Consider the following 66,641-nt stretch of genomic DNA (forward strand, 5'->3'; position numbering starts at 1 on the left):
GTTCATGGGCCATGTTGATGCTGGCAGGGCTGCTTGCTTCTGAGGCTCTAAGAAAGAATCCATTTCCTTCCCTTTATTGCTTTGAGATGCTGCCAATGTTTCTTGGTTCACGACACCTTCCTCTCATCAGTCCCATCCTCTTGCTTATCTTCTCCTACTTACGTTAATCTTCCTGGCTCACTTTCCTAAGGACTGTGTGATTACAGATGGTAATTACATTTGGTAAATTACCTGGCTAATTTAGGGTAACATCCCCATTTTAAAATCCTGAAGAGGGGTGCCTAGGTGGCTCAGTCGATTAAGCATCTGCCTTCAACTCGAGCCATGACCCGGGGTCCTGGGATGGAGCCCCACATTGGACTCCCTGCTCAGTGGGGACTCAGCTTCTTCCTCTCCTTCTATCCCTCCCCCACTCTCCCACCCCCTCCATGCTCTCTCTCTGACATGCATGCTTTCAAATAAATAAATAAAATCCTGAACTTAATCATATTTGCACAGTTCCTCTGACCATTTAAGGTATATAATCAGTTAAGCATCTCCCCCCTGCTGTGCTCGATCTCTCTCTGTCAAATTAAGTCTTAAAACACAAGTGGGAGGTTGGGGTACCAGGTGGTGGGTATTATAGAGGGCATGGCTTGCATGGAGCACTGGGTGTGGTGAAAAAATAATGAATACTGTTTTTCTGAAAATAAATAAATTGGAAAAAAAAATAAAACAAAACAAAAAACACAAGAGCAATCCTTTTCTTTTGCTACTCTCCCCGCTCTTCTAAAAAGAAAAAAAACAAAAAACTTTCCATTTTGTTTATCTCTTGAGAGTCATCTATTTGCTAGAAGGGATGCTGCCTGATTCATAAATCATTTACTGAAGCCAATTGGATCTTCAAATTTATTCAGCTGAATTTTGTTTTTTAACAAGGATTATTAAACTGATCTTCTTTGAAGCCTTTCTTTAAAAAGAAACAGAAGCAAATCACACACAGACATCCCAGTAATTTTTTTTCCCTAGGATTATTAGATTTAGGATATCTATATCTTGTTTTTCTGTTATTTAAATGTAGTCACATTTGATGGTTGAGTTATAAGTCTAATCTCACAATAAATATGCAGACTTCTAAAGCTAGAAGGCTTTCTTCTATTGTTTATAAAGATAATTTTATTAAAGATAATTTAAAAGACCTCTCCTATGGTATTTGCAAAGAGCCAATTTCATTGTTCAAGAATGTCTAGTTCTTGGTGTTCTAAATGAGGTAAAACTAATTTAATGGTACTAGAAACCAGAGCAGTTGTTGCTTCCGAGGAGGGGGATTGCCATGAATAGATGTGAAGGAATTTTCCAGGGGTTTGAGATTGTTCTGTGCCTTGATAGGATGTGGTTATTCAGGTCTTGGTATTTGTCAAAACTAAGCTGTAAACTCAGCTCTTATCAGAAAGCCCCAGTGCTCCCCAGATAAGCAAGATGTTTAAGGCCATCTCAAAAAGGAAAGGTGTTTCAAGTCCCAAAAGTAAACCTTTTCTATTCTGATCTAGTATAGCCCTATGTTTATAGTTGACCCTAAACTATAAACTATGTAAACCCTATAAATATAGGGTTTAAGAACCCTTATTGGGCTCCCCGCTCAACAGGGAGCCTACTTCTCCCTCTCCTGCTCCCCCCTCTCCTGCTCCCCCTACCCCTGCTTGTGCTCACTTTGTCTGATATTCTCTCCCTCTTAAATAAATAAAATCTTTTTAAAAGAGGAAAGAAATTGCCTTGGAGCTATATAACTGGTCAACCCCTCTGTTTTGGCCTTCAGCTAAGTTGGCTGTCAGCACCCACTGTCCCTTCCCAGCACCATGACCTGTGTGATTACTGTGCCATCTCACTGGCCTGGGTTGAGTTTCAACCAGAGCCACTGAGTGGCTCCAGTGGTCACTGTGGCTTCTGAAGTGTCTCTTAGACCTTTCATTTTTCATTTGACAATGAAAGGAAACAATCTCTTAGTGACGTAAGTCTTTTTCTCCAAAGAATATAAAAATTATGCTCCAAGCTTAGAATTTATAATATTTCACTTGAGGAGGAACTTTATTTAGGAGTTAGTGACTTAAAAGATTTCCTATTATTGGTAGTAGTGGCTCAGTAAATGTATTTTATTGATGAGTTTTGACCACCTCCTTTCATAAATTTTTCTTTGGCTCAAGTAAGTGACATGAAATCAATGGGTACCCTCTCAACCTGCAAGCTGGAGGATAATCTCAGAAGATAGTACTGAAATTTATACTTAAAACAACTGTAGATGTCAGTCTACTAAAAGACCACAAAAGGTGGCATGATTTCTCCATTAAAACTGATCATTAGGGGACACCTGGCTGACTCACTGAGTAGGCATGTAACACTTGATATCAGGGTTGTGAGTTTAAGCCCCACATTGGGCACACTTAATTTTTTTTTTTTTTAATACAGCTGAGGGACGCTTGTATGGGTCAGTTGCTTAAGCGTCTGCCTTCAGCTCAAGTCATGATCTCAGGGTCCTGGGAACAAGTCCTGCATCAGGCTCCTTGCTCAGCAGAGAGCCTGCTTCTCCCTATCTCTCTGCCGTTCCCCCTGCTCATGTTCTGTCTCTTTCAGACAAATAAATAAATAAAATACTTATTTTTTAAATTAACATATAATTTATTTTTTTCAGGTGTATAAGTCTGTGATTCTTCAGTCTTATACAACTCAGAGAACTCACCATAGCACCACAGCATACCCTCCCCAGTGTCCATTACATCCCTCCCAGCCCCCTCCACTCCAGCAACCCTCAGTTTGTTTCCTGAGATTAAGGGTCTCTTATGGTTTGTCTCCCTCTCTTGTTTCATCTTGTTTCATTTTTCCCTGCCTTTCCCTATGATCCTCTGTCTTTTTTCTCAAATTCCTATATCAGTGAGAACATATGATAATTGTGTTTCTCTGATTGACTTATATCATTTAGCATAATACCCTCTAGTTCCATCCATGTTGTTGCAAATGACAAGATTTCATTTTTTTTAAGATTTTATTTATTTTGACAGACAGAAATCACAGGTAGGCAGAGAGGCAGAAAGAGAGGAAAGGAAGCAGGCTCCCTGCTGAGCAGAGAGCCCGATGTGGGGCTCGATCATCAGACCTTGGGACCATGACCTGAGCCGAAGGCAGAGGCTTTAACCCACTGAGCCACCCAGGTGCCCCAAGATTTCATTTTTCATTTTTCTAATACTCCACTGTGTATATATACTGCATCTTCGTTATCCATTTATGTGTTGATAGACATCTAGGCTCTTTCCATAGTTTAGTTGTTGTGGACGTAGCTGCTACAAACATTGGGAGCACATGCCCCTTCAGATCTTTAGGGTATCTTTGTATCTTTAGGGTAAATCGTAGCGTAGCTCTATTTTCAACTTTTTGAGGAACCTCCATACCGTTTTCCAGAATGGCTGCACCAGCTTGCATTCCCACCAACAGTGTAGGAGGGTTCCCCTTTTTCCACATCCTCAGCAGCACCTGTTGTTTTCTGACTTGTTAATTTTAGCCATTTTGACTGGTGTGAGGTGGTATCACATTGAGGTTTTGATTTGTATTTTCCTGGTGCTGAGTGATGTTGAGTACTTTCTCATGTGCCTATTGGCCATTTGGATGACTTCTTTGCAGAAATGTCTGTTCATGTCTTCTGCCCATTTCTTGATTGGATTATTCTTTGGGAGTTGAGTTTGGTAAGTTCTTTATAGATTTTGTATACTAGCCCTTTATCTGATATGTCATTTTCAAATTTCTCCCATTCTGTCAGTTGTCTTTCAGTTTTGTCAGTTTCCTTTGTGTGCAAAATCTTTTGATCTTGATGAGGTTCCAATAGTTCATTTTTGCCCTTGCTTCCCTTGCCTTTGGTGATATTTCTAGGAAGAATTTGCTGTAGCTGAGGTTGAAGAGATTGCTGCCTGTGTTCTCCTCAAGGCTTTTGATGGATTCCTGTCTCACACTGAGGTCCTTCATCCATTTTGAGTCTATTTTTGTGTATGGTATAAGGAAATGGTCCAGTTTCATGGTCCAGCATGTGGCTGTCCAATTTTCCCAACACCATTTGTTGAAGAGACTGTCTTTTTTCCATTGGACATTCTTTCCTGCTTTGTCGAAGATTCGTGGACCATAGTGTATAGGGTTTATTTCTGGGCTTCTAATCTATTCCATTGATCTATGTGCCTGTTTTTGTGTCAGTACCATACTGTCTTGATGATTACAGTTTTGTAAGTTTGGAATTGTGACACCACCAGCTTTGGTTTTCTTTTTCAACTTTCAACTTTCTTTTTCTTTCTCAACTTTCCTCTGGCTATTTGGGGTCTTTTCTTGTTCCACACAAATCTTAGTATTATTTGTTCCATTTCTTTGAAAAAAGTTGATGGCATTTTGATAGGGATTGCCTTAAATGTGTAGATTGCTCGAGGTAGCATAAACATTTTTGCAATATTTGTTCTTCTAATCTATAAGCATGGAACTTTTTTTTTTCATTTCTTTGTATCTTCCTCAATTTCTTTCATGAATAATCTTTACTTTTCTGAGTACAGATTCTTTGCCTCTTTGGTTAGATTTATTCTTAGGTATCTTATGGTTTTGGGTGCAATTGTAAATGGGATCAAATCCATAATTTCTCTTTCTTCTGTCTCGTTGTTTGTATATAGAAATGCAACTGATTTCTGTGCAGTGATTTTATATCCTGTCACCTTACTGAATTCCTGTATGAGTTCTATCAGTTTTGGGGAGGAGTCTTCTGTCTTCCAAATAAAGTACCATATCATCTGCAAAGAGTGAGAGTTTGACTTCTTCTTTGCCTATTTGCATGCCTTTTATTTCTTTTTGTTGTTTGATTGCTGAGGCTAGGACTTCTAGGGCTAATGTTGAACAACAGTGGTTATACTGGGCATCCCTGCCATGTTCCTCCCCTTAGGGGAAAAGCTCTCAGTTTTTCCCCCTTGAGAATGATATTCACTGTGGACTTTTTGCAGATGGCTTTTATGATACTGAGGTATATTCCCTCTATCCCTACACTGTGATGTTTTAAAGAAAAAAGGATGCTATACTTTGTTAAATGCATTTTCTGCATCTGCTGGAGGATCATATGGTTCTTGTCCTTTTTTTTAAATTAATGTAGTCTATCACATTGATTGATTTTCAGATGTTGAACCAACCTTGCAGTCCAGGATAAATCCCACTTGGTCATGGTGAATAGTCCTTTTAATGTATGGTTGAATCCAATTAGCTAGTAATTTGGTGAGAATTTTGGCATCTCTGTTCTTCAGGGATATTGGTCTATAAGTCTCCTCTTTGTCTGGTTCTGGGAACAAGGTTATGCTGGCCTCATCAAAAGAGTTTGGAAGTTTTCCTTCCATTTTGATTTTTTGAAACAGCTTCAGAAGAATAGGAATTAATTCTTTAAATATTTGGTAGATTGTTTGCTTTGGTAGTACGTATACTAAATGTTTGGTAGAATTCCTGTGGGAAGTGATCCAGCCTTGGGCTTTTGTGTTTTGGGGGATTGTTGATTACTGCTTCAATTTCCTTCTGGGTTATGGGTCTTTTCAGGTTTTCCATTTCTTCTGGTTCAGTTTTAGTAGTTTATATGTCTCTTTAAGAAATTTATATGCATCAATTTCTTCTAGATTGCATAATTTGTTGGCATATAGTTGTTTCACTCATGAATTTTAAAATTCTTCTTTAATTTCCTGGTTGACCCTTTCATTCTTTAGTGGGATGGTCTTTAGCCTCCATGAATGTGAGTTCTTTCCAACTTTCCACTTGTCATTGAGTTCCAATTTAAAAACATTGTAGTCTGAAAATATTCAAGGAATGATCCCAGTCTTTTGGTACTGGTTGAGACCTGATTAGTGACCCAGGATGTGATCTATTCTGGATAATGTTCCTTGTGCACTAGAGAAGAATGTGTATCCTGTTGCTTTGGGATGGATGGTTCTGAGTATATCTGTGAAGTCCGTCTAGTCCAGTGTGTCATCAAAGTCCTTATTTCCCTGACGGATCTTCTTTTAAAAAAATTATTTATTTATTTGATAGACAGAAATTACAAAAGGCAGAGAGTCAGGCAGAGAGAGGAGGAAGCAGGCTCCCCGCTAAGCAGAGAGCCCGATGCAGGGCCCTATCCCAGGACCCTGAGATCATGACCTGAGCTGAAGGCAGAGGCTTTAACCCACTGAGCGACCCAGGTGCCCCCCTGACAGATCTTCTGCTGAGATGATCTATCCATTGCAGTGAGGTGGATGTTAAAGTTCCCTACTATTATTGTATTGTTATCGATGTGTTTCTTTGAATTTATTATTAATTGGCTTTTATAATTGCTCCCATTTTAGGGGCATAAATATTACATACTTAAATTGCCCCTTTAAATATGATAGTGTTCTTCCTTGTCTCTTATTAGTCTTCAGTTTAAAATATAATTTTTCTGATATAAAGAGTGCCATTCCAGCTTTCTTTTGATGCCCATTAGCAAGATAAATGGTTTTCCACCCCCTCACTTTAAATCTGGATGTGTCTTTGGGTCTAAACTGAATCTCTTGCAGACAGCGTATTGATAGGTCTTACTTTTTTATCCAATCTGATACTCCATGTCTTTTGATTGGAGCATTTAGCCCATTTATATTCAGAGTGAGTATTGAAAGATAGGAATTTAGTGCCATCATATTGCCTGCAAAGTAACTGTTTCTGTATATTATGTCTGTTTCTTTCTGGTCTATGTTACTTTTGGGCTCTCTCATTGCTGAGAGGACCCCTTTTAATAATATTTGTAGGCTGGTTTGGTCATCTGGTAGGCTGGAAGCTTTTTATCACTCCTTCTATGTTAGATGACATCTTAGCTGCATAAAGTGGTTTTGGCTGTGTATTTTTCTAATTTAGTACCCTGAATAGATCATGCCAGTTCTCTCTGGCCTGCCAGGTTTCCTAGATATATCTGCTACCAGTGTAATGTTTCTACCATTGTAGGCTATAGACCTCTTGTCCCGAGCTGCTTTCAGGATTTTCTCTTTGTCTCTGACAAAATTTGCAATTTTCACTATTATATGTTGGGGTGTTGACCTATTTTTATTGATTTTGAGGGGAAGTCTCTGTGCCTCCTGAATTTTGATGCCTATTTCCTTCGTCTTGTTAGGGAAGATTTCCCCTATAACTTGTTCCAGTGTACCTTCTGCCCTCCTCTCTCTCCCCCTTTCCTGGGATCCCAATTATTCTCATTGGGATCCCAATTATACTAATATAGTTTTGCTTTATGGTGTCAGTTGTCTCTCAAATTCTTTCCTCGTGATCCAGTAGTTATTTATCTCTCTTTTTGTCAGCTCTTTTATTCTCCATCATTTGGTCTTCTATATCCCTAATTCTCTCTTCTGCCTCGTTTATCCTAATAGTTAGAACCTAGCAGTTAGAGCCACAATTTTTTTACTTCATCTCATTAATAGCTTTTTATTTTGACTTGGTTAGATTTTAGTTTTTATTTCTCCAGAAAGGGATTCGCTCTGAATCCTTTGCAGCTGATGGCACGGTTTCCTTCTGGCTCATATGCAGAGTCCTCTGATATGGCTCAGGTGTCCTTTTGGGTAGGGCATGGGAGCCAGGACTCTGGAGACAGAACCTGAAAAACCAACCTAGGGTTAGGGTTAGGGCCTAGGAGCATGGCAGGCCCAATCTACCAGTGCTGAGGTGAGCACCATGGGGGTCCGGGTGTTGAGTTGAGGGTGTGGGTCTGGCTGAGTGTCAGTCTCTGGGTTTGCGTCCAGGGGGCGCTGCCTCCAGTTGGGGGGGGGGGTGCTGGCCTCAGGTGGGCATGGCAGATGGTTTCCTTCTGGGTGGCAGGTGGAGTCCTCTGGAATTGCTCAGGTGTCCCCAGACCCTGGGGCTTTAGCACCAAGTCTCTGAGAACAGACTCCTCTAAGCCTAACCTAGGGTCAGGGTTGGGGTCAGGTTTAGGGTCAGGGTTTTAGGGTCACAGGTTAGGGTTAGGGTTTAGGGGTTTGCTAAGGTTAGTTTATTTGCCTTTTTTAAAAAAGATTTTATTTATTTATTTGAAAGAGATGACAAGAAGGCCAAGAGGTAGGCAGAGAGGGAGAAAGGGGGAAGCAGGCTCCCCCTGAGCAGAGAGCCCCATGCGGGGCTTGATCCCAGGACCCTGGGACCATGATCTGAGCTGAAGGCAGAGGCTTTAACCCACTGAGCCACCCAGGCACCTCAATTTACCTTTTAATACAAGATATCCATGCCTAAATAAGACATTTTCTTAAAGTATTTTATAATGAGTGAAGTTTAACATGTAACCCAAATAGTTTCAGAAAAGAACCAAATGTTCCAGTATTTCTTGATATTTATGTTTTATGGTCAAAATAATTAAAAATCAAGTTGCTCTATGACTATTCTCCCAGATGAAATCGCTGGCCCTGCCTTTCTGGTCTTGGCTAAAAGCATCTTCTCAGGGCGCCTGGGTGGCTCAGTGGGTTAAGCCGCTGCCTTCGGCTCGGGTCATGATCTCAGGGTCCTGGGATCGAGTCCCGCATCGGGCTATCTGCTCGGCAGGGAGCCTGCTTCCTCCTCTCTCTCTCTGCCTGCCTCTCTGCGTACTTGTGATCTCTCTCTGTCAAATAAATAAATAAATAATCTTTAAAAAAAAAAAAAAAAAAAGCATCTTCTCAGTAGGCTTCCTTAATGGGCCTCTTTGAATAGAATGACTCTCTTAGCCCTTAGCCTGCATCCCTTCCTATAGTTGATCTGCTGATTATATCCCTTGCTCTTTGCAAGCTCCCAGGTGGCACTAGAACTATACGTTTGCACTAAGTGGATACCCCATAAATATTTATTCATTGAACAAGTATGGGTTTTTGCAATAAAAAATGTCCAGGGGCACCTGGGTGGCTCAGTGGGTTAAAGCCTCTGCCTTTGGCTTGGGTCGTGATCCCGGCATCCTGAGATCGAGCCCCACTTCGGGCTCTCTGCTCAGCAGGGAGCCTGCTTCCTCCTCTCTCTCTGCCTGCTTCTCTGCCTACTTGTGATCTCTCTGTCAAATAAATAAATAAACTCTAAAATAAATAAATAAAATAAATAAATAAAGTCCATGTTTTATCAGTGAATTTTTTTTTACTATATCAGAATATATTTGGAGAAAGCTATTGCTCCATGAATATACCTCTGTCAAGGCTGTGGCTTTCTTTATGTCCTGTGTCATGCTTCCCTGAGCTAGCCGGAGCACTCCTGACCCATGTATGAAGCTCAGCTTCAAACCTGAGGGGTGAGTTCTTTGAAGGCACTGGGGGGCAATTGTGGGGTTTGCCCTGTTGGACACGACTGTGTCATCTGGGGCCAGGTGTGACGTGAGCACCCCCGCTTTCTCTAGCTTTTTCCATCTTCCTCTACCCTCTGTCCACATGCGGGTTTCCCACCAACCATATCTTTGCAGACAAACTGAGATGGCCTATGGCTCGGGACTCCACTGACATCACAGAGTCTCATTATAACCAGTGTCAGAGGTTTCTGTGGCACTGACATGACCTTTGTTCCCAGAATATGCCCCAGGAAGAGTCCCATGAGACTCTGGTAGTCCAGGAAAGATCAATGGGTGATTGCGGCTCTAGCTAAAACCACTCTGGGGGATCATCCTGGAGGCCACCTCCCATCTCAGTCTGGCTCTTTTGCTGATTTCCAATACGACCTAGGAGAGTCACTTCACTGGAGCGTCAGACTCATCATTTCCAAAGTGGGGACATATTTTTAGATTAATGGATTCATTCAAGACTATGGAATGAAATCCTAGGAAGCTCTGGGCAGTCTCCCAGATGGATTCTATCTCAGGAGTTCTGACTCCGTCCTCCCTGCTCCTATCGGTTCTCCCTTTGGGCACAATGGCTGTTCCATGGAAATTCCCCAGGGCAACACTGCACTAGCAAGTGTCTTCAGAGTGTGCCTCCATGCCATCTGATGTGGCTGAGGGGCCAAGAGCAATTCTGAACCTAAACCAAGGTTTTGGCTGTGCTGCTTTACTTGCACGAAAATAGCAGTGCCTGGATCAGGCCTTCACTGCAAAAGTTGAGACAGCTTAGTGAGGACCTTGCCTAGGACACTAGCCCCATGACACTGTGAGGGCACTTGGAGTCCACAGTTAAGTCATGCAAGGCAATAAGTGAATCTACATCAGGGTAGATGATGCAAGGTATAGTTTCACAGCAAACACGACAAAAAACATTAAATGTTAAATGTACTCTATACTGTGGCAGTAATGGGAAAAGTGAACGATAGGGCCAGAGAGGGGAATAGGAATTCCAAGAAGCAGTCTGAAGTCATCAGGGGTAGGGGGTGTCTCGTGGAGGAAGGGACCAGGAGGCTTGTCACAGATTACAACAGTGCAGCATCAGGGTGTGTGCTCTGCCTGACTCATGACCCCCAGGGGCATTTGGGGCATTCTAGCTACAGAGGATCTACAGGTCGCAAATTGGCCTGAGCAGAGCCTCAGGCATTGTACTTGGTATTCCTGGTACTTGGTATGTCTTCTTGGTTCCTGGGTGTGGCTCTTCCTCTGCTTCTGGAGCCTGTTGATTCTCTTGTTTTCCTCTGAGGGGCACTATTTTGTATGGATTCAGTACTGTTTGTTGACACAAATTCTTGCTGAAAAGAAGTGAAATAGAAGTCATCCTTGTTTTCCAAGTAGACCTGAGTAGATTCAATAGTAATAGCCTTTTCCCAGGCCCCTGGGCTTTCATCTGCTAGCCAACTCTGAGATTGTTGAAAGCATCTTCTGTTCTTAACAAGCTGAAAGAATTGGTTTGGTTTTTAAAAAATTCAACAAAGTCACACTTTCCATAATCTATACAATGATCTGTAAACATTGGATGAACAAGGTTTGACAGCATGAAGGAAGAATTGGCTTTGCAGTGGGGTGTGGGGCCGTGTTTACTCACTATTGCCCTCATGTGGCCACTCTCCAAATAGCACGTGGCCGAATATGTTCCAACTTTAACAGATTCAAGGGAGGATAAGACAGAAGACGGTTGGTCCCTGAATTCCTTAGCTCCTAAAAACTATCCTCTAATTGATGAGTGATATTCTAAATCGAGTATATCTTAACTAGATATTAGGGTTAGGATCAGGGTAAAGTTGCATACATTAATTATGGACAGCTTTTTGCATGTCAGTCTTACCTGCCTAAGGTGTTTTTAAGAAATAAAATGGGAGAGGATTTAGTCACCAAAGCACTGAGTACATAACCTGACCCGGGAAATTGGTAACTAAACATAATTATTGTTTCATCTTAGCTGAGGACCAGGAGCTGGTCCTACAGGTACCTGGCAGGTAGCATCTGTGGCCAGCTGGCCTTCTCCCCCCGACACCCACCCCCAGCTCAGCACATCCTCTGCTCTGCTCAAGGGCAGCAAACAGACGGTCCAGGTGCAGGTGTGATTCCCTGCTGTCAGGCATGGCTTGCTTCCGGCGGTAGAGAAGTGGGCCAGCTCACATGCATATGATGTATTCTTATGGTTCCTTGCTGTCTGCCTCTCCTTTCTGTCACCCTGGTCCTGAAACTTTAGCTCCTGGGAGAACTTGGGCTTGCAGATTTCCGTGGACATTTCGATGTGTAGATCTGTGTTGCCTTTGTTCCCTGTCCTTGGGTTGGAGATGAAGGCGTGAAAAGCCATCATACTCTGAAAGCAGCAAAAAGAAATAATCAAGTGTGCTTTGCCCCCCGCACCTCAGGCTTAAAAGCCATGGCCATCTACATACTTCATGTTCTACACAATCAGCTTTAGGGACTCACAGATGCATTTGAAATGAAATTGTACTGAAAGAAATCTCATTACTGAACTTTTGCCTTGCAGAAGACAGTTTAGGGACACTGCCCCTCGCCTGCTTTGTTGTTTTTGGTCTGGCCAATGCCTGGTCACACTGACACATGTAGGCACACAAGGGCACAACTGTGACATCCGCATGGAGCACTCCTGGTCCCCCCCGGGTCTGGCCAACCCTGCACACCCCCAGTCCTCCTGAGCATCCTCCTTAGTGACACATCCTCCTTAGTAACAGCCTCCTTAGTGACACATCCTCCTTAGTGACAATGCTCCTCAGTTTATATGTGGTGTAAGGTAAGGGTCCAGTTCCATTCCTCTGTACATGGATAGCTGATTGTCTAGCACCCTTTGTTGAAAAGACCATTTTGTCCCCCCAGTATAATGTTGTCCACCCTTGTCAAAATTCAGTGGACTGTGGATGAAGGGGTTTATTTCTGGGCTCTCAGATCCCACTGCTCTGTATGCATACGTTTTTTAAAAAATTTATTTTTTATTTATTTTCAGCATAACAGTATTCATTATTTTTGCACCACACCCAGTGCTCCATGCAATCCATGCCCTCTATAATACCCACCACCTGGTACCCCGACCTCCCACCCCCGCCCCTTCAAAACCCTCAGATTGTTTTTCAGAGTCCATAGTCTCTCATGGTTCATCTCCCCTTCCAATTTCCCCCAACTCCCTTCTCTTCTCCATCTCCCCATGTCCTCCATGCTATTTGTTATGCTCCACAAATAAGTGAAACCATATGATAATTGACTCTCTCTGCTTGACTTATTTCACTCAGCATAATCTCTTCCAGTCCCGTCCATGTTGCTACAAAAGTTGGGTATTCATATGCATGCTTTTTAAAAAATTGTTTTATTTATTTAAAATTTTTTTTTAAATTTGGGGCGCCTGGGTGCGTCAGTGGGTTAAGCCTCTACCTTTGGCTCAGGTCATGATCTTAGGTCCTGGGATAGAGCCCTGCATTGGGCTCTCTGCTCAGCAGTGAGCCTGCTTTCCCCTCTCTCTCTGCCTGCCTCTCTGCCTAGTTGTGATCTCTCTCTGTCAAATAAATAAATAAAATCTTTAAAAAAATTTTTTAACTTAAATTCAATTAATTAACCTATAATGTATTATTTGTTTCAGGGTGTGTGCATACCTATACTTCAGTAGCATAATGTTTTATTTACTGTTGCTTTGTATTAAGATATGAACTTTGGAAGTATGACCTTTCACCTTTGATTCTCTTTTTCAAGATGGTTTTGTCTATCTTGTGGTCCCTTAAAATTCCATATGACTGTTACGATTAGCTTGTGTATTTCTTCCCAAAGGCCTTTGTGAAATTTCTTGGGAACACATTGAATTTCCACATTGCTTTGTGTACTGTTGCCATCTTATCAGTGGTATGTTTTTTCATCACCATGGGTGTCCTCAGATTTACTTAGGTTTCCCTTACTTTCTTTCAGCAATGTTTTGTAATTTTTAGCGTACAAGATGTACACCTTAATTACATCTGTTCCTAAGTATTTTGTCAATGTTGATGTTCCCTAAAATGGAATTATTTTCTTTAATTCCTTTTTGGATGGTTCATTGCTAATGTATATAAATAAGAAAGATTTTTGTGTATTGATATTTTGTCCTGTAACTTTGTGGAATTAGGGAACTGGCTATAATCATTTTTTGTTGATTCTTGAGGAAGCTCTCTATATAAGATGGTACCATCTCTGGTCTCCAAATAGACCTCATTCTACTCTTTCCTTTCACTTGTGGATTCCTTATTTCTTGCCTTATTGTTCTGGGTTGAACTTTCAGTACAATACTGAGCGAGGAGTGAAAGCCAGCATGATGGACTTGATGAACTTGTTTATGATTTCAGAGTAGTCCTCAAAATAGTCCTGTCAGTCCTCAAAATTGAGCATGATGTTTGATTAGGTTTAGGGTGGGGTGAGGGTTAGGGCTTAGGGTTGGGGTCTCCCTGTTCTCCACTGCACAGAGCCCGTTTTTCTCTGGTAACCAGCAGAATGATCATTTCAGATAACTTTTTGAGCCTCTCTGTGATCAACTCCCCAGCTGCCTGTCCTCTCCAGCCTTACCTCTCCCACCATATCCCCCCACCCGTGGGCCTCCCAGGTGTGTCATTGTCCCACATATGCCTTGGGCCTGGCTCCAGGCCTTTACATTCTCTCTGCCCTCTGCCAGGAGCATTCTTCTCTCCCCCTGCTTCACGTCTGGCTTGTTCCCCTGTTGGCTGGACCTGGACTAGCTGCCCCCCCACACACCGGGTGACCTGACTCATTTTTGCCAGCTGTGTGTGGCCTTTCTCCTATGTAAATATGGTGCCCACTTTCTCTGTGTGAGCAATTTACTAAACTGCTGGGTATGGGGCAGGCACAGGGAAGTAGCCTTAGGGCCTGTGTGAAAAAATCGGTCTCAGGGTGCCTAGGTGTCTCAGTTGTTAAGCATCTGCCTTTGGCTCAGATAGTGATCCCAGGGTCCTGGGATTGAACCCTGCCATGTTGGGCTCCCTGCTCAGCTGGGAGCATGCTTCTCCCTCTCCCACTCCCCCTGCTTATATCTCTCTCTAGCTGTCTATCTCTCTGTCAAATAAATAAATAAAACCTTAAAAAAAAATCAGTCTCAGAGGGCTCACCACCCTTGCTGACAATGGTGGAACTGCTGTCCCCACAGGTACAGCGAGACAAAACTTCCAACTTCTTGGGGCTGGGGAGATGTAGACCTGGACCTGGAAGCTTCCACTCTTAGACTCATGGCTGGGACCTAAGCAAGCCCCTTCTTCTTCTAGCGGTCCTCTTTCCCCTTCTCTGCCCATGGGCTGGACCTGATCTGGGGGAGCTCGAGGGTGATCTCTTCTAGGAATAGCAGTGGTTGACTGATGGACCTTGTCAGCAAGAAGCCCAGTAGCCTTCAAGGAGAACCCTGTGGGGGGTGGAGACAGCTCTGTGGGGGCCAGCAATAGCCCCCTCAAAGCAAAGTGGGGCTTTGAGAGAAAGGAGGGCTGTGCCCAAAGGTGCACCACTCCTGGCAGGTGGGGACAGGACCTGCAGGGGGGCCGGCCAGGAGAGGGCATCTGCATGGTTTGCCTGGGAGCTCAGCATAGGTGGAATGTTCTTGGTTCCAGCATGCTGACTGTAGGGTTGGTTTCCTGCCTCTGAAGCTTCAGGGTCCCCTTTGTATAATGGGGTGCTGATGGCCCCCATCTCTGGGAGCAGAGGGTAGAGAGGCCCCATGGGCAGACTTGCTCAGGACAGGCTGGGAGAGTGGCTGTTGCTTAAACCAGCCCAAGGCCTGTCCCCTTGACGAAGGTGCACACGTCCATGGCCCCCAGCTCTGGGGTCCTGCTGCCAGCCTCTGACAGTGACCCTCCTCCTGTCTTGTCCCTTGTCCCTGTAGGTAGGTGGTCGGCCTAGAGCTGTTCCTGCAGAGGGCAGAGAAGCCCATCATGGTGGGACACAGGGTCACTTACTAGGTAATCACCAGCCAGCGGGCTGCCGGGCCCATGTGCCCCCCTGGGAGGGCTGGAGGGTGGTGGTCCTCAAGGTCCCTGGCGCCCTGCACTGGCAGGATGTGTCCATGCGGTGCATGGTGATGGTCAGCTGCTCTGTAAGCAATGCTTCCTCTGAGAGGTGGATGACCTGGTGTGTGCAGATGTGGACACGATGTTCTGTGACCATGTGGACATGGAGATCCTGTCCCCCCTCTTTGGCACCCTGCACCCCATTTTCTACCAGGTGTCCCATGAAGACTTCAGCTACTATTGCCAGCCACAATCCCAGGCCCATATCCCCAGGGACCAGGGTGATGTTTACTACATGGGGGCTTTTTTGGGGGAGTTGGTGGTGGACATTTACTGACTGACATTGGCCTGTCACCAGGTGTTGGGGATCGACCTGGCCAATGGGATCGAGATTGTGTGGTGTGTTGAGAACCACTTGAACAGGCATCTACTGGACCACAATGCCACCAAGGTGCTATCCCAGAGGACCTGTGGGACCTGCAGTGGCTGGGCTGTCCCCTGTTTTTTTTTTTTTTTTTTTTTTTTTTTTTTTTTTTTTAGTATATGTGCTGCCGAAGCAAGCACTGGGCTGTCCCCTGGAGGACCTGTGGGACCCATGGTGGCTGGGCTGCCCTTCCCTGCCTTCATGAAGAAGCTGAGATTCAGGCTGTGCCCAAGAATCACCAGGACATGTGGGACTCATGAGGGGCTGTCCCCATCTCTGTCAGGGATTGCTGTCCTGAGCAGAGCTGTCAGAGAAGATTCCTACTTCTGTCCTCTTGAGGGAGACCGTGGAACCCAGCCCTGCCCACACAGGCATGTCCAGGGACCCCAGCTGCACCAGCACACGGGAGGCCTGCCTGGGGACACAAGGTCCTCTCTTTGTGGACACTACATTTGGATAACTTCTGGGTCATTTGCAGCTGTGAACAGCTCCAGTTTTATGTCAGATATTTTTCTGTGTCAATTCTGTGCCAATGAGCAACCATCTTTAAAAAGAACAATCAAGGGAAAAGGTTTTCTTCCTGGTTCTAGACAGACAGTGCTTGGTGGGGCTGGGAGTGGTCGCGCAGCGGCTGTGGAGCCAGGATGGCCTCTGGTCGGGTCTTCCCTCCCAGTCCCTGCACCTTGCCATGGCCACAGGGCTTCAGGGGCGGGGGAGCACCGAGCCACCTCTCAGACCTTCAGTCCCCTGACCGCCCAGGAGCATGGAGCCCTCTGAGTTGTGTACGGTTTCTGCCTTGGTTTTATTTTTTATTTGTTAATTTTTAAAACTTAAATTGATTAGCTAACGTATAGTACATCAGTAGATTTTAGTGTAGTGTTCAGTGATTCATTAGTTGCCTGTAACACCCAGTGCTCATCACAACATGTGCCCTCCTTAATACCTGTCACCCAGCTACCCCACCCCCCACCCCTCCTTTCTGTCACCCTCAGTTTGGTTCCCGGAGTCCAGAGTCTCTCATGGTTTGTCTCCCTCTCTGATTTCTTTCCATTCAGTTTTCCCTCCCTTCCCCTGTGGTCCTCCTCTATTCCTTGTTCCACGTATGAGTAAAACCATATAATTATTGTTTTTCTCTGCTTGACTTAGTTCACTCAGCATAATCCTCTCCAGTCCCATCCATGTCGATGCAAATGGTGGGTATTTGTCCTTTCTGATGCCTGAGGAATATTCTCTTGTATATATGGACCACATCTTTATCTATTCATCTGTTGAAGGACATCTAGGCTCTTTCAACAATTTGGCTATTGTGGACATTGCTGCTATGAATACTGGGGTGCAGGTGGCCCTTCTTTTCACTACATCTGTATCATCGGGGTAAATACTCAAGAGTTCAGTTGCTGGGTCGTAGGGTAGCTCTATTTTCAACTTCTTGAGGAACCTCCATACTGTTTTCCAGAATGACTACACCAGCTTGCATTCCCACCAACAGTGTAAAAAGGTTCCCTTTTCTTCACAACCTCACCAACACTTGTTTCCTGTCTTGTTAATTTTAGCCATTCTAACTGGTGTAAGGTGGCATCTCATTATAGTTTTGATTTGTATTTCCCTCATGTCGAGGATGTTGAGCAATTTTTTATGCGTCTATTTTGAGCCTCCTCAGTCTCCTCTGCTGCCCTCATTTTCCTCCTCAGCCTGAAGATGGTCCCAGCCAATCTGCAGCTTTGAACTCCAGTTCGGCCCAGATGCCAGGAACATACCCTGGGGGGTATCGCCTCACCTACCCCATCTGTCCTGTCCACGTCAGGTGCCTGCACCCCCGCCCCCACCAGCTGGCCACCTGCTCCTCTCACAGAAGTTCTCATCTCAGGAGAGGGAAACACCAAGTCCAGACCCTTGGATTCCTCTGTGACTTGTTGCTTTCCACCAACTCTCCCAGTAGTGAGGTGGCTACTGGAGGACATTCGATGTCCAAACCATTTAAAGGCATATATGAGTCTCTGCTGCTTAGGGTAATGGATAAGACTTGGGTCAAACAGAAACCTAGCAGAATCACTGGAAGAAAGGCTGAGTGATGGGGAGCTTTAGGGGAGAAGGGCCTAGAAGCTCTGACCTAGTCCCCAGCCCCTGCGACACTGCATACATGTCTGCTCAGGGCCGACCTGAGAAGGCCCTAGGTTCTGCCCTCTGGTGATTGTCAGACTTGGCAAGTAGGAAGTGAAGGCCAAGGCAGAGTGCTAAGAGGCCTGGCTGGGGCTGAAGGTGTATCCCGACACCCCCACACCCAGAGCCCTCCTCCCTATCTGCCAAGACTGGAAGTTGGGTTTTTTGTTTTTGTTTTTGTTTTTTTTCCAGAAGGAGGGTAGTTTCCAGATATTTAAGGAAATCTCACCCAGTGGACAGTTGACCACTACATTCACAGACCAGACACTTCTGTGGCCACACACAAGGAATACAGATTTGACAAAATCAGTTCAGGAATGTCACTAAGCCAACAGCAGAACTGCACGGATAGGAGCAGCAGCAGTGAACCGTGGGGAGGGGAAGAGCTGGTATTTGACTTGTTACGCTGCACTATTCACAGTGTCCCGGGTCCGAAGGCCAGGAGATGAGTCGTGGTGACACAGGAAAGGAATGTATTTCAGTGCGGCCGACACCAGAAGGCAGAGGACTGGCCTGGTCTCAAGGTGTTGAAAACACCCCTGGGCTTTTATATGAGGAAAATCTAGGACAAAGGTTGGTGGGCAGGTGCAGAGGTCAGTAAAGTTCAAGTCAGTCATTGTCTTGGGGTCCATCATGTGGGGTCTTGCTGGTGTCAGGCAGTGGTTATTGCTTGAGGGGTCGTTTTGGTGCCCACTGGGTCTTTGACTTGGGTTAACAGATGAGCCCAGAGGAGGGCTGTCACCAAGTACAGACAAAGGTCAGAGTGGAGGTGGGCAAAGGTCTTGTTCACTCCGAGAGCAGGGGAGCTCCGAGCCTCTGCTACACACCTTGCTCTGCTCGTCACTTCCAGCTGCCTGGTCCTGAGTTCCGTCCTTTTTTTTTTTTTAAGATTTTATTTATTTGACAGAGAGAGATCACAAGTAGGCAGAGAGGCAGGCAGAGAGAGAGAGAGGAGGAAGCAGGCTCCCTGCTGAGCAGAGAGCCCGATGCGGGACTCGATCCCGGGACGTGAGATCCTGACCTGAGCTGAAGGCAGTGGCTTAACCCACTGAGCCACCCAGGTGCCCCCTGAGTTCCGTCCTTTTAATGAACTGGTTATCTAGTAAGTAACATGTTTCTCTGAGTTCCATGAGCCACTCAAGCTGACTATTTGAACCTGAGAAGGAGGTTGTGGGGCCCTCCAATCTGTAGCCATAGCTCGGAAACACTGGTGACCTCTCTGCCCAGCCACTGGCTGACCACTCAGTGAACAGCACAGGGATTCAGTGGCCACACACAGCAAAGAACACAGACTTGAAAAAGTTCAAAAAGTCACCAAGCCAACAGAAGCAACCACAACAAGCAGCAATAATGAAGCCTGGGGTGGGGAAGGTTTGATATCCAGGATGCTTCTGTTATAATATTCACGCCCTGGACTTGTCAGTGGGGCCAAGTCCCCCAGCTGGGGGTCAGGTAGCTTTCTACATGTTCCACCTGCCTTTCCCTAGCTCCCCCAGCCTTGCACAGCCCTGTGCTCCTTCCCAGCAGAGGGTGGTTTTAACCAAGGTCAGGAAGATGGGATGGATTTTCCTGATTTTCCTGACTCCACCTGCCCCCCACGCCCCACCCCGCCCAGAGAGGAAAGTTTTCTTCAACTCCTCTTAAGGTCCCTGGCTGGGTCTGGAAATTGACAAAGACAGATGAACAGGAGGAAAGCTGGCAAAGTGTCTTGATTTTTTTTTTTTTGGTGGGAACCTCAAAAGAACCTGGAGACCAGCAGAGGTGATTGAAGCACACAGTTCTAGGTTTTAAGCAAAGAAGCAATCAATGTGTGAAGAACTGAGAGACACAGGGGTTTGAGCTAGGGCTGGTAAATGGTTAAAAAGTAACTAGGAAGATAAAAGTTAGTTTAACCAGGTTTGTTCCTCTAGACTTTGTGGCCCTAAATTCCTTGACTCTGGTGATAAGCGTGTCCTCCCTGCGGTCTGGGGAGAGAAAGTGCCACATGGGAGTATTCTGACCTCCTTCAGGGAAGAAGGGATGACAGCTGGGGGTCAGAGGGAACTTCCTGCTTTTGCTCTATGGAAAGTTCTTTCAGTTTCTATATTTAATTTGCCAAGGTGCCATATTTGGGATAGTATGTCCTGACCTCATTGGCCTGGTGCTGAACTCCATCTCTTCCTAGTATCCATGACATTGAATGCGCTGCTGTGGAGACCTCCTAGCCCTGGGGTAGCCCCTTGTCCAGGGAGGCACCTGCCTCCAGGGGAGGGTTGTCTATGGCTTCCCACAGGGGTGCCCTGTTGCTAAGGGTGGCTGCCCCTCCTCAAGGAGATTGGGTGAGAGTGTGCGGATCTTACTTCGAGAAACTGACTTCATTTTTTGCAAATGTCTACCCAGTAGTGGGATCATACAGATGTTCTATTTTTAGTATTTGGGGGAAACTCCATACTTTTCCCAACATTGTTGTGCCAACCAAGGTCAATTCTGGATGATTTTACCTATAAACCAGAGATTTTTCAAGAACCTCTCCAGCAGAGAACATGAAGAGAACATTTTTAGGGCTTTGCAAAGCACACTAATCCTAGGAACAAACAGGTGGAGCTCCCAATGGCACGGTTTCCTTGTGGCTGGCAAGGGGAGTCCACTGGTATGGCTCAGGGTTCCCCGACCAGTAAAGCCTGGTGCCCAGGCCTCTGGGGAGAGAAGCCTTAAAATCAAATCTAGGGTTAGGGTTAGGGTTAGGGCCCAGGGGCATGGCAGACCTGATCTGCCATTGGCAAGTTGAGCACCCCAGGGAGCTTAGCTGAGGGCTTTGGTCAGGCTGAACGTTAGGCTCCGGGTTTGTGTCCAGAGGGGCCGCCTCAAGTGGATGTGACCTCAGGTGGGCATAGCAGATTTCTCCTGCTCTGAATCCTTTGTGAAGCTCCAAATGGCACATTTTCCTTCTGGCTGGCAGGCGAATTCCTCCCATGTGGCTCGGGAGTCCCTGACCATAAGGGCCTGTCAGGCCTCTGTGGACAGAAGCATGTGAATGAGATCATATAGTATTTGTCTCTCTTTGACTTTTTTCATTTTTCATGGTGTGTAGAGGGTTCAACCATGTTGTTGCAAATGGATGGATTTACTTTTTTATGGGTGAATAATACTCTGTTGTATACACAGTTGTCCCTTGACCAAGATATGTTTTAAATGTGCAGGTCCACTTATATTTTGATAAATACTTTACTGTGAATGTGTTGTATCTCCCTTGTGATTTTCTTAATATTTCCTTTTCTTTAGATTATTGTCAGAATACAGTACCTAATACATAAAACATTCAAAATATGTGTTAATAAACTCTTTATGTCATCAGTAAGACTTCTCATGAACAGGAGGCTTTAATAGTTAAGTTTTGGGGGGAGTTGAATTTATACACAGAGGATGCTTTAGTGTTTTCTATGTATGGTATCATGTCATTGGCAAAAAGTGACAGTTTTACTTTTTCTTTAGTAATTTGGGTGTCTTTTCCTTTTTTTTTTTTTTTAATCTGACTGCTCTGACTAGAACTTCTAGTACTATATTGAATAAAAATAGAGTGTGCATGCTGGTCTCTTTTCTGATCTTAGCAGCAAAGCTCTAAATTTTTCACCATCGAGGGTGATGTTAGCTGTGGGTTTGTCATATATGGCCTTTGTTATGTTGAGGTATGTTTCCTCTAAGCCCAATTTGTTGAGAGCTTTTCTCACGGGTGGATGTTGAATTTTGTCAATACTTTTTCTGAATTTATTGAGATGATCATGTAATATTCTTATCCTTCATTTTGTGAATGTGGTGTATCGTGTTGATTGATTTCCCAACATTAAACTGTCCTTGCCTCTGAAGAATACTTCCCAGTTGATGATGGTGAATGATCTTTTTAAGGTATTACTGACTGTAGTTTGGTGGGATTTTGTTGAGGATTCTTATATCTATGTTCAGCAGGGGTATTGGCCTGTTCGTTTTTGTGTTTTTTTGTGGTGTCTTTGGGTTTGGAAACAGGGTAATGTTGGCCTCATAGATTGAATCTGGGTGTAGTCCTTCTATTTTTTGGAATAGCTTTTTTTTTTTTCAAGTTTTTAGTTATGTGTGTGTGTGTTTAAAGTAAATTCTACACTGAATGTGGGGCTTGAACTCACACCCCCAAGATCACTGGTTGCATGTTTTATTAACTGAGCCAGCCAAGCACCCCTATTTTTTGCAATTTTGAGACTAGGTATTAACTCTTCCTTGAATGTGTAGTGGAATTCACCCGTGAGGCCAGCTGGTCCTGGACTTGTGTTTATTGCATTTTTTTATTATTACCGATTGTTTCCTATAATCAGTCCGTTCAGCTTCAGGGTTATTCTTGATCCTTGGGTGATCTCCATCAAGACCTTCAGGCTTCAAGTCAAGTTGAGGTGTTTACTTTCTTTCTACTTGGCCAGCTCTGAACTCATTTTTCTTCCTCTTGCTGAGAGAATTTATAAAAATTGTTTTCAGATTCCAAAGCTTCTAAATGACATTTTGTAGTTAGCCTTTCAGCCTCTCAGCACCGGAGTTCAAACCAGCAATCCCCTCAAGGGTAAAATCACACATCAGCTTCCCAATACGGATTTCCCAAGCCCTGGATTTGTCCCCCCACATCCTTGCTGCTTTCATCACCTTGCCATAGTGACAAATATACATGTACCTGTGTGTATGCATGTGTGTGATAAATCACAAAGAGAGACGGACATAGGTATAGATGTTATTTCTGGAAAGCTCTAGTCATTGCAATGAAATGTTTACAGATGACATGATTTCATACTTGAAAACCTAAGAATTATTAGTCAAAAATTACTGAATCTACGAAGAATTCAATCGTCAGTAAACACAAGGGTTTGGTCGAAAAATCTTTTTATTACATTCATGATAGAAAAGTAAACAGATACATAATTTTTTGTGTGCTGTGCTTTAGTATCTATGAAAAATAAAAGTGCACATATATGTGCAGCCATGTCACATCTATTCCTGAAGAATAATGAAAGATCTATGCATATAGTAGGATTGTTATACTAACAAAAGCTCAAAAATTATCTATCCTTGATTAAGAAGACAATTTTTAAAATTATTGTAGCCATGCAACAGGGCATTATATTTATACTACTTGTAAAAATATCTATAATGTTATTATTTCTATAATGTTATTACATAAATGTCACCATAAATCATAGGTATATCATACAGAAATTTATTTATTTATTTATTTATTTATTATACATGCAACACATATACATAAAACACATATTTCTATATTTGAATAAAACCATTAGGATCGCCTTTGGAATAAAACCATATATACATATTATCTTTCCCTCTTCTTTGCCTTCTTTGTCTATGTCTGTGTATCTATGTGTTTCCAACTGTGTGTTTAACCAGTAAGGGAAAACAGGAAGGGCATCCTTAGAGAGACCAACAAATTCATGTTATTGCCTCTGGCTGGAATTACCATCCTGTTTTCTCACTGCATGTACATACTTACACGTGCCTCCCTACACAAACATTTACCACACACATTTATTATTATTTTTAAAGATTTTATTTATTTATTTGACAGAGAGAAATCACAAGTAGATGGAGAGGCAGGCAGAGAGAGAGAGAGAAGCAGGCTCCCTGCTGAGCAGAGAGCCTGATGCGGGACTCGATCCCAGGACCCCAGGATCGTGACCTGAGCCAAAGGCAGCGGCTTAACCCACTGAGCCACCCAGGCGCCCCCACACATTTATTTTTTAATAACCATTGGGAAAAAAACAAAAATTACACATGCCAAACTCTCAAGACATAGGGGTTAGAAATGAGTGAATATCATATATTTTTTAAAATTCTTTTAACTTGTGGGATAATTTTTAATAGAAGAAAATATGATATGAATAAGGTGTCTTACCGTGGTACAGACTGCAGATGAGATACAGCACAAGATCTCAGGATTGGGTACACAAAGAATTTAATTGGAAGCTAAGACTGAGTTTTGTTTCATGCGGGCAAATTTGAACTGAATCTTTTTTTTTTAACTGAATCTTAAAGGATGAAGACAATGAGAAGAGACAGGGTCAGGAATGCCCTCCCTGATGTGAAAGGAGAGGTGGACAGTGGCTAACACACAGGACAGAAAGCATCTGGCATATTCAGGTGAGGCCAGAGTGTGGCTCTGCCATCTGGCAGCCTGGCCTTTCTTCAGACTGGGACGAAACAGAGCTTAAAAACAGGCGGTGCACTGCCCAACCCATTGACAATGGGGGTGGTGTCAATGTCTTTTGGATTAACCAGAGGTTTCAAGTTGAAATGCTGTAAAATGTTGGTCAGTAGTAAAAAGAGCTCCATGCGGGCCAGGCCTTCTCCAGCACAAGCTCTCTTTCCTAAAAACGACATATAAATCAATATTCCTTTAATTCTGTTTCTGAGTTAGCACACAGGGGGGCTTAAATACATATGGATTGAGAAGATAAATATATTCATAGACTAATCAACCCATGACTTCTTGTATCTACACAGAAATGTGGTTTCCTTTACTTCCTCGGTACACATTTTTGTGTGTGTGCGTAGGGGCAAGGGCAGCTTGTCCCAAGATGGGCCACATTGGCATAAAGATTATTTTGAATTAAAAGCAACCAAACCCCAGCAGATTCTGGAAAATCTCCATACCTTTCCTTCAACTGCCTGCCTGCACCAGGAAGAGCATTTAGCAGACTATTGTGTTTTTTTTGTTTTTTTTTTTTAAGATTTTATTTGTTTGCCAGAGAGAAATCACAAGTAGGCAGACAGGCAGGCAGAGAGAGAGGGGAGAAAGCAGGCTCCCCGCGGAGCAGAGAGCCTGACGCGGGGCTCGATCCCAGAACCCTAGGATCATGACCTGAGCCGAAGGCAGAGGCTTTAATCCACTGAGCCACCCAGGCGCCCCTAGCAGATTATTCTTTATGTATGAAACTTACTGACATAACAGGGCAACCTCTCACCTTCCTGCTAATGGTCTTTCTCCCCCTGTGAATCCTCAGACCACCGCCCCCCTCCTTAGCTCAGGATGTGGACTACAGCCCATGTTGCCTGTCTTTGGAATTTCGTATGTCTGTGGATCACCCATACCTATGAAACTAAGTTTGATTTTCTCCTCTTTCTCCGTCTTTTGTCAATTTGATTTTTAGTCCAGCTAGGAAGTATCTTGAAAGGCAGAGGAAAATTCCTCATCCTGGACAGCTGGCTTAGTTGGCAGCAGCTTTAACACACTGGATACTGCCTGCCACAGACAAGGCTGCGGCTGGAGATCCTTGGGACATCTGACAGACAGCCGGCGGAAGGGAAGATTTCCGACCATGTCTGTCTCCTGGAATCTGAGGAGTCTGATGGAACAAGAATGGTGAGTCCTTTTTCTCTCTTTCTTTCTACGTTTAGATTAGCAGGAGAAAATGCTCGTGGAACTACTTCCTTAGGTTTAGCAACTCTTGGTAATTTTGGTAGAGAACTTTCTTGGGAGGAAACGATGAACCAGAGGTCTTTCATCTATGTTGATTAATTTTTTTAAAGATTTTATTTGTCAGATCAAGAGACAGAGAGAGAGTGAGCACTCAAGCAGGGGAGTGGCAGGTGAAGGGAAAAGGAGCTGAGCAGGGAGCCCAATGCGGGACCCAATCCCAGGACCTCAGGATCATGACCTGAGCTGAAGGCAGAGGCTTAACCAACCGAGCCACGCAGGCATCCCTCCTTTGTGCCTTTGTATCATTTATCATAAAAAGGAATTACCATCACACAGAAAACAGGCATAGGCCCTGTAGGCCTGCTGTTTGAGCCTGTCCCAGAGACTGGTGAGTTCATGGTTCTCATCAGATTGGCACCTGTTTAGATAAACTTTGCTGTAGGTTAAAGGCTGTTGCTAAGGGGTATCCTGGAAACCCAAGTTTCAGGTGGAACACTGAAAAGCTGTGAGAACGCTCGCCACCTCAAGAAGGCTCCTGTGATAAGGTGGTCACAGCACAGGTGAGACTGACTTTTGGTCACCACTTGAGGTCAACCTCAAGAAAACTTCTGTGCAATGAGGTACACTATGAAAAATGTACAATGGCCAACATCTGCCTGTGGCACATCTCTCTTAGGTGTTTGTGTGTTTCCAAGAGACCCAATGTTTAGCCAGAAGAAAACCAGGTAAGGTTTTCCCTTTTTTCTTGTTCTGTGTCCCAGGAGCTTGGCTTTGTGACCAGTGAGAATATTCTTTTTAGTATTTACCTTCCAGAGAATGCATTTACCAGGGTGCACTTTGGAGGCCAGTCTACAAGACTAGGGATCTGAGTCTCTGTCTCTGACCATACCAACTCTCAAGGGTGTTTGTCATGAGAAATCCCAGCCCATAGGAACTTTGCTATTCTCAACCTTTGTTTATTCGTGCTGGAAAGTGCCATTACAGGAGCACATGCCCGGTATCACAGATGGTTGAGTCTGGGATGAGAGTCATCTCACGATTTCACTGGAGACCAGCAATGAAGGCCTTCTAAGGAAGCTTCTTAGACTAACTATGGGAGTCAACTTTTGGATCTTGAGGGCTGCGTCATCTGTGCCCTCTCTCTGGATGCCTAAGGCATTAAAAGGCTTATTAATTAGAGTTGCTCATAACAGATCCTACTCATCAGTAGTCTGATGATGTATCCTTTAACCTGGCTAATAAATGTAAAAAAGAAGAAAACTTTGTTTAAAAAAAAATTTACTTATTTGAGAGAGAGACAACAGGATCTGGGTCAGGAGGGGCAGAGGGAGTGGGGGAGGGAGAAACAGACTCCCCACTGAAAAGGGAACCCAACATGGGGTTCAGTCCCAGGATCCTGAGATCATGACCTGAGCCAAAGGCAGACACTTAACCGACTCAGCCACCCAGGCACACCAAAGGAAAACATTCTTTTTTTTTTTTTTTTTAAGATTTTATTTATTTATTTATTTGACAGAGAGAGAGAGAGAGAGAGATCACAAGGAGGCAGAGAGGCAGAAAGAGAAAGGAAGAGAATCAGTCTCCCTGCTGAGCAGAGAGCCCAATGTGGGGCTCGGTCCCAGGACCCTGGGATCATGACCTGAGCCGAAGGCAGAGGCTTTAACCCACTGAGCCACCCAGGCGCCCCAAGGAAAACGTTCTTAATAGAGAGTGGCTCTCAAATGTCCTAGCCTAATGCCACCCTCAGGGACTCCCTTGACAAGATGAAAGATCAGAAATTAGAAACAAATGTCTACATCCAACATAAATTTCCCCTAAAATCCAGCCTCATCTGCCCTATTTTAACTTTCCTTTCCTTTTAGGATTTACATAGAGCACTGTAGTCTCATCTCTATGTTCAAAGTATACAAGTTGCTCATGTAAAGGCTGAATGCCAGGAAGTGAATTTAACAATTTAAGGCTCACTTTGCTCCTACCTTCCAGAGCTTTGTAATCAGGCCCTGCCAGCTTCAGGCATGGCACTTGGCTGGTGTATCCCAGGCCCACACCGCAAAAGAATGTGTTTCTCAGAGTAAATATGAACAGTATTTGCCAATTTTGATTATGCCTTCTAAAATTGTTAAATAATTTCAGATAGCTTAAATAGAAATCTTATCCAATCTTATTCTTAAAATGTAACTTTTAATAAAGTAAAAATTAACTGAAAAAAAAAAAAAGAATGTGTGTCTCCTGGACAGCAGCAGACCTTTTAAATTACAAAGCCCCTTTAACCTCTACTTTCAAAGCATTCTACCAAATTCAGAGAGAAATTTAAAAGATTAATCACTAGTCACAACCCCCCTTCAAAGAGGAAACATGACCCAAATTTTCCCAGGCCCACCTATAAATGATGAGGGAAAGGCCAATATTCGGGGGCTAACAGAACCCAGATTAAATTGTGTACCCTCCGAACTATGGAAAGAACCAAGATGCCCTTCAACGGATGAATGGATAAGGAAGATGTGGTCCATATACACTATGGAGTATTATGCCTCCATCAGAAAGGATGAATACCCAACTTTTGTAGCAACATGGACGGGACTGGAAGAGATTATGCTGAGTGAAATAAGTCAAGCAGAGAGAGTCAATTATTATATGGTTTCACTTATTTGTGGAGCATAACAAATAGCATGGAGGACAAGGTGCATTAGAGAGGAGAAGGGAATTTGGGTAAATGGGAAGGGGAGGTGAACCATGAGAGACTATGGACTCTGAAAAACAATCTGAGGGGTTTGAAGTGGTGGGGGGGTGGGAGGTTGGGGTACCAGGTGGTGGGTATTATAGAGGGCACGGCTTGCATGGAGCACTGGGTATGGTGAAAAAATAATGAATAATGTTTTTCTGAAAATAAATAAATTGGAAAAAAAAATTATGTACCCAGATAGAAAGCCTTTGTTAGAATGCTTTATACAGACTTTACAAAGTCATGAATCTTTTGTTTCCCATTTTAATTAAAAATCTATATTTTATATAATATAAAATATAATATAAAAGCAAGTTGAGTTAAAAAGGTAGGCCAGTCACTTGATATTCACGCTATAATCCAGTGCTTTGGGGGAACTATTTCTAAATGACTGCCTTTGCCTTCCAAAGCTCTGCAAAACCAGAAATCCAGCTCCAGAAACAAATCTAAACCCACCTGTCTACCAATCCCCAAACTTTGCCTATTGCTCTCAAAATATTTGTAGATACTATAAAAGATCAAGATTTGGAACATGACTGTCCAGAACTTAAAAAAAAAAAGATGGGTAGGAGAAGAATCCATGAAACAAGATGGGATAGGGAGGGAGACAAACCATAAGTGACTCTTAATCTCACAAAACAAACTGTGGGTTGCTGGGGGGAGGGGGGTTGGGTGAAGGGGGGTAGGGTTATGGACATTGGGGAGGGTATGTGCTTTTGGGTAAATTGGAAGGGGAGATGAACCATGAGAGACTATGGACTCTGAAAAACAATCTGAGGGGTTTGAAGTGGCGGGGGGGTGGGAGGTTGGGGTACCAGGTGGTGGGTATTATAGAGGGCACAGCTTGCATGGAGCACTGGGTGTGGTGAAAAAATAATGAATACTGTTTTTCTGAAAATAAATAAATTGGAAAAAAATAAAAAAAAAAGAAATAAAATCTTAAAAAAAAAAAAGATAAATTTTAAATAGCAAGTACCCTGAAACTGACTGAACCACTCAGATGCCCCCTGAATTTATGAACCTAATATCTTTGAACACAGCCCACAGTCACCCAAAAAAATAAAAAGGGAGAGTGGTGTGGGAAAAGGCCTTTTCAGAGCACAAACTGTTTAAATCCCTCTTATGTCCAGACTTGGAAGAAACTTGGAGCTTTCTCTGACTTTGTGAAATAAATTCTCTATCCTATCATCTCTAGGATATAAGAACCATTCTTTAGACACACACTTCAGGGAGAATTTTTTTCATTAAAAAAAGAAAAAGAGGGAAGCATTTGAAAATTGAGGCTATACCGTCCTGTCCACAAATATTAGTAAAAACAAAAGCTGTAAGAATATTTTTTTATCTTGTTTGTGTGTACGTATCCCATATTGCAAATGTGATGCATTTTCTCTACTTCCAGCTGGTATTGCCAAAATTTATAAAAGAGCACCATTTGGTTGAAGGCAAGCACTCCTAAGGATTGGGCTTTTTTTTTTTTTTTTTTTTTATTTGACAGATAGAGATCATAAGTAGACAGAGAGGCAGGAAGAGAGAGAGGGGGAAGCAGGCTCCCTGCCGAGCAGAGAACCTGATGTGGGACTCAATCCCAGGCCCCTGAGATCATGACCTGAGCTGAAGGCAGAGGCTTTAACCCACTGGGCCACCCAGACACCCCAGGATTGGGCTTTCTAATATTCAGAAGAGGGGCATCTGGATGGCTCAGTCAGTTAAGCATCTGCTTTCAGCTCAAATCATGATCCCAGAGTCCTGGGATTGAGCCCCAAATTGGCTCCCTGCTCAGCGGGGGAGTCTGCTTCTCCCCTGCCTTGGCCCCTTACCCGTATTCATTCTCTTTCTCAAATAAATAAGTAAATCTTCAATTAAATTTAAAAAGACTTTTATAAAACTCAGATAGAAACTAACCTAAATGTTTTTCAAGTTTATGTGATCAGGGAAGATGCTCAGTATTAAAGCTAATTTAAAGTTCTTGGTTTAACTAAAATAGCCATGTCTTCAGAGTTATCAAGGTTAGGGTGCCTGGATGGCTCAAATGGTTAATGTTAACCGTCTGCCTTCGGCTCAGGTCATGATCCTCGGGTCCTGGGACTGAGTCCCACACTGGGCTCCCTGCTCCTTGGGGAATCTGCTTCTTCCTTGGCCGCTCTCTCTCCCTCATGAATAAATAAATAAAATCCTTGGAGTTCAGGATTAAATATAAAACTTGCATTCTGCCTGTGTTTACTGGAAGTCACATAAATTCATGCTATCTCTTACAAACTTTGATAGAGAAAAAGTTAAAATGGCTTACTTTGTCTAATGTCTCATAAAATTTCATAGGTAGACTATTCAGAATACATAAATAAATGTAAATAAGATAAAAAGGTATGTAGATGAACTTTTATAATTTTTTAAAAAGATTTTATTATTTTTTTTTAAAGATTTTATTTATTTACTTGACAGAGAGAAATCACAAGTAGATGGAGAGGCAGGCAGAGAGAGAGAGGGAAGCAGGCTCCCTGCTGAGCAGAGAGCCCGATGCGTGACTCGATCCCAGGACCCTGAGATCATGACCTGAGCTGAAGGCAGCGGCTTAACCCACTGAGCCACCCAGGCGCCCAGATTTTATTATTTTAGAGTGAGCAAGAATGCAAGTGGGGAGAGAGAATCTGAAGCAGACCCCACCCTGAGGTCGGAGCCCAACAAGGGGCTTGATCCCATGACTGTGAGATCATATGTGGGGAAACTTTTAAAGAGCTCCCAAAATCTTTGGTAACTTGGGATTTTTAAAAATTTTGCTAAGTTAAATGTTAAGCTAAATTCATTGAATTATCTAGATCATTTCCAGATAAGATAAACAATGAAACATTAAGTACCCAATATAGGTTTCTCTCCTTTTGTCTTATTTACAGAGAAACTAAAGGTAAGTTTGGGTCGGTTAGTAAACCTGGTTTGTGCCTTACTGAAAGAGTGTACTGTGAAAAAACACATGTTTCTAAGTGAGTGGCAAAGCTATTCCTCCATTTGCCAGTCTAAAGAACACCAGTAACACTAGTAACTAGTAACAGTTCATTGCAAAAAGTGAGAGGCCTCCGGTCACAGACCTGCTGATCTGGGATGCTGGGCAGGCACTCGTGGAATGGGACTTCCCGGAACCGACAAGAAACGGTGGCTGCCATGACAACGGTTCCTATGGGCCGGACCTCTCAACGACTCACACACTTGAGAGCTGGCATGGCCAGACAGAGACTTGGAACCCCATTCTACTTGGCCAGGCGTCCTAGTTCTAACAGCTTTAAGTGTTCTACTGGTGTCTGCCAGTTTTGCAGCACCAGCTTCCAAGATGTCGTTAAGCAACACCCCCCATGTGCCCATTAACCTTGAGCAAAGTTTGTATGACAAACGACATAGAGGACACAAAGGAAAACAAAGATCCTCTCTGGGAGGAAAGAGAAATGTTAGCAAAAAAGACCCTACCAAATGTACCAAGAGTCACTTAGCCCAAGGAACTAGTTGCACAAGAGTTCTCTCTTGCTAATGTAAATTTAGAGAGAAAAACGACTGTTGCCATTCCCACTCCATCAGACCCTGCGGACAGAGATTCGGAGAGCCCAGCGTGGTAGGAAATCTTACCTTGTGCCAGCTGTCAGATGTCCCAAGGATCTCTCAGCTACAGCAATGTGTGGGGTGAGCAGTGTCCAGCTGACACACCTTGTCGGGGAGCAAGAATTTCCTGTCCCCTTCAAGGTCCCTGTGGCTGGTCTAAGGATCAGACTGACACCAGACAAATTAACAGAAGGAAATAAAATTTCATTTCCTATGTACGGAGTAATTCACACAGACCCAGAAATTCCAAAGAGAGTCAGGCAAACGAGGTATATACGTCACCCTGAACTAAGGGGTCAGGAAAAAAAAAATTACAAATTGGCCACAAACCTGCTAACTAATCCCTGATCCCCTGACATACTGGCAATTTCAAATGGAACTTTTTTCAGTTTCATTCCTGTAACTGAAATAGCCTCCTCTCTGCTCTGCCTGTTGATACTTTCCACATCCTTCTAGAGCCACCTCAGATGTCATTTCTTCTATGTAAACTTCTTTGATGTGCTCAGAGTACATAACTCACTTCTTTATCTCTTTGTGACAACACTCGCTAATGCTTCAAAAACAGCACATTTCAGATGAAATTTTACTTAATCATCTGTCTCACATTCTGGAACATAAGCTCCTAAGGGAAGGCCTCAGATCTTGCAATGATACCCACAATGTCAGGGCAAAGCAGGTCGGCAAGCCCTGTGACTTGAACAGAAATCTCAAGGAGTCTCATTATGCAGTAATGTGCCCAACACAGAGGAAGAAAGATAAGGAGTAGTTCAGTAGGTATCCTGCTTTGAGATCCTCTCTGAGCATGGTTCCATAATCTTAAGACCACAACAGCAAGGGTTGCTTGATATTTATGTTTCTTCTATATTCAGTTGGAAACAATTCTCCCATTTTTGCCTCTGTTTCAATTACCTCTGCAGGAAAGGCCTTTACCCTCCCTTCTTCCCCCCATGTCTCCTTTAGAATGTGCTGCATATTCTCCATTTCTCCCTCCTCCCAGCTCCATTTTGGATTTGTCTTTTATGTCTACTCTGTGCTTAGGAAGCTGATTTCTGTGGACTGCATAAAGCAAGAAGTTAGTTCCCTTCTGGGTTCTGAATAAATTCAGAGCATTAGCTACTGACAAGGTCAGAGGATCTGTTCCCTCCTGCCAGGCTGTAGTATTGACAGTGACTTGTATGCCTCTGCTACAGACACACCTCCTGTTGAAGCATCCACTCTTTCTTTCCTCAAGTTCTACTGGGCTTCCAGTAATGCCCTTCTTCCCTCATCCCTTCCCACCTACGATGGGAACGTCTTCCAGCAGGTGCTGGTCTATCACACCTTAATCCTGCCCACATCTCTGAAAAACAGTCTCATCATTAAATACTCAAAAATTAGCCACAAGCTTACTAACTAATCACTAATCCTCAAACAGACTAAACAGAAAATTCAAATATGATCTAGATTTAGTCATTCTGGAACGATTTGTTGAGTGTGTCACCTGTTTCTTCCCAGGACCCTGACAAAGTGAAGGGAGATACTCAAATTTCCCTTACCCTCTCTCTCTCTCTACTCTACTCCCTCCCCCTTCTTAGGACTCTCAGTGGTAGGTTCTGGGGCCAGTCTTGGCAAGGGAAGCCTCCAATCCAACGAGAAACAACCTGGGCTTTGGGAGTGAAGCCCCTAGCCTCATACAAATGACAATCTGTTCAGCCCAGAGTAGTCTCCATGAAAAGCCCTTCCTCATCTCCCTGACCCCTGATGTAGAGATAACAATGAAGCTTGCTTGCCTGCGGAGAAGGGCATGAAGTAGTCACTCTTCTTAAAGTTGCCACTTTCATCCAGGAAGTGGCCGGGATCAAAGCGATCTGGGTTGGGAAACTCTTTGTCATCGTGCAGGACGGAAGTCAGAGATGTTAATATGGTTGTGCCCTGATGTGAAGGAAAACAGATAAACCGGATTATAATGAAAGTCATGGAGCTTGAAATCCTTTTGTTTTATAGATGAGGAGAGAGGTATAAAAAGAACGTATTGGGGCACCTGGGTGGCTCAGTGGGTTAAGTGTCTGCCTTCAGTTCGGGTCATGATCCCGGGGTCCTAGGATAGAGCCCTGCGTTGGGCTTTCTTCTCAGTGGGGAGCCTGCTTCCCCTTCTCGCTCTGCTTGCCTCTCTGCCTACTTGTGATCTCTGTCTGTCAAATAAATAAATAAAATCTTTAAAAAAAAAACCACGTATTTACTCCTTATTTCAGAACAAACAAATGACCTACCCTAACAGGTTCTAAATCCTTTAATGTCAGTCCAAGGCATTGCTAACTGACTCCCAAGTCATTCTCTTCAGTTTGTAGCCTGATACTAGCACTTGCTTTTTCAGAAAATTAAGGGAACTCCCTGGAGTAGAGAGAGAAAATTAAGAGCATTGTTCTTGACAGATAAATTGCAGTATTTTTTTTTTAAGATTTTATGTATTTATTTGACAGAGATCACAAGTAGGTAGAGAGGCAGGTGGGGGGGGGCAGGAAGCAGACTCCCCGCTGAGTAGAGAACCCAATGTAGGGCTCGATCCCCAGACCCTGAGACCATGACCTGAGCCGAAGGCAGAGGCTTAACCTCCTGAGCCACCCAGGCACCCCAAATTGCAGTATTGTCTAAAAGGAGCTGATGCCCCTGAAAATCCAGCTCATTGTCTTTGGAACACAGGATAAGGTCTTCAAAGATCTACTTGAGTGGCTATATTCTTGAAACCTTCACCTTCCCATCAAGATGACAAACTAAGGGGTGCCTGGCTGGCTCAATCAATAGAGCATGTGACTTTTGATCTTGGGATCATCGCTTCAAGCCCCACACTGGGTGTAGAACTTACTTAAAAAAAATTTTTTTTAAAGATGAGAACAGATAAGTATCCCCTTCTTCTGTTGTGCTGTTTCAATTGAATTATTGCAATTTCTTGTGGAAACGACTAGAGCATTTCTAGTTTTGAATAGGGTGTTCCTAAACTCATGGATGCAGTACAACATGATGATTTGGAGTTTAGTTTTCAAAATCAATCGAATCTTTCTATTAAATTAAGCTCTGTGATGATAGGCCAGTTGTGTAACACTTCCGTGACTCATTTTCATTACTAGTAAAATGTAAAGGATACATCGGCACTAGTTCATTGCAAACATAAAATGAGATAATATATGAAATACTTTAGCACAAAGATGACTGCATGCTAGGGGTGCCTGGGTGACCCAGTCAGTTGGTCATCTGACTCTAGATTTTGGCTCACGTCACAATCTCAGAGTGGTGAGATCAAGCCCTGCATCAGGCTCCATGCTCAGTGTGAAGTCTGCTTGATTCTCTCTCCCTCTCCCCCTACCCTTTCCCCTGGTTGTAGGCTCTAAATAAATAAATACGTAAATAAATAAGTAAAATCTGTATAAAAAAATTTCTCCCTCCTTCCCTGCCCAGTTTTCCTGCTCATGCATGGTTTCCCTTAAAAAAAAAAAAAAATTACCACAGGGTAAAATGCTCAATAAAGGGATGCATGGGTGGCTCTGTTAGTTTAACATCTGCTTTTATTTATTTATTTTTTGTTAAAAAATATTTTATTTATTTGACAGAAATCACAAGCAGGCAGAGAGGCAGGCAGAGAGAGACAGGAGGAAGCAGGCTCCCTGCTGAGCAGAGAGCCGGATGTGGGGCTTGATCCCAGGACCCTGAGATCACGACCTGAGCGGAAGGCAGAGACTTTAACCCACTGAGCCACCCAGGTGCTCCAAGCCTCTGCTTTTAGCTCAGGTCATGATCTCCAGATCCTGGGATCGAGTAAAAATACAAGAGAAGGGAACACTTCCAAATTCATTTTGTGAGGGCAGCATAATTCTAATTCCAAAACCACCCAAGGACACCACAAGAAAAGAAAATTAAAGGTCAATATCTCTGATGAAGATGTAAAAAATTCTCAATAAAAATCTTCACAAACTGAATTGTACGGTACAGTAAAAGGATTATATCCCATAATCAAGTTGGATTTATTCCAGGGATGCAAGGATGGTTCAACATCCACAAATCATTGTGATGTACATTAAAAAATGAAGGCTAAAAATCATACGATCTTCTCAGTAGATGTAGAAAAAAGCATCTGACAAAAGTCAACATTAGTTTATGATAAAAATGCTCAACAAAGTACATATAGAAGGAATGTACCTTGACATCATAAAGGCCATATATGATAAAGGCCATCTATGATAAGTCCACAGCTAACATCATTCTCAATGGGGAAAAGCTTCAGCTTTTCCCCATTGAGAATGATGTTAGCTTCAGCTTCAGCTTTTCCCCTACATCAGAAACAAAAGAAAGATGCTCATTCTCACCACTTTTATTCAACATAGTACTAGAGGTCCTAGTCCAAACATTTGGCAAGAAAAAGAAAAGGCAATCAAATAGGAAAGGAAGCAGAACTGTCACTATTTGAAGATGACACGATATTGTAAATTTTTAAAATTTACACTCCACTCAAACTGTTAGAATAAATTAATTCAGGATAAAAATGAATATACAAATATCTGTTACATTTTTAATGTGAAACTAATAATGAACTCTAAAGGAATTAAGAAAACCAACCCATTCACATTGGTATAAAAAACCTAGTAATAAATTTAACCAAAGAGATGAAAGATCTGTACACTGAAAACTATGACACTGATGAAAGAAATGGAAGAAGACACATAACAAATGGAAAGATATTCTGTGCCCATGGCTTGGGAAAATTAATATTGTTATAATATCTATACCGGCCAAAGCCATCTATAGATTCAATGCAATTCATATCAAGATTCCTATGGCATTTTCACAGAAATGGAATAAACAATCCTAAAATCTGTGGAGAAAGACAAAAGTCCTAAAGAGCCAAAGCAATCTGGAGAAAGAACAAAGCTGGAGGCATCACACTTCCTCATTTCAAACTGTATGACAAAGCTACAGTCATTAAAACAGCATGATATTGGTATAAAAACAGATGCATAAATCAATGAAAAGAATACAGGGCCCAGGAATAAACCCATGTATAGGGGGCCAATTAATTTTTAACAAAGGTGCCAAAATATACAACCAAGAAAAGACAAGCTCTTCAATAAATGGTGTTGGAGAAACTAAATCCTATCTTAACAAGAGACATAAAAATGAGCTCAAAATGAATTAAATAATTGAACATAAGACCTAAAACCACAAAAATCCTAGAACATAGGCAATACGGAGTCTTGGCAATGAATACTATGAAGAAAATCCTGTGGGAGTCCAAGCACTATAATTTATAAAATTGGATCAACAAAGTAAAAAGAAAGGAGCATGTGGTCAGAGGGTATGATGTCTGGTCTCTGACTGTGTCATACCTATAGATGGTTAGGTAATCTATAATCCTACTTTCGTGATGCCTGATAACCTAAGATTCTCAAGGAGGGGCACATAGATGACTCAGTCAGTTACGCCTCCAACTCTTGATTTGGGCTCCGGTCATGATCTCAGGGTCATGAAAGGGAACCCCTGGATGGGACTGGGCTGGACATGGTGCCTTGTGGAGATTCTCTGTCCTTCTCCCTCTGCTCCTCCCCTCTTGCTTTCTCTCTCAAAACAAAACAAAAAAATGTGTAAATAAAAAATTAAAAATTAAAAAAATAAAATTCTTAAGGAGTAGTAGAGATGAAATCTCTCTCACCTTGGGAAAAAAGTATTCTCTGAACTTAATGTCCTGAGTCACTGCATGTGGGAGACTGTTGGGGACGAGATCAATGTATCTCTGGATCTCATGTACCACAGCGTCTGTGTAGGGCATGCTGCTCCTGTCCTGCATGCAGGGGCTCCGGTGTCTGCCAACCACACGGTGAATCTCTTCCTGGACTTGAGCTGCAGGATAGGAATCAGAATTTATATGAAATGGAAAAGTCATTTGATCTGACCTTTTACCTTGTTGTTGAAAGATTTTATTAACTTTAAAGAGAGAGATTGGGGATGGGGGACAGAGGGAGGAGAGAACCAAAAGCTGACTCCAAGTTGAGCATGGTGCCTGATGGGAGATCCAGTCTAACGACCCGGAGATCAAAACCTGAGCAGAAACCAAGAATCGGTGTGTAACTGGCTGAGCCACCCAGGTGCCCCTTGATGTGATCTTTATCATGGCTACATTGTGGAAGGAGACTGGGAGAGGGGGAAAATCACATATGGCTACTTTCTTGAGGGGCAGAAATTTGTTTCCTAGTCAAACTGGAATCTCATTAGAGATGTTAAGATATGTACATAGAAAACATAATTGTACTATGAGATTCAACTCTGATTCTCTATTTTGTGTGCTTTGTTTGATAAACTCAGGGATCTGGGGTCTTGAAAGCTCACTATAGACCATGCTGTTTGACCACTTTGTGTAGGCCTGTTTTTGTTTTAAATGTGTAAGTTCCAGGTGCCGGGGTGGCTTAGTCTGTTAAGTGTTGATCGCAGAGTCCAGAGATTGAACCCCACATCAGGATCCTCCTCCACAGAAAGCCTGCTTCTCCTTCTGCCCCTCACCCCTCTCATGTTCTCTCTCTATATTGTTTGCTCTCTCTCAAATAAAATCTTAAAAAAATGTATATTCCAAGAGGCTAAAACTATGCAGGGCAATAAATGCTTAATAAATAGAACAACTGAGGGGTGCCTGGGTGGCTCAGTGGGTTAACCCTCCTCCTTCGGCTCAGGTCATGGTCTCAGTGTCCTGGGATCAAGCCCCGCATCAGGATCTCTGCCTGCTTCCTCCTCTCTCTCTCCCTGCCTCTCTGCCTACTTATGATCTCTCTCTGCATCAAATAAATAAATAGATAGATAGAACCGAATAAGATGTTGGACTCAGCACACAGGACCCGGAAATTAACATTTCTTTAGGATGCGAAACATGACAGGCATGCTGTACAATGTATTACATTACTTTATAATTCCTCAAAAAATTCTATGTGTTGGGTATTATTTTATGTGCCTTAAAAATAAGAAAACAGGTCCATAAAGTAAAAGTATTTCTTAAAGACACCCAGGTGTTATGTGGTCTTTTTTTTTTTTCATTTTAAAAATTGTGTTATGTTAGTCACCATAAAATACATCATTTGTTGTTTTTTTTAAAAAATATTTTATTTATTTATTTGACAGAGAGAGAGAGATCACAAGTAGGCAGAGAGGCAGGCAGGGGAGGGGAAGGAAGGAGGCAGGGAGCAGGGAGCCCCATGTGGAGCTCCATCCCAGGACCCTGAGATCATGACCTGAGCCGAAGGCAGAGGCTTAACCCACTGAGCCACCCATGAGCCCCTAAAATACATCATTTGCTTTTGATGCAGTGTTCCAAGATTCATTGTTTATGTACAACACCCAGTGCTCCATGCAATACGTGCCCTCCTTAATACCCACTACCAGGCTCACCTACCCCCCAACCCCCTCCCCTCTAAAACGCTCAGTTTGTTTCTCAGAGTCCACAGTCTCTCATGGTCTTTCTTATTCTCAAACCCACAATCTTAGCAACTGAATAAGATCACTGAAAGTAATTTGGGTTAGCGAATTATATTTTCCCCTTATTTGTAAAATGTATCATGTTAATAATATGCAGTTTTAGTAGGACTGTTCATTAGTTAAAATAAACATTTAGAATGTGTCTTTGTTAAGGGAACATGTGATAAACTGTGGTTAGATAGCTATCAGGCAGACTTGGGAATTTTAGAGAAGTTTTAAACTTCACCTTTTCAAGTTGAGAAGCTGGATTTTTATCTAGAAGACAGTGATTATGCAAAGTGGTTAGGAACTTCCTTAAATAATCAGAATGCTTAGAGAATGCCCCAGTAAGGAATGAAAATGGGAAGAAAAAGAATATATAAATGGATATGATGCAGAAAAAATTAACATGGAAGCATTGGGGAACGAGGACACAGAAAGGATTTTTGTCATGTACACAAGATTTACGGGTCTGGAGAAAAATGTCATATGGTATCTGGAGTCATAATCAATATAGATCTTAATAAGAGGGAAGTTATTTGGCTGTAAGAGTCTGTGTCAAGTGAAAGAAACACAGTGCCATTAGATCCCATAGTATGTGACAGCAAAGGGATTTCAAAGCTGTGCTTCTAGCTTGCACCATTTGGAAAGTACTTCTTACTTGGACTGGGAGGGCAGGAGGACTCGAAACAAAGGAGAATGATCTAGTGCTGACATCACGGAGATAAGCTTCCTGAGATTTAATTGTATTAAAAGTGTCTCTGCTTCCCCCTCTCTCTCTGCCTGCCTCTCTGCCTATTTGTGATCTCTCTCTCTCTGCCAAATAAATAAATAAAATATATATATTTTTAAAGTGTCGCTTCCCTATGACCCTGCAATTGTACTACTGGGTATTTACCCCAAAGATACAGATGTAGTGAAAAGAAGGGCCATCTGTACCCCAATGTTTATAGCAGCAATGGCCACGGTTGCCAAACTCTGGAAAGAACCAAGATGCCCTTCAACGGACAAATGGATAAGGAAGATGTGGTCCATATACACTATGGTGTATTATGCCTCCATCATAAAGGATGAATACCCAGCTTTTGTAGCAACAAGGACTGGACTGGGAGAGATTATGCCAGTAAAATAAGTCAAGCAGAGAGAGTCAATTATCATATGGTTTTGCTTATTTGTGGATCATAAGGAATAACATGGAGGACATGGGGAGATGGAGAGGAGAAGGGAGTTGAGCGAAATTGGAAGGGGTGGTGAACCATGAGAGACTATGGACTCTGAAAAACAATCTGAGGGTTTGAAGGGGCGGGCAGTGGGAGGTTGGGGGAGCCAGGTGGTGGGTATTATGGAGGGCACGTATTGCATGGAGCACTGGGTGTGGTGCATAAACAATGAATTCTGGTACACCGAAAAGAAATTAAAAAAGAAAAAATTAAAAAAAAAAGTGTCTCAGTATGCCAAAGCACAGAACATGATTCATGTTCTGTGAAGGAAATAATCCTTTGACAAGCACTCAAAAAAGAAGAGAAAGAAAAGTGGGAATATTGCATTTGCAGAGAAATTGTATTTGTGAGGAAGAATTTCTTTGTCTAAATGGGTATATTTGAAAAGAATGTATTTGTATGTAAGCTTTTTTATTTAGGGACAGAATCTCTTTGATGAAGACAGACCGTCATTTTCACTGAGTCAATCCTCACACTGAAAATGCATTTGAGTAGAAATATCTTCTGACAAAAATGCATTTATCTGGATGTGGAAGACATATCAAGTGACATCCTTCTAGAGAAAGCCGAAGGCCGGTTCTTCTAGCTCCTACGACAACTCTGCTTATTGCACCTGTCCCAATGCAAATCAGGGAACTTCCATCACAGAAGGGCAAGCAGTGAGCTCTGCCCCTCAAATCTCTGCTGCTGTTTAAATGTTTCATTATCTTTTTGTGCCATAAACTACTTTGAATTTAATTTATCCAATGACAGGAAGATGTACAAATAAAGGAAATTTTTTTTCTATGCATTTTCTGGGCAGGTAAAGAGTGGGATAGTTGTCAGTGTCACCTGCCAATTTCTACCTGGAATTGCACCCCGCCCAACACCTGTGACCATACCTGTGACCTCCGGGTACTTCAGCAGCATCAGGAGTCCATATCTCAGGGTGGTGCTTGTTGTCTCTGTTCCTGCACTAAACACATCCCATATGGTAGTGATCAGGTTGTCCATGGTAAATTCGGACTGTTTATTGTGTTTTTCCTAGAAATGATGTGTTACAATTACTTGATAAATAAAAGAGCCTCAGAGGTAACTCAATATGACATTGTTATTTGGTGTGAGTGCTACGGCTGAAGGCCGAGTTAGATAGCTGTTTGGGTTCTGTCCAACAATTAAAATATAACCAGAGTTATGAACCTTTCTGATTCTTCACTTTCTCATCCTCTATGTCGATCAGTGGCTCTACCATTTCTTTGAAACATAATTTTTATCAGGTCCTCACTGCTACTCACTGTCAATTCTAGCATCTATTGCCTATTTTATAATGTCTAATATTTTTATTCAACCCTTCAGAAACACCCCCCAAAATGCATCACTATTCCCAACTCTTCAGTCATTACACCCATGACAGTGCCTCAATTACAATCAAGATCAACTCTCTGAAAATTCCACCCTTGTGATCACGGCACTTCTCATTCTCATTGTTGTCTCTGTTCATCTCAGCTAGAATTTCTTCTGTGAAGAAGCCTCATCTGTGAAGACTTTCTAGTGCCTTTCCAAAGGTAAGACTTTGTAGATTCCTGTCTATTCCTGTGTTCCCTCATTTGTTACATCTTCCCATCACTGGACTTTTCTGATGAAGGATGATATGTTGTGTATCATTAATGTTGAATGTGTGTGAGTGTATATTTCAAAATGTCCCCAAATAAGGAACCAGCCTTAACACTATAAATGTAAAACCTGCAAAGTCATTTTCACTGGGAAATGAGAAATATCTCAAGATACCCAATGTGGTTTGCACAAACAAGAGGTTAGACAGGCAATTAATACATCTTTAGGAAGGGTCATTTGTTGTAATATCCCAGTTTCAGTGGGAATCACACCACCCACAAAGATAAAGTGTCAGATTATACCTTTTCTATTTTGATCAGGAAGTAGTCAATAAAGTCCCGAGGGTTACTGAAGTCCAGGGATTCTTGGTGTTCTTTTATTTTTTCCTTAATAAACTCAAATTGTTTAGCAATGTTTTTAAATAACACATGATGACTTCCTGGAAGGTAATGTATTAAAAGAGGGAAAGCATTGTAGAGCTGAAAGAGGAAAGAATCATTCATTAATTCACTCAGCAAAGTTGTACGGGCCCATGTGATGTACCAGACACTTAGTTGTATGCTGAGTAGATAAAGGTGAGTAAGACATGCTTCCTACAACAGAATACACTTGGGTTTGAAGGAGAGGGAACTGCCAAGATGTCTGAAGTTACAGTATGCACCAGCAACAAAGCAATTTCAAAACCACCTAAATGATTTCCTAGCCATAACCCTATGGAGGAATCCAGGAGCACACCATCTTTTCCCAAAGGAGAATACTGAGGTTCAGAAAGGTCAACCATTGTAAGACATCAGTCTACAAATAGAGCTAGAATGTAGTGTTCATTCCAGTTTACCTACACGTATTTCTACAGAGTTACCTAAAAAGTTTACAGGGCTCCCACCCTTTTTTTGTAATGAAGAGACTACATTAGAAAGATTAAAGAAATGCCCAAATTACTTAGGTTATTTAGGGATTATATACCCTCAGGAATGTGCACATTGCCCTTCTTCGTCTGCCCAAAGCCAGTCCTAGAGTTTACAGACTCAACTTTAGAGAGTACCTCATGATTTAATGCCCTTTGTAGGCACCGAAGCAATTTTCGGGCCCATAGATTGTATCTAGAGACACAAATCTACAGAAATCTAGATTCTAGGTCTAGCTCATTCTTTGTCTTGCCTAGGAATTCCTTGTCTTTGAAAAATATGCTTAATATCTCTGGGTGACAGTTTCCTGTTCCAAAAAATGACAGACTCCTTGTTCTCTAGTGTCCTTTCCAGGTGGCACACATCATGACCTCATGGTCCACACATACTTGTAGCTCTTAATGATCATACATTGTAGGTTACTAATGTGTTCTGACACTGTACCATAGTGAAAAATACATTTTACATCATCATCCTCTTCATCTATGGATATAAAATGGTTTCTCAGAAAAATACCTTGCTATAACTGATGCACTGTCCTACATTTCTCTACTATATTTCACGGTTCTTAAAATAATTTTTAAATATTTATTTTAGAGAGGGAGAGTGAGTGAGCATAGTGGGGAGGGGGAGAGAGAAAGAGAAAATCTCAAGCAAACTCCCTGCTGAGCACCGACCCTGATAAGGGACTTGAGCCCATGCACTTGGGATTATGACCTGAGCCGAAATCACCAGTCGGATATTTTGAGTATAAGCCACTCAGGCGCCCCACTCTATTTCATGTTGTAAATTTCACTTCACCACACTAAATTGATTTGATAACTAATTGGTTTCAAATGATAGTTTGATAAACATGACTTTATCCATTTGCAAACCAGACAAAGGGGTGAGGTAAGCATGAGCAATAGGTTAGCTAAAAACTTATTTCCCATTTAAAAAATTTATTTTCCCATTTACCTGTATCCAGGGGGTGCTTGAAATTAGGAGGTTTTCGTGAAAATACTCTATCAAGGTTAACAATGTTTTATCGCCATACTCAAAACGATTCTGGAAAATAATGGAGCAGATGACATTGCAGGGAGCACAGCCCAGAAGGGAAGTAGGATCACAGGGAGATGCTAAAATGATAGAAGTTAAAAGTTAGAGCACAATTTTCATATAAATCTGAAGTTGACAGTCTGAAACACTAGAAAGAAATTTTAAAAATAAATAAAAATTAAAAAAAATTTTTTTAAATGACTGAGAAGGGTTGACTGCTGGGGTTCTTTTAAATATAGGGATTCCCTAGATATTTCATCTTCACTGTAAACCCAGTGTGCCAAAGATATATTTTTCCCCAAACAAAGCTGTCTAATCCAGTTCATTTTTTAATTTCTCTAAGTGTTCTCTAAGTGTTTACATTATTCTTCAAATAAGAGCCACAACATAATTCACAAGAAGGAGGTCACTTAAAAATATCTTGAAAGGTGGAGGGCACGTATTGCATGGAGCACTGGGTGTGGTGCATAAACAATGAATTCTGGAACACTGAAAAGAAATTTTAAAAATAAATAAAAATTTAAAAAAAATACCTTGAAAGGTATAAAGTTCAGCTCTCAGTGAGACTATTTCTTCACGATGCCTGCAGGAAGCTAAGCAGCCTCAGAAGATCAGGAGACTGGAGAGACTTGAAACTGTTATTTTATAAAACATAGTTGACAAAAGCGGTGTGTACGCTTCTTGTAGAAGAGAACAATCATGAGAGAAACTGGAGTTCCATTTTGATCTTTGAAAAAATACATTATCGTATTGGAACCAGGCTCCCTATATGTAATATAAAACATGACTCCATGCTGTGACGTTTGGCTGCTGACAACTTTGGAACCTCACCTCTTCTTCTAGTCACAACTGGACAAGCTGATAAAAAACCTCAAGGGTCCTTCCTTTGGAAGCAGGACATTTAAACTCTACAAGCACCGACCCTCTACCCCATCCTTCACCACCACAGAGTCATCAAGCCATGGCCTTCCCCTGCTCTCTCAAGTTGTTTGTTTGTTTGTTTGTTTTAAGATTTTATTTATTTGATAGAGCAGAGTGAGAGAAAGATAGCACGAGCAGGATAAGGGGCAGAGAGGGATAAGCAGGCTCCTCACTGAGCAAGGAGCTTGACTCGGGGCTCCATCCCAGGACCCTGGGATCATGACCTGAGCTGAAGGCAGACGCTTAGCCACCCAACTGAGCCACCCAGGCCTCCTCCTCAAGCTGTTTCTTCATCTGCTTAGGAGCTGCCCCGCCCTCTACAGAAAGCCTCATTTTGTGAATCATAATGTGCAGAAATCAGTGGCTTTCTTATACACTAACAATGAAAATACAGAAAGGGAAATTAGAGAATCGATTCCATTTACTATAGCACCAAGAACCATAAGATACCTGGGAATAAACCTAACTAAAGAGGTAAAGGATCTATACTTGAGGAACTATAGAACACTCATGAAAGAAATTGAAGAAGACACAAAAAGATGGAAGACCATTCCATGCTCTTGGATCGGAAGAATAAACATTGTTAAATAGAGCAATCTATACTTTTAATGCCATTCCGATCAAAATTCCACCGGCATTCTTCAAAGAGCTGGAGCAAATAATCCTAAAATTTGTATGGAATCAGAAGAGACCCCGAATCGCTAAGGAAATGTTGAAAAACAAAAATAAAGCTGGCGGCATCACCTTACCTGATTTCAAGCTTTATTACAAAGCTGTGATCACCAAGACAGCATGGTACTGGCATAAAAACAGACACATAGACCAGTGGAACAGAGTAGAGAGCCCTGATATGGACCCTCAACTCTATGGTCAATTAATCTTCGACAAAACAGGAAAAAATATACAGTGGAAAAAAGACAGTCTCTTCAATAAATGGTGCTGGGAAAACTGGACAGCTATATGTAGAAGAATGAAACTCGACCATTCTCTTACACCGTACACAAAGATCAACTCAAAATGGATAAAAGACCTCAACGTGAGACAGGAATCTATCAGAATCTTAGAGGAGAACATAGGCAGTAATCTCTTCGATATCAGCCACAGCAACTTCTTTCAAGATACGTCTCCAAAGGCAAAGGAAACAAAAGCGAAAATAAACTTCTGGGACTTCATCAAAATCAAAAGCTTCTGCACAGCAAAGGAAACAGTCAAAAAAACAAAGAGGCAACCCACGGAATGGGAGAAGATATTTGCAAATGACAGTACAGACAAAAGGTTGATATCCAGGATCTATAATGAACTCCTCAAACTCAACCCACACGAAACAGACAAACACATCAAAAAATGGGCAGAAGATATGAACAGACACTTCTCCAATCAAGAAATACAAATGGCTATCAGACACATGAAAAAATGCTCATCATCATTAGCCCTCAGGGAGATTCAAATTAAAACCACATTGAGATATCACCTTACACCAGTTAGAATGGCCAAAATTAACAAAACAGGAAACAACATGTGTTGGAGAGGATGTGGAGAAAGGGGAACCCTCTTACACTGTTGGTGGGATTGCAAGTTGGTGCAGCCTCTTTGGAGAACAGTGTGGAGATTCCTCAAGAAATTAAAAATAGAGCTTCCCTACGACCCTGCAATTGCACTCCTGGGTATTTACCCCAAAGATACAGATGTTGTGAAAAGAAGGGCCATCTGTACCCCAATGTTTATAGCAGCAATGGCCACAGTCGCCAAACTATGGAAAGAACCAAGATGCCCTTCAACGGATGAATGGATAAGGAAGATGTGGTCCATATACACTATGGAGTATTATGCCTCCATCAGAAAGGACGAATATCCAACTTTTGTAGCAACATGGACGGGACTGGAAGAGATTATGCTGAGTGAAATCAGTCAAGCAGAGAGAGTCAATTATCATATGGTTTCACTCATTTGTGGAGCATAACCAATAGCATGGAGGACAAGGGGCGTTAGAGAGTAGTAGGGAATTTGGGTAAATTGGAAGGGGAGGTGAACCATGAAAGACTATGGACTCTGAAAAACAGTCTGAAGGGTTTGAAGTGGCGGGGGGGTGGGAGGTTGGGGTACCAGGTGGTGGGTATTATAGAGGGCACAGCTTGCATGGAGCACTGGGTGTGGTGAAAAAATAATGAATAATTTTTTTCTGAAAATAAATAATTTGGGGAAAAAAAAAGAAAATAACATAAGAATAACAACAAAATAAAACATCTAAACCAGATTTGGGGTGGGAGATACATCTTGTCTCGGTGAGGTGACTGTTACAACACTGTAGCTCCAAAAGGAAAAAAACAAACAAACAAACAAACAAAAAACAAACGTAGCAGGGATCAAAAAGTGGAATTTTTAAGGAAAGATGTTCTGCTCAACATATGAAAGAACCTTCCAATAGTCAGAGTTACCCAGTGGTGAGATGGGTTACCCAAGAGTCGAGGGCCCCATAGCTTGGCAGGATCAGGCAGAATCGGGGTGGCCACAGGTCACAGGCATCCAAATAGTGGAATACTGTAGCAATCTATTATAATGTTCTTGATAAACATAAATTAAACGTGAAATATTTAGTATACTAAATTGAAAGTTTACAAAAATATATATGTTTATATCCCTTCTTCTGCCAGGTCTCCCAACCACTCCTCAGTAATACACATCAAAAGTATAAATGATATTCACTGTCACTAGACTGTCACAACTTATTCCAAGGAAGAAACAAAAATCATGCAAGTATTTGTAATAATTGCATTTTTTATATTAATAGCAGCAAAAAAAAAAAAAAAGCGGAGGGACAAACTATCTGGACAATACATAACTTGAGTTAAAAAAAACATTGGGGCGCCTGGGTGGCTTGGTGGGTTAAGACCTCTGCCTTCGGCTCAGGTCATGGTCTCCGGGTCCTGGGTTCGAGCCCCACATCGGGCTCCACCACCCCCCCTCTCTCTGCCTGCCTTTCTGCCTACTTTTGATCTCTTTCAAGTAAATAAATAAAATCTTTAAAAAAAAACAACCCACAATGGCAGGGGCACCTGGGTGGCTCAGTCAGTTTAGCATCTGACTCTTGATTTCAGCTTAGGTCATGATCTCAGGGTCGTTGGATCAAGCCCCACATCAAGCTTCATGCTGAGGGTGGAGCCTCCTTAACAGTCTCTCTCTGCCTCTCCCCACCACTCTCTCTCTCTCTAAAAAATACATACATATATATATATACAACCCCTATATACTCATATATATATATGAGAAACATGATGGCAGTTCACCATACAGAAAACAGCATTATTTATTTGGAAAATATTGAAATACTGAGGTTCAGGAAACCACATATATCTTATGATCCTGATCTTCCTCCTTTCTTGACAAGTGTCCTGCCCACCCCCTTTCTCTTCCACCTCCCCTGCCAGTCCTGCATGAGATACACACGTATACAAAAGTGCCAGCATAATGACGTGACATACATTGGAGATTACTTCATTTTTCAAGATATTATGGCCAAAACTACTAGTTCATTACCAAAATCCATGTTCTCCCCATTTTCCTATGCACACAGATACCCACATTTCCCAGTGCCTCTTGGAGTGGGTGCGGTCCCGTGGTAGAGCCCATGGAATGGGAAAGAAGTTTGGTGAGCCGTTGCCATACCTGGCCTACTGAAAACCCAATTTGCTGTTTTGATTGTTCTTTGCTCCTTCTGCTACCACGCAAACAGAAAGAAATCTGGGTGACCCAGGAAGCCAGGTGTTGAAGAAAGATATCAGGGTTCCTATCACCCTAGTGCCTGAAACAGCTGTTACACCAACCACTTCCCCCTTACTACTGTTACGTGAGTAAAAAAAAGCCACTTTTGTTGTTCTGCAGGCATCATATCTCTCTGTTGCCTATCTGAAATAGCACAGAGTCTCCCCAAACGAGTACTGCTCGTTACATAAAGAAATACACACCGTTGGTTTTTTTTAACGCTTCCACCAGACACAAGGCTTCCTCTTGAATTCTGTCTTCAATAGTCCTCTTTCCCATGCCCATATTCCGCAAAACCATGAGGGAAAAACGCCGGGTTTGCTTCCATGTTTCTCCACTGCTGAAAACAACTCCTATCAGAAAAAGAGAAAAAGAGAGAGAGAGAGAAAAGAATGACCTCCAACACCATGAATTCCAGCTGAGAGTATCTCAGAAAAGGATAATCACACTTAGGCAGGGATGTGAATAGGGTGGTGTCAGCTACAGAACTTTCCAATGAGCCCTGCTGTGCCCCCCCTCCTGTTAACCTAGTGTCTGTCAGGACTCTGGTTTGATGCATTACTCAACTCTTCCACATCTGTTAGCTCCTTCAAACCTTGGAATAATTCTGTGAACCAAGGGTTTTGTCCCCATTTTACTGATGGTCAATGAGGCAAAATGCTTGCTCTGTGCTCACACAGGTAATAGATCACGGCGAGTCCATGCCGTAGATGACATTTCAGGGCTGTTTTTTGCACATTGTAAATGAATTGTGGGGGAGGCAACAAAATGAGTTGCTTCTCAAGAGAAGGAGAGAGCACTTGTGCACTGGAAAGAAGTTCATGATACGCTCTTCCTCCTCATTTTCACATTTGCCCTGTTTGTTAACTCTTTTCCATGAAACATGGTCTTAACACCAAGGAAGTTCAGTCAGACTCCTGGAGCCATGACAAGATCAGGAGAAAAAGTAATTTTCATAGGAAACTTGTCCATATAGATTTTAAAGAAGAAGGTAGAGGAGGAAGTGACCCATTCAGGCCTTATCTCTTTTTGCAGAAACCCAGTGACCCACCAGAGGACTGGAGACCCTAGGGCCAACCCCAGAACAAATAGAGGACAGTTCAACTACTTTAGTTTAAAAAGCTTTTTCTAAGATCACTTGCAACCCCTATATACTCACCGTGCATTTTCCTGTAATCACCTCAGAGCACTTTTGTGCTTTATGCTTTATATCTCATTGTATTCAAATATTTCTTATGCTTTTTTTTTTAAAGAAGAATAAAAGATTGAAGGCAAGGCTAGAAATATTTCAAACCTATGTTGGCTCCATGCACACTATGGAACTTTCTTAAAATAGTCTCTTGGCAACCATGACTCAGGCCAGAAAGCAAAATGTTTGCTGACTAGGATAACTGAGTCATTTTCCTCCCTCCTTATTTCTCCCAGTCTCTTACTATCTTAACTGAAATGAACTTTATCTTAACTGGCCATAATTTAAAGTGGACACAAATTCATGGAACGTTGACAGTGAGATGATTTGCTTCCACTGCCTCCAGTATTTCATGGAGACATTGTGTGTCCCCTTCATTATCTACAATATGGATTAATGATCCTTTATAGAAAAATGTTGGAATTTGGCTGTTTTTATAAATTTCTCTAAATGCTTAAAATTTCCCTTGGCCTGTTTGGAGTTTTTACAACTTAAAAACCCACAAACATTCCCCAAACTGACGCATACCTAATCCCCGGGAGATGAAGTCCACCACTGGGAAACGGCCTCTGGCAGAAAACTCCTCACTCCGATCAATCAGGGCTTCCTTCACCGCTTCATGTCCATATAACACCACCGTGGGCTTCATGCCGAAATACACAGTGAACACAGGGCCGTAACTCTCTGCTAGCTGGGAAACGAACAGGTGCAAGAGGAGTAGAATTTCAAAACTAGGAACGTGGACAAGTGAGAGAAATAGTTTTAATCTTACCGAAGAGGTATTTTAATATGCACTCAACCATTATAAAAGCTTTCAACTTGTAGAACTAGTAATTTAATAAATCACATTAGTGGTAATTATCATTCTATTATTAGTAACATTGCTACTATTATGATCCTCATCCACAGTTCATCTTTATTCAGCTCCTCCTATGTGACAGGGGCTATATTATGGATTTTATTCATATTATTTTATTAACTTTTGCCTGGCACACCTGTAATTGCACCAAATTTCTCTTCCTTCCTATAGTTACAATGGTGGGTTCTCGTACTGTTTAAGGGGAGTTCCTGCTCTTGCCCCCTGTGCAGACTCATAATCATCCCTCATTATCCACCTCCCACATCTTTTTAGCAGACTAGAGTTCTAGATTTTAATAGTACATAAGAACCTGATGATGTAGGGGCGCCTGGGTGGCTCACTGGGTTAAAGCCTCTGCCTTCGGCTCAGGTCACAATCCAGGGGTCCTGGGATCGAGCCCCACATCGGGCTCTCTGCTCAGTGGGGAGCCTGCTTCCCCCTCTCTCTCTGCCTACTTGTGATCTCTATCAAACAGATTAAAAAAAAAAAGAAGAAGAACCTGATGATGTAATCACTGACATTTCCCCACTTCCCTGTGTGGCCATGTGACGAAGTTTGCATGAACTGCTATTAACAGAAATGATGTTTGCAAATCCTACAGTACTGGTAAATGGTACTGGTAAATGGTAAATGCTTGCCTTCCATCCCTCCCCCTACCCATGGACTGAAATGACAGCATGGAGATAGCCCCACTGTGTCCGTGCACATATGAACAATAGCCTAGGTGCCAGGATGCTAAACTACAAGACTAAGAAAATCTGGTTCTCTGGATGACCTCAAGGAGGACAGGCAGCCTCTATAGCATTCTGTAAGATAGAAATAAGCTCCTGTCTTCTTTAAGCCACTGTGTTATTGACATCTTACTGTCATGGCAACTTATTTGGTATCCTAAATGACATGTGAGTCCTCCTGCTGCCTTACAAGTCATTCTCCATAAAACAACCAGAGTGATCTTTTCACAGGGCAAATGCTAACATGAGAGTCCTTTTTAAGCACATTAATGGCATCGCATGGCTTTTAGGTTAAAGATATATATATTTTTTAAATTATTTTTTTAAAGTAGCCTCCAAACCCAGCATGGTGCCCAAGACAGGGCTTGAACTCACAACCTGAGATTAAGACCTGAGCTGAGATTGAGAGTCAGATGCTTAAACAACTGAGTTACCCAGGAAGCTCTAAAAACTAATATTCTTTTTTTTAATGTTTTATTTATTTATTTGACAGAGGGAGAGAGATCACAGTAGGCAGAAAGGCAGGCAGAGAGAGAGGGGGAAGTAGGCTCCCCGCCGAGCAGAGAGCCCGACGTGGGGCCCGATCCCAGGACTCCAAGATCATGACCTGAGCCAAAGGCAGAGACTCAACCCACCAAGCCACCCAGGTGCCCCAAAACTAATATTCTTAAAAGCCTTGAAAGACCCACATGCTCTGGCCCCTACTTACTTCTCCAATCTCATCCCACACCATGTTTTTATTTACTCTCTGGTCTATAAGCAAACTGGTCCTACTTCAGAGACACCAACAAGTAATTCTCTTCCAGATTCAAACAGCCTAGAACATACTTACATCTGTATTTTTTCTGATGAGTGCCTGGTCATTCTTTAGATCTCAGCTCCAGCTTCACTTCCTCAGAGAACCCTTTGCTGACTGTTCCTCCCATCCCTGCTCCTCCAAAACGCATGGCCTCTTGCTATTGTGTCCCTCTTACATGGTTTGTAATCACACACTCACTTGCATGATTACTTAACAAATACATGTCTTCCATCTAGACTATAAATTCTGTAATGCTAGAGTCTTCTTTTTTTCATTCACCATTGAAAATCCCCAGCATCTAATGGAGTGCCTAATACAAAGTAGACATTCAGTAAATTGTTCAGTATATGATATACTCAAGGACCATGTAAAAATATAATTATTATTCACATTTTAAAGAAATGGAAACTAAGGCTCAGGGAGATTTTAAAAATTTGCCCAATGCTGTGAGTTTACAAGTTGACGAGCTGGGGTGCTAACATAATGCCTTTGAACCCACAGCCCAAAACACAGAAAGAAGCTTCTAGAGGGTATATTCTCATCACTAGCTATCTTATGGAAGACAGATTTCAGACAATTCCTCAAGATTTAGAGAGCTGTTGCTATATAAATAGCCAAGAATAAAGTAGTTACTCACTCACTCATTGAGCAAATATAATAGAAGCTGAAAATTTTGGAAACTTGAATTATTTCCTAGACTTAAATCAATGTGTGCTCTTAGGAAACTTCTAGTGTTGTGACTATGTAAATCTTTAGAACTTTATTTTTTTAACTGAAAGCAATTTCACTGCCATTAGAGTTTACCAAAGAATAGTTACTAAAAAGGAGACCTGGTCACAAAATGGACAGGGAATTCCTTCTTTGGCAATTTCAGCAGTAATCTCATGGCTCTCAATTCCTTCTGGAAGCTTTCCAGCAATATACCACTTACAATCATATCTGGGTATCCAACTGATATGTCCCATTCAAATCATTTCCTTAAAACATGGTGTCTGGGACATTTTATTTAGTTATAGGGTTGTAAGTACAAACAACTGGAAGAAAAGTAATCATACTTGCCTTTCTTAGGGATTTGCTGACATTCTTAGTATTTATCTGTAGAATATTTCCAATGATTGGGAGAGGAGTCGGGCCAGGTGGCAGCTTCCCTCTGGCACGGTTACAATTCCACAGAAAGAGAGGAATCAAACAAGAAAGACATATCACCAGAAGTATGAAGAGATCCATTGCTGCGTTTTGTATAAATGAAGTTGAAAGCTTGGTATCCAATGACTTTATAAATACTAAGTGCAAGCTAATCATCAAACATGGACTGTTTTGAACTTTTGGATAAATACGTGTTTTATCCTCAGTGGACGTTGACCCACTGGTAAAGATGAAAACAAAATCAGTCACCTTAGTATTGATAAATATCTAGGTTTTCAGTGGAAATGGTCTAGAGAAGTGTTATTTTTTTAGTTGGGACTGTCATATTTTAACAGTAAAATTGAAAGCTATCTGATTTTCAAAGAGATGGAATTCATGATCTTGACAATTGATTAAAGAATTATCTCATGTCAAAATTTACTGTTCTTGGTTAAAGCATATTTTCCTGGGATTGTTGCCACCCTTTTAGTATTTTACTTGCTCCTTCATATACTCTTAGCTGGACAAAATGACAAGGCGGAAAAATTCACAAAATTTACTGTTCTGTGAGCGGAAGAAAGAAGCACTTTCCCAGTGTCTTTCTTTTTCAATTTATTTATTTTTGGAAAAACAGTATTCATTATTTTTTCACCACACCCAGTGCTCCATGCAATCCATGCCCTCTATAATACCCACCACCTGGTACCCCAACCTCCCACCCCCCCGCCACTTCAAACCCCTCAGATTGTTTTTCAGAGTCCATAGTCTCGCGTGGTTCACCTCCCTATCCAATTTACCCCAACTCCCTTCTCCTCTCTAACACCCCTTGTCCTCCATGCTATTTGTTATGCTCCACAAATAAGTGAAACCATGTGATAATTGACTCTCTCTGCTTGACTTATTTCACTCAGCATAATCTCTTCCAGTCCCGTCCATGTTGCTACAAAAGTTGGGTATTCATACTTTCTGATGGAGGCATAATACTCCATAGTGTATATGGACCACATCTTCCTTATCCATTCATCCGTTGAAGGGCATCTTGGTTCTTTCCATAGTTTGGCGACCGTGGCCATTGCTGCTATAAACATTGGGGTACAGATGGCCCTTCTTTTCACAACATCTGTATCTTTGGGGTAAATACCCAGGAGTGCAATTGCAGGGTCATAGGGAAGCTCTATTTTTAATTTCTTGAGGAATCTCCACACAGTTCTCCAAAGAGGCTGCACCAACTTGCATTCCCACCAACAGTGTAAGAGGGTTCCCCTTTCTCCACATCCTCTCCAACACATGTTGTTTCCTGTTTTGTTAATTTTGGCCATTCTAACTGGTGTAAGGTGATATCTCAATGTGGTTTTAATTCGAATCTCCCTGAGGACTAGTGATGATGAACATTTTTTCATGTGTCTGATAGCCATTTGTATGTCTTGATTGGAGAAGTGTCTGTTCATATCTTCTGCCCATTTTTTGATATGTTTGCCTGATTCGTGTGTGTTGAGTTTGAGGAGTTCATTATAGATCCTGGATATCAACCTTTTGTCTGTACTGTCATTTGCAAATATCTTCTCCCATTCCGTGGGTTGCCTCTTTGTTTTTTTGACTGTTTCCTTTGCTGTGCAGAAGCTTTTGATTTTGATGAAGTCCCAGAAGTTTATTTTCGCTTTTGTTTCCTTTGGAGACGTATCTTGAAAGAAGTTGCTGTGGCTGATATCGAAGAGATTACTGCCTATGCTCTTCTCTAGGATTCTGAGGGATTCCTGTCTCACATTGAGGTCTTTTATCCATTTTGAGTTGATCTTTGTGTACGGTGTAAGAGAATGGTCAAGTTTCATTCTTCTACATATAGCTGTCCAGTTTTCCCAGCACCATTTATTGAAGAGACTGTCTTTTTTCCACTGTATATTTTTTTCATGTTTTGTCGAAGATTATTTGCCCGTAGAGTTGAGGGTCCATATCTGGGCTCTCTACTCTGTTCCACTGGTCTATGTGTCTGTTTTTATGCCAGTACCATGCTGTCTTGGTGATCACAGCTTTGTAATAAAGCTTGAAATCAGGTAACGTGATGCCGCCAGCTTTATTTTTGTTTTTCAACATATCCTTAGCGATTCGGGGTCTCTTCTGATTCCATACAAATTTTAGGATTATTTGCTCCAGCTCTTTGAAGAATGCTGGTGGAATTTTGATCGGAATGGCATTAAAAGTATAGATTGCTCTAGGCAGTATAGACATTTTAACAATGTTTATTCTTCCGATCCAAGAGCATGGAATGGTCTTCCATCTATTTGTGTCTTCTTCAATTTCTTTCATGAGTGTTCTGTAGTTCCTCAAGTACAGATCCTTTACCTCTTTGGTTAGGTTTATTCCCAGGTATCTTATGGTTCTTGGTGCTATAGTAAAAGGAATCGATTCTCTAATTTCCCTTTCTGTATTTTCATTGTTAGTGTATAAGAAAGCCACTGATTTCTGCACATTGACTTTGTATCCTACCACGTTGCTGAATTGCTGTATGAGTTCTAGTAGTTTGGGGGTGGAGTCTTTTGGGTTTTCCATATAAAGAATCATGTCATCTGCGAAGAGAGAGAGTTTGACTTCTTCATTACCAATTTGGATACCATTTATTTCTCTTTGTTGTCTGATTGCTGTTGCTAGGACTTCTAATACTATGTTCGGTCCAAAACCTATGGGATACGGCAAAGGCGGTCCTAAGGGGAAAATACATAGCCATCCAAGCCTCCCTCAAAAAAATTGAAAAATCTAGAACACAACAGCTGTCTCTACACCTTAAAGAACTGGAGACTCAACAACAAATCAAACCAACTCCACACATAAGAAGGGAAATCATCAAGATTAGAGCTGAGATCAATGAGGTAGAAACCAGAGATACAGTAGAACGTATCAATGAAACTAGAAGCTGGTTTTTTGAAAGAATCAATAAGATCGATAAACCATTGGCCACACTAATCCAAAAGAAAAGAGAGAAAGCCCAAATTCATAAAATTATGAATGAAAAGGGAGAGATCACAACTAACACCAAGGAAGTAGAAACAATCATCAGAAGTTATTATCAACAGTTATATGCCAATAAGCTAAGCAACCTAGATGAAATGGATGCATTCCTGGAAAAATATAAACTACCAACATTGAACCAGGAAGAAATCGACAACCTGAATAGACCGATATCTAATAACGAGATTGAAGCAGTGATCAAAAACCTCCCAAAAAACAAGAGCCTAGGACCTGACGGATTCCCTGGGGAATTCTACCAAACCTTCAAAGAAGAAATAACACCTATTCTCCTGAAGCTGTTTCAAAAAATTGAAGCAGAAGGAAAACTTCCAGACTCTTTCTATGAAGCCAGCATTACCCTAATCCCCAAACCAGGCAAAGACCCTACCAAAAAGGAGAATTTTAGACCAATATCCCTGATGAATATGGATGCTAAGATTCTCAACAAGATCCTAGCCAACAGGATCCAACAGCACATTAAAAAGATTATCCACCATGATCAGGTGGGATTCATCCCTGGGCTACAAGGATGGTTCAACATTCCCAGTGTCTTTTTCCAGAAAATCCAGGAAAAGGCCAGAATTAAGAGACAGAAAGGAGGAAGCAGGGTAAAAATGAAGGATATAGGGAGCTAGTATCTCCCAGAGAAGAGGAGAGATATCTCAACTCTCTTGACAAAGCCTTTCCCATATGTCAGGAGTTCTGACACACTTAACTGCCAAGGGGGATGCAGGATCAACAAACAGTAGATAGGGGACGGAATCTATCAAATCAAGGGAAGAAATCACTCAAACAGTGGAAAGTCCCTTGGCTGCATGTCACCTATCCTTCCTCCCACACATCCTTTTCCAGTGAGGGTCCTAGAATCAGAGTCTACATTGCTTGTTCTCAATTTGGTGAAGAAATATACTCTAGCATTCAATACTATGAATATTTGAAAGTGTCTATGAACTCAGATACAAACAAAACATCAAGACTCAAAGATATTTGAGGGGGAATCCTCTTATACTATAGTTGGTAGGAAGGCGGCTGGGGCAGCCACTTTGGAAAACAGTATGGAGGTTCCTCAGAAAGTTGAAAATAGAGCTACCCTATGACCCAGTAACAGTACTACCAAGTATTTACCCCAAAGATACAAATGTAGTGATCTGAAAGGGCACATGCACCCCAGTGTTTATAGGAGCAATGTCCAAAATAACCAAACTATGGGAAAAGCCCAGATGTCCATCGATAGGTGAATGGATAAAGAAGACATGGATTATATATATATAACGGAATACTACTCGGTCATCAAAAAATTGAAATCTTGCCACTTGCAATGACATGGATGGAACTAGAGGGTATTATGCTAAGCGAAATAAATTAAAGAGACAATTATCATATGATTTCACTCATATGAGGGATTTAAGAAATAAACAGAGGATCAGAGGGGAGGAAGAAAAAAAATCAAGATGACATCAGAGAGGGAGACAAACCATAAGAGACTCTTTTTTTTTTTTTTAACCATAAGAGACTCTTAATCACAGGAAACAAACTGAGGGTTGCTGAAGGGTAGGGAGGTGGGGGAATAGGGTAACTGGTGATAGGTAGAATGAGCACTGTGTGTTACATAAGACCGATGAATCACTGACCTCTACCTCTGAAACCAATAATACATTACATGTTAATTAACTGAATTTAAATTTAAAAATGGAAAAGATATTTGAGGAACTCCAACAAGGCATAACAAACATTAGACTTCAAAATCAGAACACTAACCCTGAAGAAGCTAACATCAAGAAAACAGAAAAAAGGGCACCTGGGTGGCTCAATGGGTTAAAGCCTCTGCCTTCGACTCAGGTCATGGTCCCAGGGTCCTGGGATCGAGGCCCACATCGGGCTCTCTGCTCGGCAGGGAGCCTGCTTCCTCTTCTCTCTGCCTGCCTCTCTGCCTACTTGTGATCTCTCTCTCTCTGTCAAATAAATAAATAAAATCTTAAAAAAAAAGATAACAGAAAAAAAATGTTAAAATAAATTTAACAACAGAGATATAAAAACTGGGCCTTCAGAGAGGTGTTAATGTGGTGTAGCAGTAAGGGGAGCCTAAACTTGCCTCATTTCCCTCAAACACGAGGTACCAACATCAAATCATTTGGAACAACTGGAAATTGATCGGAGGCTAAAGAAAACAATCAGCATAGTTGGAAGGAGAGAATGTGACAGATGCAAGGCTTATTATTATTATTTTTTTGACAGACAGAGATCACAAGTAGGCAGAGAAGCAGGCAGAGAGAGTGGGGGAAGCGTGCTGCCGCCTGAGCAAAGAGCCCGATGCGGGGCTCGATCCCAGGACCCTGAGATCATGACCTGAGCCGAAGGCAGAGGGTTTAACCCACTGAGCCACTCATGCACCCCTGCAAGGCTTATCATAACAAACAAATCAAAGCTCACCTAGTTAAAGATCCAAACACTCCCCACAGCAAGCAAGGAGGAATTCTTTAGAGGACTGACCTTAGTGAAAGTGCATCCAAAACATGACAGCAGACTGCACAGCATACACCAGAAAGACTTCCTGAAACTCCAGGCCCTGGACAGTGTATGACTCTTTCTTAATATAGTATTACTCTCAGGAGCAGGAAACATAAATTTCCATAATTCAGAAAAGACAGAAACTTAGACATGATGACAAGACAAAGGAATTCTCCCCAAAAGAAAGTTAAAGAAAAAAAATCTCAGCCAGGGGTTCACTCAAAACAGATATAAATAATATATCTGAGCAAGAATTTAGAACAACAGTCATAAGAACACTGGCTGGGCTTGAAAGATGCATAGAAGATGCCAGAGAAACCCTGGCTGTAGAGATCAAAGACCTAAAAACTAGTCAGGCTGAAATAAAAAGTGCTATGACTGAGGTGCAAAACTGACTGGATATAATCACAATGAGGATGGAAGAACCAGAGTATCAAATAGGTGAAATAGAAGACAAAATTATGGAAAATAATGAAGCTGAAAAGAAGAGGAAACAAAAACTATGAGATCTTAATATAGATGTAGGGACTTAGGGATTCCACAGAGTGCAACAATATCCACATAATAGGAATACCAGAAGAGTGGGATAAGAGGCAAAAGGTTTATTTGAACAAATTATAGCTGAGAACTTCCTCAATCTGGGAAAGAAAGCAGGCATTCCAGTCCAAGAGCCACAGAGAACACCTCTCAAATTTGACAAAAACAGGTCAACACAGAGGTGCCAGGTGGCTCAGTCAGTTAACCATTAGCCTTTGCCTCAGTCATGATCTTGAGGTCCTGGGTTGGAGCACCACATTGGGCTCCCTGATCAGCAGGGAGTTTGCTTCTCCCTCTCACTGCTCCTCTTCCTCCCCTCCCCCAGCTTATGCTGTCTCTCTCAAATTAAAAAAGAAAAAAAAAACTTAAAAAAAAAAAACAGGTCAACATTGAGACATATCAGAGTGAAACTTGCAATATACAAAGATAAAGAGAATTCTGAAAGTAGCTAGGGACAAAAAGATCCTAGCTTTAACCTACAAGAATAGGTTACCTTAACCTACAAGGGTAGACACATAAGGTTAGCTAGCAGCAGATCTATCCGCAGAAACCTGGAAGGTCAGAAAAAAGTGGCATAATATCTTCAATGTGCTAAATGAGAAAAATATGCAGTCAAGAACGTTTTATCCAAAGAAGTTGTGGTTTGTGCGTACACACACGCACACACACACACACACACACACACAGGAGTATTATGTAGCCATCAGAAATTGAAATCTTGGGGCATCTGGGTGGCTCAGTGGGTTAAAGCCTCTGCCCAGCGGGGAGCCTGCTTCCTCCTCTCTCTCTCTGCCTGCCTCTCTGCCTACTTGTGATCTCTCTCTGTGTCAAATAAATAAAGAAAATCTTTTTAAAAAATTGAAATCTTGCCATTTTCAACAACATGGATGGAACTAGAGGGTATTAGCTAAGTGAAATAAGTCAATCAGAGAGAGGCAATTATCATATGATCTTACTCATACATGGAATCTGAGAAAAAAGGCAGAGGATCATAGGGAAGAGAGGAAAAAATGAAACAAGATGAAACCAGAGACAGAGACAAACCATAAGAGACTCTTAATTATAGGAAACAAACTGAGGTTTCCTGGAGTAGAGGGTGGCAGGGAGGGATGGGGTGGCTGGGTGACGGACACTGGGGAGGGTATTTGCTGTGATGAGCGCTGTGTATTGTGTAAGACTGATGAATCACAGACCTGTATCTGTACCCATAATTGATTATTAACATTAATTATGTTAATAATTAAAAAAAAAACAAGAGCAAGAAAATTGCCTCAAGTTTCCATGAGGCACTGGCTCTGGAGATACTGCTTATGAGGTTAAAATGAGAAGTTCTTTAAAGTTGTCATTGGGCAGCTTATTTCCTGCCTTTCCTAGGTCCCTTTTACTTGTACACTTGAGGAAGGTGGTGGGTTGTCTTTTTAATTTTTACTCTATCCATGTTAGAATCTTCTTTTCTACAACTGCTTCACTTTTATCCCACTTTCCCTTTTTAAAGCAGAATTGAACCTACATTTGCTGCACTGTATAAAGTCTATGAAAATCACATCCTTTATAATGTTTCTATTGGAGTTCTGAACTTGGGGCTAGGATGACTGGAACACAGATGCAATTCCTATGACTGTACCCATCACTTAATTTCCTGTACCAGTACTACAACATTAAAAGGCTTTATGCATGCATATATACATATATATAATACACATATGTATATATACATATATGCATGTGTATGTGTGTATTTTTTTTCTATCCAGCAAGGCTATTACTCAGAATAGGACAGATAAAGAGTTTCCAAGACAAGCAAAAACTAAAGGAGTTCGTGAACACTAAACCAGTCCTCCAAGAAATATTACAGGGGACCGTTTCAGTGGGAAAGATAGACCAAAAGCAACAAAGACTAGAAAAGAACAGAGATAATCTATAGGAACATCGGTTTTACAGGTAATACAACGGCACTAAATTCATACCAATCAATAATTACTCTGTAAATTGACTCAATGCTCCAATCAAAAGACACAGAATATCAAAATGGATAACAAAAACAAAATAAAACAAAACAAAGCAACCTAAGACTCATCAATATGTTGCTTATGAGAGACTCATTTTAGACCCAAGGACCTCCAGACTGAAAGTGAGGAGCTGGAAAACCATCTATCATGCTAATGGACATCAAAAGAAAGTGGGAGTAGTCATCCTTATATCAGAGAAACTGGATTTTTTAAAATTTAAATTAAATTTAGTTAACATATAGTGTATTATTAGTTTCAGGGGTAGAATTTAGTGATTCATCAGTGGCATGTAACACCCACTGCTCCTTACATCAGTGCCCTTGTTAATGCCCATCACCCAATTACTCCATCTCCCCCAAAAACTATATTTTAAACCAAAGACTATAATAAGAGATGGGTACTATATCTATGCAGCAAGAAGATCTGACAATTGTAAATATTTATGTCCCCAACTTGATAGCAACCAAATATATAAATCAATTAATAACAAACTTAAGCTCATGGATAATAATACATAATAGTAGGGGAATTTAACACCCCACTCACAGCAATGGACAGATCATCTAAGCAGAAGGATCAACAAGGAAACAAAGGCTTTGAATGACACGCTGGACCAGGTGGACTTACCCAATATATTCAGAGCATTTCATCCTAAAGCAGCAGAATACAAATTCTTTTTGAGTGCACATGGAACATTTGTGACACACTAGATCACAAATCAGGCCTCAATCAGTGCAAAAAGACTGAGATTGTACCAAGCATATTTCTGGACCACAACCCTATGAAACTTGAAGTCAACCACAAGAAATTATCTGGCAAAACTACAAATATGTGGAGGTTAAAGGAATCTTACTAGGGGTGCCTGGGTGGCGTCTTACGAGGGGTGCCTGGTTAAGCATCTGCATTCGTCTCAGGTCATGATCTCTGGGTCCTGGGATGGAATTCCACATCTGGCTCCCTGCTCAGCAGTGAGTCTGCTTCTCCTTCTACCTTTCCACCCTGCTTGTGCATGCTCTCTCTTTCAGATTAATATATAAAATCTTAAAAAAAAAAAAAAGAACACCCTACTAAAGAATGAATGGGTTAACCAGGAAATTAAAGAAGAAATAAAGAACTACATGTAAGCAAATTAAAATGAAAACACAACAGTCTAAGACCTTTGGAAATCAGAAAATGCAGTCATCAGAGTGAAGTATATGGCAATTCAGGCCTTTCTCGAGAAATAAGGAAAGTCTCAAATGGACGCCCTCATTTTACACCTAACGAAGCTGGAAAAAGAACAGCAAATAAAGCCTAAAACCAGCAGAATAAAGGAAGTAATTATGATTAGAGCAGAAATAATCGATAAAGAAATTTATAAAAAACAGTAGAGTAGATCAATGAAACTAGGAATTAGTTCCTTGAAGATATAACAAAATTGATAACTCCCTGCCAAACTTATCAAAAAGAAAAGAGAAAGGACCAAAATAAATAAAATCATGAACGAAAGAGGAGAGATCACAACCAACACCAAAGAAATACAAACAATTATAGGAGAATATTATGAGCAATTATATGTCAACCAAATAGGCAAGCTGAAAGAAATGGACAAATTCCTAGAAACGTACATGCTATTAAAACTGAAACAGGAAGAAATAGAAAATTTGAACAGATCCATAACTAGCAAAGAAATTGAATGGGTTTCAAAAATCTCCCAAAAAGGGGCACCTGGGTGGCTTAGCAGGTTGAGCGGCTGACACTTGGTTGTGGCCAGGTCATAATTTCAGAGGCCTGGGATCGATCCCTGAGTCAGACTCCAAGCTCAGCAAGGAGCCTGCTTCAGGATTCTCTCTCCCTCTGACTCTCCTCCGGCTTGCTCGCTGTCTCTCTCTAAAATAAATAAACTTAAAAAAAAATTTTTTTTTAAATCTCTATCTCTCCAACAAATAAGAGTCCAGGGATAGATGGCTTTCCAGGGGAATTCTACCAACCATTTACGTCTTTTTTTGTCTGTTTAAGACTTTGTTGATTTGACAAAGAGAGACACAGTGAGAGAGGGAACACAAGCAAGGGGAGTGGGAGAGGGAGAAGCAGGATTCCTGCTAAGCAGGGAGCCCATTGCAGGGCTTGATCCCAGGACCCTGGGATCATGATTTGAGCCAAAGGCAGACACTTAACGACTGAGGTGCCCCTCAGTTATTACCTCAGTCAATTACCTCAGTTTGGTAGAGGTGCCCCTCTATCAAACATTTAAAGAAGAATTGATACAACTGGAGGAGATTATGCTGAGTGAAATAAGTCAAGCAGTGAAAGTCAATTATTATATAGCTTCATTTACTGTGGAACATAAGGAATAGCATGGAGGACATTCAGAGAGGGAAGGGAAAAATGAAGGGGGGGAATTGAAGGAGGAGTTGAACCTTGAGAGACTGTGGATTCTGAGAAACAAACAGAGGGTTTTAGAGGGGAGGGGTTGGAAGGATGGGTGAGCCTGGTGATGGGTATTAAGGAGGGCACATATTGTATGGAGCACTAGGTGTTATACGCAAACAATGAATCTTGAAAACTACATAAAAAATTAATGACGTACTGTATGGTGACTAACCTAACATTTAAAAAAAGGAATTAATACCTACTCTTCTGAAGCTGTTCAAAAAAAACAGAAATGGAAGGAAAACTTCCAAAACCATTCTATGAGGCCACTATTACCTTGAATCCAAAACCAAAGACCTCACTAAAAAGGAGAATTACAGATCAATAGCTCTGATAAACATGACTGCAAAAATTCTCAACAAGATACTGAGCTAATGGAATCCAACAGTACATTAAAAGGATTTTCACCATGATTGAGTGTGATTTTTTTCTTGGGCTGCAGGGGTGGTTCAATATCCACAAATCAATCAGTATGATATAACACATTAATAAAAGAAAGGATAAGAACCGTATGTTCCTCTCAATAGATGCAGAAAGAGCATTTGACAAAATACAGCATTCTTTCTTGATAAAAACCTTCAGGAATGTAGGGATAGAAGGAACATACCTCAACATTATAAAGGCCATATATAGAAGACCCTAATATCATCCTTAATGGGAAAAACTTACAGTTTTCCCCTTAAAGTCAGGAACATGACAGGGATGTCCACTCTCACCACTGTTGTTCGACATAGTGCTAGAAGTCCTAGCTTCAGCAATCCAACAATAAAAAGAAATAAAAGGCAAACAAATTGGCAAGGAAGAAGTCAAACATTGACTCTTTGCAGATGACATGGTACTCTATGTAGAAAACCCAAAAGACTCCACCAAAAATTGCTAGAACAGATACATGAATTCAGTAGTCATAGGATATAAAATCAACATACAGAAATCTGTTGCATTGCTATACACCAATAATGAAGCAGCAGAAAGAGAAATTAAGGAATTAATTCCATTATAATTGCACCAAGAATCATAAGATACCTAGGAATAAACCTAGGCAAAAGATCTGTACACTGAAAACTAGGGAACACTTATGAATGAAATTGAGGATGACACAAAGAAATGGAAAAAAATTCCATGTTCCTGTTTTGGAAGAACAAATATTATTAAAATTTCTATACTATCCAAAGCAATCTACACATTCAATGCAGGCCCTATCAAAATAACACCAGCATTTTTCACAGAGCTAGAATAAACAATTCTAAAATTTGTATGGGCCCAGAAAAGACTGAACAGTGAAAATAATGTTGAAAAAGAAAAGCAAAGCAGGGAGCATCACAATTCTGGAATTGAAGCTCTATTACAAATCTGGAATCATCAAGACGGTATGGTACCAGCACAAAGCCAGACAAAGAGATCAATGGAACAGAACAGAGAATCTAGAAATTGACCCTCAACTCAATGGTCAACTAATCTTTGGCAAAGTAGAAAAGAATATCCAATGGAAAAAAGACAGTCTCTTCAACAAATGGAGTTGGGAAATTTAGACAGCCACATGCAGAAAAATGAAACTGGACCATTTCCTTACACCATCACAAAAAAAAAAAAATAGGCCCCAAATGGATTAAAGACCTCAATGTGAAACAGGAATCCATCAAAATCCTAGAGGAGAACATAGCCAGCAAGTTCTGTAACCTCTGCCCGTCAACTTCTTACCAGACACATTTCCAAAGGCAAGGGAAACAAAGGTAAAAGTGGACTGCTGGGACTTTAGTAAGCTGAAAGGCTTTTGCACAAAGGAAACAGCTGACAAAATAAAAAGATAACCGACATATTGAATAGGAGAAAATACTTACAAATGACATTATGAGATAAAGGGTTAGTATCCAAAATCTATAAAGAACTCATCAAACTCAACACCCAAAGAACAAATAATCCAATCAAGAAATGGGCAAAAGACATGAACAGACATATCCCCAAAGAAGACAACCAAATGGCCAACAGGCACATGAAGAAATGCTCAACATCCCTCGGCATCAGGGAAATACAAATCTAAGCCACCGTGAGATACTACCTCACACCAGTCAGGATGGCTAAAATTAACAAGTCAGGAAATGACAAATGTTGGTGAGGATGTGGAGGAAGAAAACCCCTCCTACACTGTTGGGAATGCAGCTGTGGCAGCCACTCTGGAAAACAGTATGGGTTTCCTCAAGAAGTTGAAGATAGAGATACCCTATCATCTGGTAATTGTACCACCAGGTATTTACCCCAAAGATACAAATGTAGTGATCCAAAGGGGTAAATGCACCCTAATTTTGATAGCAACCATGTCCACAATAGCCAAACTATGGAAAAAGCCCAGATGTCCATTGACGGATGAATGGATAAAGAAGATGTGTATGTATATACACACACAATGGAATACTATTCAGTTATCAAAAAATGAAATCTTGCCATTTGGAACAACAGGGATGGAACTGGAAGGTATTAAATTAACAGAAATAAGTCAGAGAAAGACAATTATCATATGATTTTACTTATATGTGGAATTTAAGAAAAAAACAGAGGATCATAGGGGAAGAGAGAAAAAATAAATTAAGACAAAATCAAAGAGGGAGACAAACCGTAAGAGACTCTTAATCCTAGGAAACAAACTGAGGGGTGCTGGGGGGGGTGGGATGATGGGGGTAACTGAGTGGTGGACATTAAGGAGGGCACTTGATGCAATGAGAACTGGCTATTATATAAGACTGATGTATCACTTACCTCTACATCCGAAACTAATGATACACTATATGTTAATTAACTGAATTTTAATTTTAAAAATAAAAAAAAATAAATTTTAAAAAAAGGAAAAGAGACGGGGCGCCTGGGTGGCTCAGTGGGTTAAGCCTCTGTCTTTGGCTCAGATCATGATCTGAGAGTCCTGGGATT

At 41.7% G+C, this 66,641-nt stretch overlaps 1 protein-coding gene and 1 pseudogene across 3 annotated transcripts; one reads left to right on the forward strand and one right to left on the reverse strand.

Moving 5' to 3' along the window:
• The first annotated feature begins 14,465 nt into the window (after positions 1 to 14,465).
• LOC122899279 lies at positions 14,466 to 16,020 on the forward strand (annotated as a pseudogene).
• Positions 16,021 to 24,112: 8,092 nt separating this feature from the next.
• On the reverse strand, positions 24,113 to 53,355 carry LOC122898983 (cytochrome P450 2C21). Of its 3 annotated transcripts, none has more exons than XM_044236636.1 (9): positions 53,188 to 53,355; positions 50,268 to 50,430; positions 48,754 to 48,903; positions 43,790 to 43,950; positions 42,230 to 42,406; positions 41,216 to 41,357; positions 37,328 to 37,515; positions 33,420 to 33,561; positions 24,113 to 24,294 (listed from the first exon to the last, which is right to left on the reverse strand). In XM_044236636.1, exons 1-9 carry the CDS (start codon positions 53,353 to 53,355, stop codon positions 24,113 to 24,115), a joined length of 1,473 nt encoding a protein of 490 aa, XP_044092571.1. The 3 variants fall into 3 exon arrangements, with proteins under 3 accessions (XP_044092571.1, XP_044092572.1, XP_044092573.1); XM_044236637.1 differs by having other exon boundaries at positions 50,268 to 50,426; positions 53,184 to 53,355; XM_044236638.1 differs by lacking the exon at positions 42,230 to 42,406 and having other exon boundaries at positions 50,268 to 50,426; positions 53,184 to 53,355.
• Positions 53,356 to 66,641: the final 13,286 nt, after the last annotated feature.

Source organism: Neovison vison, chromosome 2 (genome assembly GCF_020171115.1).
Source record: "Neovison vison isolate M4711 chromosome 2, ASM_NN_V1, whole genome shotgun sequence".
Classification (NCBI taxonomy): domain Eukaryota; kingdom Metazoa; phylum Chordata; class Mammalia; order Carnivora; family Mustelidae; genus Neogale; species Neogale vison.

Excerpts from the sequence above, each read along its gene's own strand:
- LOC122898983 (XM_044236636.1), bottom strand. The coding sequence starts at position 53,355 with ATGGATCTCTTCATACTTCTGGTGATATGTCTTTCTTGTTTGATTCCT. Across the intron at positions 42,407-43,789 it reads CAAGCACCCCCTGGATACAG|CTCTACAATGCTTTCCCTCT; the intron begins GTAAATGGGAAA and ends TTCCTCTTTCAG. Across the intron at positions 37,516-41,215 it reads GAAGTACCCGGAGGTCACAG|CTCAAGTCCAGGAAGAGATT; the intron begins GTATGGTCACAG and ends CCTATCCTGCAG.